This window comes from Centruroides sculpturatus, unplaced genomic scaffold (genome assembly GCF_000671375.1).
Source record: "Centruroides sculpturatus isolate CEXI.00-Female unplaced genomic scaffold, Cexi_2.0 scaffold172, whole genome shotgun sequence".
NCBI lineage: Eukaryota > Metazoa > Arthropoda > Arachnida > Scorpiones > Buthidae > Centruroides > Centruroides sculpturatus.
Window position 1 is genome coordinate 267,730 of NW_019385305.1, and position 65,845 is coordinate 333,574.

The 65,845-nt window shown below is 29.2% G+C and overlaps 3 protein-coding genes and 1 pseudogene across 5 annotated transcripts; 2 read left to right on the top strand and 2 right to left on the bottom strand.

Annotated features, from left to right (window-relative positions):
- The first annotated feature begins 13,557 nt into the window (after positions 1–13,557).
- On the top strand, positions 13,558–22,466 carry LOC111637422 (adenosine receptor A2b-like). Of its 3 annotated transcripts, none has more exons than XM_023382908.1 (2): positions 13,558–13,943; positions 21,190–22,466. In XM_023382908.1, the coding sequence occupies exon 2, from the start codon at positions 21,192–21,194 to the stop codon at positions 22,374–22,376; it is 1,185 nt and encodes a 394-aa protein (XP_023238676.1). In that variant the 5' UTR covers positions 13,558–13,943; positions 21,190–21,191; the 3' UTR covers positions 22,377–22,466. The 3 variants fall into 3 exon arrangements, with proteins under 3 accessions (XP_023238676.1, XP_023238678.1, XP_023238677.1); XM_023382910.1 differs by lacking the exon at positions 13,558–13,943 and adding an exon at positions 20,685–21,114; XM_023382909.1 differs by lacking the exon at positions 13,558–13,943 and adding an exon at positions 20,685–21,088.
- A 131-nt stretch (positions 22,467–22,597) lies between these two features.
- LOC111637423 (radial spoke head protein 9 homolog) lies at positions 22,598–27,561 on the bottom strand. Its single transcript, XM_023382911.1, has 4 exons — positions 27,254–27,561; positions 27,003–27,177; positions 22,908–23,160; positions 22,598–22,825 (listed from the first exon to the last, which is right to left on the bottom strand). Exons 1-4 carry the CDS (start codon positions 27,478–27,480, stop codon positions 22,665–22,667), a joined length of 816 nt encoding a protein of 271 aa, XP_023238679.1. The 5' UTR covers positions 27,481–27,561; the 3' UTR covers positions 22,598–22,664.
- Positions 27,562–30,251: 2,690 nt separating this feature from the next.
- LOC111637417 (stress-induced-phosphoprotein 1-like) lies at positions 30,252–58,350 on the top strand. Its single transcript, XM_023382903.1, has 9 exons — positions 30,252–30,393; positions 39,644–39,770; positions 39,959–40,061; positions 43,765–43,885; positions 51,422–51,518; positions 53,379–53,540; positions 55,580–55,683; positions 55,776–55,939; positions 57,738–58,350. The coding sequence occupies exons 1-9, from the start codon at positions 30,370–30,372 to the stop codon at positions 57,808–57,810; spliced, it is 975 nt and encodes a 324-aa protein (XP_023238671.1). The 5' UTR covers positions 30,252–30,369; the 3' UTR covers positions 57,811–58,350.
- LOC111637425 lies at positions 46,832–46,931 on the bottom strand (annotated as a pseudogene).
- Positions 58,351–65,845: the final 7,495 nt, after the last annotated feature.

Here is a 65,845-nt window from a genome sequence, read left to right on the forward strand (position 1 = left end):
CCGTACGTTCCTCATAAAAATCTCGAAAGATAATCTGATAGTGTCATAAATGACAAGTAACGTTATATATGTGCAAGTATTTTCATATATAAATAATGCCTGAAGCTAGTGTAAAGTTCTTTCATTGTCTTTAATTTTTATTTCCTGGATTGTGTTATTGGGATAACGTTTAAGGGTATTTGTCTACCTTTTATGGCCCGATAAAAATGAAACTTGTATCGTTTCCATATCGTTCTGGTAATGTTGTATTCGTACAGTAATGTTGTATTGTAACAGGTAATGTTGGATTCGTACGTAAGTTAGCTTGGGGCATCGCACTAGGGCCTTATACAACAAGAGCGTATCGTTGTATAACGGTCTATATCTAGTTGTATGTAGGCCCTAAGCCTTAATTAAAGCTTTAAGGTTCTCGAAGCCTTAAGTTGTGTCTTTTTAATGTAAGGCTATACGCTGTGTTGCAGTTTCTTAGTATGAGGCTAACTTGGTGCTTTACACTACGAAACAACAGTTAGTGCTTTGTACTGAGATCACAGCATAGAGCCTTACGCTTTGAAATCACAACTTAGAGAGTGTTTCATAGAGTGTTACGCTACGAAACCACAGTTAAGGGCCTCACACTAGGGTGCTTACGGCTAGGGCCTCATTATAGGGTACTACAATATAACTTATGATCTCAAACACCACAGCTTATGGCTTTATAATACGTTACTATAGCTTAGAATCTCGAGCTTTTAAACTTGTTTAATGGAGGAGGAAGGGTCTGTTATATAATATAGCCTGGAGCTACAACAAAGGTAAGTCCGGCTCTAATGCCGAGTTAAATACTTTTTATGCCCTATAGCAATATATCAATAAAGACTGAGAAGGTAAAAATCAATTAAGTCATATTTATAATCTATTTTAAAATTATATTTATAGCAACATACAGCTTTATACATACATATTCATTATATTATTCTAATTTATTCTTTGTATTATTAATATTATTAGCCCATAAAAAGTAGAGTGATTAAGAAGTAGATTCTGTAACCGAGACAGTTGCTCCGTATAAGATTAATAACTTCGTTTAATGGATGGGATAAATTATAATAAAAATAAATTCCAGATAATAAAGATGACAGAGCGAAAAAGATAAATCTAATTATAGTATTCAACTAGATAGCAATTTCTCCTACAAAAGATTATTAAGAAAGTGAAGTTACGTCAATCTCTACTTAGTTTTTAGGCTCCACATCAATCAAAACATTTAGAAAAAATGGGGAAAAGTAAAAAAGCTTGATATGGAAAGAAATTCCATTATCACGTTCATCAACAATTGTAAAATGCGTTTAAAATTATTGTTCGAAGTTACATTATGCATCGTGAGGAAAAGAATCATCTTCTTAAGGAATGCCTTGAGGAACCATCCTCTAATGATACGCCTCTTCACCCTTTTCTAAAATCATTACACTGATCCTCCCCTTCAAGGATTAACTCACTGATCCTCCCATTTATCCTCTTCTTCAAGAATCAGCGCACTGGTCCCCCCATTTTTCAAGGGTCAACGTAAGATCCTACTGTTTATCTTTTTCTTCAAGAACCGTGCATTGATCCTCTTTATCATCCTCTTCTTCCAGGATCATCGCACGATGATCCCCCTCTTCCTCCTCCTCTTCAAAACGAAAACATAATTTAATCTAAAGAGTTAAATAATCGTTTCGTTAATTCTATCAAAAACTAAGAAGAAAAAAAGAATCGAAAATGAAATTTTAATTGAAGCCGATCGATCCTTATTACTAAATAAGGGCGTCAAAGCCTTATAAAATAATTGTTTCGTTCGTGTAGAATTAAATAAAGCTTACCGATAAAAATTTTTCCTTACGAAATTATCCTTATAAACTTATAAATAAACGCGAATATTTATAAATCGAAGAGCAATAAATGAAGATAATTTATTGTCAAGCGCTTAACTAGTCAGGAACCTCTTTAAAAAAACAAGTTCACAACAGTATTTTAATTAAAACCGATTGGTAAGATCGATCCTTAACAGATAAGGATGTCAGAATGTTAAACAATTTCTTTAAGAATAGGCCAAAGAATAAAAAATTAGAAAATAAAATAACAAGTTTCAGATTTTTCAGGTCATAAAGACAAGTGTAATCAATTCTTATTAATGGTGTCCGATTTATCCAGATTTTTAATGTTATTCTACACTTGCACAATTAACTAGGAGTAGAAATTTAATTATAATCAGATATGCATACTTATTTTATATATATACAAAAAAATTAGTAAAAATATTCATCTAGAAGCTATTACCCATAAGATAGCATGAGATAACTTGGGTTTTTATAAAGGGGGATGGAAAAGCCGTCGTCCTTGCTTCTAATAATAAATACATTACTTCGAGTCTTTAGTCTAATTGAGAACAAACAATACAGTTACTTGTCCCGATAATATTAAACTACAAACAACTACACGTTCTAATTTCTACCTACTTATTTTCTAATCTTTATATATATATATATTTATATATATTTTGGGGATTTTTTATAAATATATGATTCATTAATNAATGTATATATATAAATCACGTAACTCGTAACACAGTCGTTATCTATGTTATATCTCAGTCAGTGCACTTAATATACTGATATGTTTGTGTGCACTTCAGAAAATTTTCGTGGATGAAGGGGTGAAGGTTCCCTGCTCGTGTATTACGGGAATGAGTCACGCAATCTTGGTCGTTGCTTTGGGGAAAAATCTGTTTTATCGTTGTTGTCAACTTTCTCTTTGATTTTCGGTTCAAATATGTTCGATTTTAGCCTGTAAATTTTGGATAAATCGTCTGGAAGTGTTTGCACGTTCACTTTTTATCTGTAAAAGCACATCTCTTAAGTAGGGACGGATTTACACGTAAAAGTTCCACAAGCTACCTCTTAAAACCTCTCGTCCCAAACAACAACTTAGGACCTCATTCTTCGAAGCTTCAATTTAAACTCTCGATCTATAAAACTACAGTTCAGGGCCTCATTCAATAAAGCTGAAACTTAGGACCTCGCGCTACTAAGGTGCAGTTAGGGCCTCATTCTACGATGCTGCAACTCGGTGCCTGACTCTTTTCAGTTTATTTGATGAAGAGGGAAGGCCTCTTACATATAGTTTAAACGCCTGTTCATAAGCATGCAAATCTACTACAAGTTGTTTACATTTACTTATAAAAATATTAAAAGAAATGCCTTATATTTATAAAAATCGTGAGATCTTAAACGTATTTCATTATCGTACAGATCTATCAATATTTAGAGCTTCTCTTAACTATATTAAAGCTTGAAAGGTCATTAACTGATACCATTTATCAATCGTCGAGTGTGAATAGAGCTTCATTAATCACGTGACTTGCGGGACGGGAGTGTTACGCAACTCGCGTGACTTCCAAAACTCGTACGAGCTAAATATAGACCAATGGCCCTCCGAGGGAAAGTTTCGCTTTAAAATTCGAACAGATTATGCCTCTTATCATCGTAAACAAAAGATAAAATTAAAATATTTAGAGGATGACCGGTAAAGAGGAATGAAAATTTTTAAATCATCTTATAAATTTTACCGCGAAGAGAATCTTACGACCTTGAACTGGTGCCGTCTTTAGAACAGGCCAATTCAATAAGTTACGACGAGCGCTTTCGCTATTGTTTCTTACGTCATCAATAAACACCCCACTTCAATCGAGTCGTGGACGTTAATAATCACTTTCATTGTTTTTTTTTTATTTGATCGATTATTAAATGGTACCTATCAAGCGACGATGCGTGAATCCTCTTCCATATGATCGGTACCAATTGACGATCACACAGAAACTAAAATAGAAGAAAGAAAAAAAATATATAAATATAGTCTACTCGTTACTAAATATAGAAGCTCAGACGATCTGTGACGTATTCGACCTCACAAATGAATGCAATAAGTAGCAGTTTACGACAGCCTATTCATATTAATTTCTAATTTCAAAATCCATAAATAGAGTTATGGTACGGTAGGTGACAGTAATACAGACGAATGTAGAAAGAAAAGAAAGACACAGAAAGAAAAAAAAAGAACGAAAGTAAAACTTACAAGGGGCATTGCCCCCTTAAACCACATCAGCCATTCACCCCTTCTGTTTAATTCTACCAACGAAGCGTACAAAAGAAAATTTCCTTTAGTTAACTTCCACAAACAGTCTCGGACGTTTCACTACATCACCGACACAACGTCTGAATGAAGTGTGACGTCCAATACGTAACGTCCCCTTTTGGCACGTGATTCGAATCCACCAATGACAGGCGTGTAGTGTATAGCCTACACGGGATCTCGTCCGGCATTTCTATCAGTCTGCACTCGACACACCACGAAACGGGACGATGTGCCACCGACTTAAGTGAAGTTTTGAATGTGAAGTTATGAAGCATAGAAAAATTATGAATATTTTTTATAACTCACCGAAAGTGGAACATTCAGATTATACGAATTTGAAAAGTGTTACGGGGATCTAGTTGTCACCCAGGTAATTTTTTAAAAATATTTTTCTATAAGCTGACCTAGAAATGTTTTATCCTTTTTATATAACGTGTTTAGTAGATTTATGATAAATTTTTTTATTATTATTTTATATATAAATCGGGTACAAAGGCCTTAAACGTAAAAGATATATCGACGATAGAAAGGAAAAATTCTGCCGGTGATGAACTTTTTCGGTAGATAAAGCCAATTTCTTTCCCCTTATAAAACGGATTTATATAATTTAAAGCTTTTTAAATAGTTAATTTACTGTTTGGATCTTAATCTTAAGCTTAATCTTTGGTTCAAGGTTGACCTTTCGGTGTTTATAAACAGTTATATTCGCTAAATTTAGAAAAAAGTAAGGATTAAAAATAGATCATTATCTTATTCTAGAACATTTTTAGATTAAATTACTTTATAAAAGTCTATTTTATTTTATTCTTTTTAAATCTACGAGATAAGGAAGAATAATCAGTGCATCTCGATACGGGTCAAGTAGATTTTGGTTTGATATGTTGTAATTTTTCAAGTACGTCTCTTAAACTTGCAGAAAAATAATAATAAAAAAAAATGAATTCTTGAACTTAATTGTTTATAAAGAAAGTAAACGTAATTGTTTTGTATACGTCTAAGTTTTTAGTGAGGGGAATTTTTATAGGAAAAACAAATTTTGTAACTCGTAAAATAATATTTATTCTTCCAAAGTGCAACGATCTTTGACTTTATATAATTAAATATATTTTATAAAGCGTTTTTCTTTACCGTAAACAACGTTTTTACTGTAAAAATATCTGCAGAATTCATGTTTACAGCGCGATTTTAATGTGGGATAACCTAGTTGCGATGCGTGAAGACACTTTTTTAAGTCGAATTAAAGCGAGTAAATCTCTAATTTTACGAATAAACTAGACAATTTTTTCTCATTTTCTTAAAAAATAATAATAAAATAATATATTTTTCTTATTGTTCTATAATGCAATAACTCGCGACGAGGATAAGAAACTCGAATAAATTATAGACTTAAAAGGTAATTTAGTGGAAATAAATTAGATTTTACCGAGCTGGTTCGTAAATAGGCTAAGTACGGCATTGTTCTGGCTTAAAAAATAAGGGGAAAATGTATACATGTTTACTGTTTATTTCCCTAAATTCCTTAAATATAATTAAGTAAATTTTGTCGTGGAGAATGTGTCAGAATATATTTGCTTTAATGCTAAAAAACAAAATATAGAAAAAATAAATACAGTTCAATGCTATCGATAACTTAAAAGGAAAAGTAGGTATTTTATATTTATATACAGTATATATATATATATATGTTTAGTTATATAGGAAAATGAAGTAGGAGTAATGTAACACATGCGACAGTCACATGAATTGTAAGAAAATTCACACAGATTTAATTTTTATCTTGTAAAATAAGAAGAAATTTTATACAAAGATAAATTATTGTTATATTTACGTGTAATTTAAATTATTTACTGTTTTTTTATCGTTTAAAATGCTTTTATTTTTATACATTAAATTCTTGAAAGTTCGGTTTACGAGCGTTTTTTTTATCTTCCAGTTTGATCTTTAATATGTAAAATTCAACGTAGGAAGTGGAATTTCTGCTTTAAAAAATACATTTTTGTCATATTTCAGTTTAATTTAAATTATTTAATGTAAAACTCTATTTTTAATCAATTTTATTTAATAAATTACTCAAAATTTCAATCTTTTAGCGCGTTTTTCTTTGTTTTCGATTTGAAGTTTCGCGTTTAAAACGCAATACGGTGAATGAAACTTCTATTTTTTTTTAATTAATAAATTACGCCAATTAAATATATTACTATAAATTAATTAATTTTTAACTTTCCATTAATTTTAATTAATTAATAAATCTTTAAAATTCAAATTTTTTGAGCGTTTTTTTTTTTCCTTCTTCCATTTCAGCTATGTTCAATTGAGAACTTAGACTTGTTATGGCCCTATGTTATATAACAAGGGAAGGGCCTATTATATAATATATAACAGGCCCTTCCCCTGTACCAAATAATTATATATATAAAAATTTGAGGTCCTAAGGTGTAGATACGACGTGAGGCTTGTTTAGCTTATGCTCAAACCTGTCCCATCGATTTGTATTTAAAAAGACACTGAAAAATAATAGAATTCTATTAAAAATTAATAATAATTTACAGTAAAATCATTTAAATTATTTAATTTTTATATAGAAGCTTTAATTTTTACAGTTTATTTTTAGTAAGAGACTATTGATTTAGACTTTACACTGGAAGTAAGAGCGAAAAAATCTCCAGTGTAACAATTACAATTTGTTGCTTCTCTGATTAAATTATCTTATTTTAATTGTCTTTTTTATAATAAAATACACAGGAATATTTTAATTCTTTATTTCTTTCGATTTGTTTTTATAAATAATTATCGTTTTTATAGATGCAAATCGCTTCCCTTCTTCATTCAGCAATGAATAAGAATGATGTTTGCCATCTTTTTTTAACTTTCCTATTAATTATACAAGAAGGCGCTGCCTACAATAACATTATTGATATTGATGCTGTAGCATTAACACCATTAATTTCCTTACAGTTGCGGTTAGTTACTTTATTTTTATTTTTTAATTCACCTTGAAACTCCATTAGTTTGTTGGAATTAGAATTGATTTTTTCGTGAAAGTACGCCACTTCGATGTATTATTTTACAGTTTTTGAGTGAAAATAAACTCGGAAACACTCGAATTCTTGACTAGATTACTGTTATTTTTTAAAATTTACTTTATTACGTTCTATCTTCGAATATTTAGTCGAAAAGTAATATTATACGCATTATATTTTGCAATATATAACGTGGAATGACATTACACAGAGAATACTTGATCTTCTGTTAAAATGTAGTATTAAGTTACGTTAGACATTGTTAGACTATTGGATCTACTGTTTACACTTTACACGATGAACATTAAAGTACAAACTTCGGTTTAGCACCTTATAAATTGGCACTACTTCGAATATGGTGCTAAACTGAAGTATCTCTAAAAAAACTGGTAATATGAATTATGTATAGTAATGGGTAACGAGTAAGGACCGGATTTATATGCGTTTAAAATCGAAATGTATGCACATGCACATACATAAGCACATAAAAACGCACTGCTTTATGCACGTTACATGCCAAATGTATGCACTGCTCTATGCACGCTAAAAGGCCTGAAATGTGCATTTTTTATGTTAAAAGTGCCAGTGATATACAATAAGATTTGTAGATCGAAATGCACACTACTTACTTCCGTCTGCGAGCAATTCTTATTAAAGTCTATTACGTCACAGACATTCAATCAACTTTTATAATATTCTATTTTATCTAATCAATCATTATTAAATTTATTTCTATATATATAATTTACGAGATGCTTGAGAATGACTGGAATAAATGTTACGTTATAAAATTAATAAATGTAACATTTACAATAACTTTAATCCAATTAATTCAAACGATTTTGAGAATTTAAAAATTCAATGGGTTTCAATGGTAAAGCAAAACGTTGGGTTGTAGGATAACTTTAAAAGAATGTCAGTTAGGCGGTTTAAATTTAAAACATTTGAATTTCGCGCGTACATATGTAATTAGATGACGGAGTGATATACGTCATACGATACATGCTGACGTAAACTGTACTGTATATGCGCAAAAAACATAACGGTGTCATATGCAATGAAAAATAAAACATTTAGTAATTCACAGATGATAAAAGGTTCTCTATTTAATATTTATGGAATTGGCGTTTTACAAGGATGACGCTATTTTATATAACACTATATTGAGGTTTGACTATATTTACAATCATACTTAGAATAGTTGAAACTATAAACAGGCCTTTGAAATACAGTATTCATATATTCTTTTTTGAGGCTTCCAATATATTAAAAAATCAAAAAAATGTTTACAGTTGGGCCCTTCATAGAAAGGCCTTCTATAATTACGTACATTATGTACTGTACAGTACATACTGATATTATAAATTGTAGATGCATAGTTGATTTTGGAAATGCAGATTTTTATAAAATATCATAAAATTTAGAAGTATTTATAGTTTTATTTGAACAAGTTTTTTGGGGTCGGATTTAGACTTGTGATACTAAAATTAACATATGAGGCCCTTTCCTACTCTCAAAATACTGATAAGTTTAAAGGGCCTAAGCTGCAACTTTTTAAGCTTAGGGCCTGTTATATTGTTGGCTTATGTGTCTAGTCCTAATGTTTAGAATTAAACTAGAATAAATATAATTTTAGATTATATTTATTACGATTTAATTTTAATCTTGGTCAGTAGGGGAAGATGAATTTAGGGGGAAGGGTAGGTTAACACTCGTTTCATATTCCTTATAACGAATATTTTAGATAAATCAGTAAATATTTGAGATACTTTTTAAAGTAATTTCAGGCGTGATTATTTAAGCAGTAATTTCTAAGCCGGGAATTATCATTTAAAAATAGATGCAAAGTACTTTCTAATAGCTGAACTCTGACGAATATAACCTGGAGAAATTTTAAGTAATGGGAATTTGTTGGAGCATTAAAAAAAGTTACGATAAAAAAAAACGTGTAGGTCGTAACATACGATGCGTTAAGAAAAGAGAAAAATAAAAATAAAATCATTTAATATATATAACTCGAATATTTTTATATAAACCCGCTTCCTATCTGCCAAAAAAAGAGGAAATTAAACGAATATCCTTGACCAAAAACAACATAGAAATCCTGTTTAAAGAAGAATTACCTTCATAGAAGGATTCATGCTAATGAAACTTTGTTACCGAGTAACGTAATGAAGGTAATAGGAAAAAATTAATCCGTCAAAAATTAATAATCCTTTCATCTAAATTCTTAGAGTTAAGTGCTCTTAAAAATTTTTATATTATGTCTTCTTAGAGGTTACACATATGTCAATAGTCGTTAAGCATCATTCGATTTCCTGTTTTAATTCAAAAGAAGAAAAAAAATTTCATTTGGGAAATCGAATTAAATTAAAATTCCAACATTTCATTTACAGGTGGAGTTGCCTGTAGATGAAAGGAGGTTAATGTAACGCTTTAAACTGATTAGGAAATCTGTGGACGCTCTGAACTCCACAAAAGGAATGCAGCACCTTTTATCAAACCCTTCAAGGTGACGTGTCAAGGATGTAAAACATTGATTAAAAATAAAGTTTCGATTAATTAATCACGGTAAACACTACAGAAATCAATGACCGTTTTTCTTTACATTTTATATGAAGATCCTGCAGGGTCGTGGAATAAAAACCGTTATAGGATATGGGACAAGGAAGGTTTCAATGGCTTCAGTCCGTGACCGCCCTATGTCGTTCGAGACCTTAAACAGAAAAAAAAAAAAACAAAGTTTCGAAGCAGTAGAGGAATTTGTTTAGTACGGAAGTAGAAAAGATGGATTTCTTCTATAATCGATCGTATTTTGAAGCTTGTGACCATTGTGGAGTCACTGAGTCTGGAGGTCGTGTTCTATCGATCTCATTCGGACACCTTCCCTAACGTGATACACAATGTTGTACACAGCTTCTTGCACTGTTTAGCTTAATCATTAACAATTGCAGCCATTTTCTGGAGGTCGTTTTGCGCAAGCGGCACCGAACGACCACGAAAATAACTTTGTTGTTCGTGTTAAATTTTTTTTTCTGAAGTCACGTCTACGGAGACTCGTGTTACGCGTGGAAGAAAAGTTTATATTATGCACTTCTGTCTCTGGCGCCGCCCGTAATTAAATTGTTTAAAAGAACCCCTTATCGATCCTTAACTACGATGACAACTGACAAAATTAATGCTCGAGCCGGAACAAAAGTGGTTATTACTGCAGTTTATCTTAGCTGAAAGCGATACGTTTTAGTAAATTCGACATACCCTTCAAACTCGAGTAGTCTGTAAAGGTTGCTGAGTTATCCACTAAAACTGGGAATTTATTATTTCTTTGTTATAAGAGAAGATGATGTTTTCTTTATTGAGGGATGCTGCCGTACTGATAAAACGTACAGTACATAAAGTGCCATCGGTAGCAATCTAGTCGTAAGGTTACAGTTGGTGTTGTAGAAGAGGGTAAACTGATACGTGTCTTAGAATGGCGCGCGACAAAGTGCAACCGCGCATATCCCCGAAATTCCTCATCTGACGTATGAGACAAGTGATTTTTGCTGCAGTATTCAACGATGCAGAAAATCTTTCGTTTCGAACTTTCTATCGATTTTCCGTAAGTGCCACTAGGCGTTCGATATAATCTTTTCTTTCAAATGAAATTTTCCTTCGAAGTTACTTATATTTTTTTTTTCCTCCTTCGAAAGATTAGTATCGAATTCGGAAAAAGTCGCGATTTAATGTCCGGATAACTCTTTTAATACGGTATATTACCCGATTTTACGTATGGAGTTAATGGTGACAGGATTTTAGTTACTGTCTTCCTCAGGAAACAAGGTCGTAAAAGTCATTTTAACTAAAGCTCTAGTCGCACGTCCCAAATCTTTCTCTTACGCAGCACCGACCCAATTCGAAAATGTAAGAGTCCGGATAAGTTTAGTTTCTATAACAAACTTCATAATAAAGCTGCGGATTCTTTTTTAAATAAAGTAATAAAGCCGTGCAAAGGGGAAGAAGAATTTTTCTTTGTTTTTTTATTATTTTTTTCCTCGTGGTATTGTGATGCAATCGACTCTTGTTGGCTACCGAAAGGCGGCTTTGACCTACTTTTCACTTGTGTCTGTGGTCACTCAGCCCGCTTCGATAATTTCTATGAATATCCAAAACGATTGGCTATTAAGGTCACTATTTTGTAAAATACGAACGATCACCTCGTTTCACTAATAATAATGATTTGCATTGTTTACGGGAAAACTTTCGAAAACAATATTTGTTATCCTACTGTTAAGCAGGAAAAGATCAAAAAATCTTCCTCCTTTTATTATTATTTTTTAAATCGCTTTTTAATTTAATAAACACGTAATTTAAAAAATGAACAGTTTTATGGTAATTAAGACTTTTTTCGTTTCTTTTTCCTCTTCTCTTTTTTATTTTATTTCTTTTATTATTATTTTTTAAGGATTTGTTGGCTAAATAGAAAAATGGCAGTCATATCTCTGTTTAATTCTAACAAAGTTAAAAATCGATCAGTCCTCACTTACTTCACCGTGATCGATCTTATCTTGACAGTTTATCAAGAAAGCTAATGACAAATATTCAAATGAGATCGGTGCAAATAATTCGATTTGTTTTATAAAATTACAATTTGTTAATTAACTTGTAATCATATAATATTTGTTAAATCCTTTCAATTATTTAACATTCTTAATTTATTTAATTACTAGCAGAAGCATGCTTAAATTTTTAAGCGAAATTAAATTAAATTATTNATTATTTTCTTTATTTGCGGCGTATTTTCCTTATTTTCACTAACCACAATGTATATATATAAATCACGTAACTCGTAACACAGTCGTTATCTATGTTATATCTCAGTCAGTGCACTTAATATACTGATATGTTTGTGTGCACTTCAGAAAATTTTCGTGGATGAAGGGGTGAAGGTTCCCTGCTCGTGTATTACGGGAATGAGTCACGCAATCTTGGTCGTTGCTTTGGGGAAAAATCTGTTTTATCGTTGTTGTCAACTTTCTCTTTGATTTTCGGTTCAAATATGTTCGATTTTAGCCTGTAAATTTTGGATAAATCGTCTGGAAGTGTTTGCACGTTCACTTTTTATCTGTAAAAGCACATCTCTTAAGTAGGGACGGATTTACACGTAAAAGTTCCACAAGCTACCTCTTAAAACCTCTCGTCCCAAACAACAACTTAGGACCTCATTCTTCGAAGCTTCAATTTAAACTCTCGATCTATAAAACTACAGTTCAGGGCCTCATTCAATAAAGCTGAAACTTAGGACCTCGCGCTACTAAGGTGCAGTTAGGGCCTCATTCTACGATGCTGCAACTCGGTGCCTGACTCTTTTCAGTTTATTTGATGAAGAGGGAAGGCCTCTTACATATAGTTTAAACGCCTGTTCATAAGCATGCAAATCTACTACAAGTTGTTTACATTTACTTATAAAAATATTAAAAGAAATGCCTTATATTTATAAAAATCGTGAGATCTTAAACGTATTTCATTATCGTACAGATCTATCAATATTTAGAGCTTCTCTTAACTATATTAAAGCTTGAAAGGTCATTAACTGATACCATTTATCAATCGTCGAGTGTGAATAGAGCTTCATTAATCACGTGACTTGCGGGACGGGAGTGTTACGCAACTCGCGTGACTTCCAAAACTCGTACGAGCTAAATATAGACCAATGGCCCTCCGAGGGAAAGTTTCGCTTTAAAATTCGAACAGATTATGCCTCTTATCATCGTAAACAAAAGATAAAATTAAAATATTTAGAGGATGACCGGTAAAGAGGAATGAAAATTTTTAAATCATCTTATAAATTTTACCGCGAAGAGAATCTTACGACCTTGAACCGGTGCCGTCTTTAGAACAGGCCAATTCAATAAGTTACGACGAGCGCTTTCGCTATTGTTTCTTACGTCATCAATAAACACCCCACTTCAATCGAGTCGTGGACGTTAATAATCACTTTCATTGTTTTTTTTTTATTTGATCGATTATTAAATGGTACCTATCAAGCGACGATGCGTGAATCCTCTTCCATACGATCGGTACCAATTGACGATCACACAGAAACTAAAATAGAAGAAAGAAAAAAAATATATAAATATAGTCTACTCGTTACTAAATATAGAAGCTCAGACGATCTGTGACGTATTCGACCTCACAAATGAATGCAATAAGTAGCAGTTTACGACAGCCTATTCATATTAATTTCTAATTTCAAAATCCATAAATAGAGTTATGGTACGGTAGGTGACAGTAATACAGACGAATGTAGAAAGAAAAGAAAGACACAGAAAGAAAAAAAAAAGAACGAAAGTAAAACTTACAAGGGGCATTGCCCCCTTAAACCACATCAGCCATTCACCCCTTCTGTTTAATTCTACCAACGAAGCGTACAAAAGAAAATTTCCTTTAGTTAACTTCCACAAACAGTCTCGGACGTTTCACTACATCACCGACACAACGTCTGAATGAAGTGTGACGTCCAATACGTAACGTCCCCTTTTGGCACGTGATTCGAATCCACCAATGACAGGCGTGTAGTGTATAGCCTACACGGGATCTCGTCCGGCATTTCTATCAGTCTGCACTCGACACACCACGAAACGGGACGATGTGCCACCGACTTAAGTGAAGTTTTGAATGTGAAGTTATGAAGCATAGAAAAATTATGAATATTTTTTATAACTCACCGAAAGTGGAACATTCAGATTATACGAATTTGAAAAGTGTTACGGGGATCTAGTTGTCACCCAGGTAATTTTTTAAAAATATTTTTCTATAAGCTGACCTAGAAATGTTTTATCCTTTTTATATAACGTGTTTAGTAGATTTATGATAAATTTTTTTATTATTATTTTATATATAAATCGGGTACAAAGGCCTTAAACGTAAAAGATATATCGACGATAGAAAGGAAAAATTCTGCTGGTGATGAACTTTTTCGGTAGATAAAGCCAATTTCTTTCCCCTTATAAAACGGATTTATATAATTTAAAGCTTTTTAAATAGTTAATTTACTGTTTGGATCTTAATCTTAAGCTTAATCTTTGGTTCAAGGTTGACCTTTCGGTGTTTATAAACAGTTATATTCGCTAAATTTAGAAAAAAGTAAGGATTAAAAATAGATCATTATCTTATTCTAGAACATTTTTAGATTAAATTACTTTATAAAAGTCTATTTTATTTTATTCTTTTTAAAATCTACGAGATAAGGAAGAATAATCAGTGCATCTCGATACGGGTCAAGTAGATTTTGGTTTGATATGTTGTAATTTTTCAAGTACGTCTCTTAAACTTGCAGAAAAATAATAATAAAAAAAAATGAATTCTTGAACTTAATTGTTTATAAAGAAAGTAAACGTAATTGTTTTGTATACGTCTAAGTTTTTAGTGAGGGGAATTTTTATAGGAAAAACAAATTTTGTAACTCGTAAAATAATATTTATTCTTCCAAAGTGCAACGATCTTTGACTTTATATAATTAAATATATTTTATAAAGCGTTTTTCTTTACCGTAAACAACGTTTTTACTGTAAAAATATCTGCAGAATTCATGTTTACAGCGCGATTTTAATGTGGGATAACCTAGTTGCGATGCGTGAAGACACTTTTTTAAGTCGAATTAAAGCGAGTAAATCTCTAATTTTACGAATAAACTAGACAATTTTTTCTCATTTTCTTAAAAAATAATAATAAAATAATATATTTTTCTTATTGTTCTATAATGCAATAACTCGCGACGAGGATAAGAAACTCGAATAAATTATAGACTTAAAAGGTAATTTAGTGGAAATAAATTAGATTTTACCGAGCTGGTTCGTAAATAGGCTAAGTACGGCATTGTTCTGGCTTAAAAAATAAGGGGAAAATGTATACATGTTTACTGTTTATTTCCCTAAATTCCTTAAATATAATTAAGTAAATTTTGTCGTGGAGAATGTGTCAGAATATATTTGCTTTAATGCTAAAAAACAAAATATAGAAAAAATAAATACAGTTCAATGCTATCGATAACTTAAAAGGAAAAGTAGGTATTTTATATTTATATACAGTATATATATATATATATGTTTAGTTATATAGGAAAATGAAGTAGGAGTAATGTAACACATGCGACAGTCACATGAATTGTAAGAAAATTCACACAGATTTAATTTTTATCTTGTAAAATAAGAAGAAATTTTATACAAAGATAAATTATTGTTATATTTACGTGTAATTTAAATTATTTACTGTTTTTTTATCGTTTAAAATGCTTTTATTTTTATACATTAAATTCTTGAAAGTTCGGTTTACGAGCGTTTTTTTTATCTTCCAGTTTGATCTTTAATATGTAAAATTCAACGTAGGAAGTGGAATTTCTGCTTTAAAAAATACATTTTTGTCATATTTCAGTTTAATTTAAATTATTTAATGTAAAACTCTATTTTTAATCAATTTTATTTAATAAATTACTCAAAATTTCAATCTTTTAGCGCGTTTTTCTTTGTTTTCGATTTGAAGTTTCGCGTTTAAAACGCAATACGGTGAATGAAACTTCTATTTTTTTTTAATTAATAAATTACGCCAATTAAATATATTACTATAAATTAATTAATTTTTAACTTTCCATTAATTTTAATTAATTAATAAATCTTTAAAATTCAAATTTTTTGAGCGTTTTTTTTTTTCCTTCTTCCATTTCAGCTATGTTCAATTGAGAACTTAGACTTGTTATGGCCCTATGTTATATAACAAGGGAAGGGCCTATTATATAATATATAACAGGCCCTTCCCCTGTACCAAATAATTATATATATAAAAATTTGAGGTCCTAAGGTGTAGATACGACGTGAGGCTTGTTTAGCTTATGCTCAAACCTGTCCCATCGATTTGTATTTAAAAAGACACTGAAAAATAATAGAATTCTATTAAAAATTAATAATAATTTACAGTAAAATCATTTAAATTATTTAATTTTTATATAGAAGCTTTAATTTTTACAGTTTATTTTTAGTAAGAGACTATTGATTTAGACTTTACACTGGAAGTAAGAGCGAAAAAATCTCCAGTGTAACAATTACAATTTGTTGCTTCTCTGATTAAATTATCTTATTTTAATTGTCTTTTTTATAATAAAATACACAGGAATATTTTAATTCTTTATTTCTTTCGATTTGTTTTTATAAATAATTATCGTTTTTATAGATGCAAATCGCTTCCCTTCTTCATTCAGCAATGAATAAGAATGATGTTTGCCATCTTTTTTTAACTTTCCTATTAATTATACAAGAAGGCGCTGCCTACAATAACATTATTGATATTGATGCTGTAGCATTAACACCATTAATTTCCTTACAGTTGCGGTTAGTTACTTTATTTTTATTTTTTAATTCACCTTGAAACTCCATTAGTTTGTTGGAATTAGAATTGATTTTTTCGTGAAAGTACGCCACTTCGATGTATTATTTTACAGTTTTTGAGTGAAAATAAACTCGGAAACACTCGAATTCTTGACTAGATTACTGTTATTTTTTAAAATTTACTTTATTACGTTCTATCTTCGAATATTTAGTCGAAAAGTAATATTATACGCATTATATTTTGCAATATATAACGTGGAATGACATTACACAGAGAATACTTGATCTTCTGTTAAAATGTAGTATTAAGTTACGTTAGACATTGTTAGACTATTGGATCTACTGTTTACACTTTACACGATGAACATTAAAGTACAAACTTCGGTTTAGCACCTTATAAATTGGCACTACTTCGAATATGGTGCTAAACTGAAGTATCTCTAAAAAAACTGGTAATATGAATTATGTATAGTAATGGGTAACGAGTAAGGACCGGATTTATATGCGTTTAAAATCGAAATGTATGCACATGCACATACATAAGCACATAAAAACGCACTGCTTTATGCACGTTACATGCCAAATGTATGCACTGCTCTATGCACGCTAAAAGGCCTGAAATGTGCATTTTTTATGTTAAAAGTGCCAGTGATATACAATAAGATTTGTAGATCGAAATGCACACTACTTACTTCCGTCTGCGAGCAATTCTTATTAAAGTCTATTACGTCACAGACATTCAATCAACTTTTATAATATTCTATTTTATCTAATCAATCATTATTAAATTTATTTCTATATATATAATTTACGAGATGCTTGAGAATGACTGGAATAAATGTTACGTTATAAAATTAATAAATGTAACATTTACAATAACTTTAATCCAATTAATTCAAACGATTTTGAGAATTTAAAAATTCAATGGGTTTCAATGGTAAAGCAAAACGTTGGGTTGTAGGATAACTTTAAAAGAATGTCAGTTAGGCGGTTTAAATTTAAAACATTTGAATTTCGCGCGTACATATGTAATTAGATGACGGAGTGATATACGTCATACGATACATGCTGACGTAAACTGTACTGTATATGCGCAAAAAACATAACGGTGTCATATGCAATGAAAAATAAAACATTTAGTAATTCACAGATGATAAAAGGTTCTCTATTTAATATTTATGGAATTGGCGTTTTACAAGGATGACGCTATTTTATATAACACTATATTGAGGTTTGACTATATTTACAATCATACTTAGAATAGTTGAAACTATAAACAGGCCTTTGAAATACAGTATTCATATATTCTTTTTTGAGGCTTCCAATATATTAAAAAATCAAAAAAATGTTTACAGTTGGGCCCTTCATAGAAAGGCCTTCTATAATTACGTACATTATGTACTGTACAGTACATACTGATATTATAAATTGTAGATGCATAGTTGATTTTGGAAATGCAGATTTTTATAAAATATCATAAAATTTAGAAGTATTTATAGTTTTATTTGAACAAGTTTTTTGGGGTCGGATTTAGACTTGTGATACTAAAATTAACATATGAGGCCCTTTCCTACTCTCAAAATACTGATAAGTTTAAAGGGCCTAAGCTGCAACTTTTTAAGCTTAGGGCCTGTTATATTGTTGGCTTATGTGTCTAGTCCTAATGTTTAGAATTAAACTAGAATAAATATAATTTTAGATTATATTTATTACGATTTAATTTTAATCTTGGTCAGTAGGGGAAGATGAATTTAGGGGGAAGGGTAGGTTAACACTCGTTTCATATTCCTTATAACGAATATTTTAGATAAATCAGTAAATATTTGAGATACTTTTTAAAGTAATTTCAGGCGTGATTATTTAAGCAGTAATTTCTAAGCCGGGAATTATCATTTAAAAATAGATGCAAAGTACTTTCTAATAGCTGAACTCTGACGAATATAACCTGGAGAAATTTTAAGTAATGGGAATTTGTTGGAGCATTAAAAAAAGTTACGATTAAAAAAAAGTGTAGGTCGTAACATACGATGCGTTAAGAAAAGAGAAAAATAAAAATAAAATCATTTAATATATATAACTTGAATATTTTTATATAAACCCGCTTCCTATCTGCCAAAAAAAGAGGAAATTAAACGAATATCCTTGACCAAAAACAACATAGAAATCCTGTTTAAAGAAGAATTACCTTCATAGAAGGATTCATGCTAATGAAACTTTGTTACCGAGTAACGTAATGAAGGTAATAGGAAAAAATTAATCCGTCAAAAATTAATAATCCTTTCATCTAAATTCTTAGAGTTAAGTGCTCTTAAAAATTTTTATATTATGTCTTCTTAGAGGTTACACATATGTCAATAGTCGTTAAGCATCATTCGATTTCCTGTTTTAATTCAAAAGAAGAAAAAAAATTTCATTTGGGAAATCGAATTAAATTAAAATTCCAACATTTCATTTACAGGTGGAGTTGCCTGTAGATGAAAGGAGGTTAATGTAACGCTTTAAACTGATTAGGAAATCTGTGGACGCTCTGAACTCCACAAAAGGAATGCAGCACCTTTTATCAAACCCTTCAAGGTGACGTGTCAAGGATGTAAAACATTGATTAAAAATAAAGTTTCGATTAATTAATCACGGTAAACACTACAGAAATCAATGACCGTTTTTCTTTACATTTTATATGAAGATCCTGCAGGGTCGTGGAATAAAAACCGTTATAGGATATGGGACAAGGAAGGTTTCAATGGCTTCAGTCCGTGACCGCCCTATGTCGTTCGAGACCTTAAACAGAAAAAAAAAAAAACAAAGTTTCGAAGCAGTAGAGGAATTTGTTTAGTACGGAAGTAGAAAAGATGGATTTCTTCTATAATCGATCGTATTTTGAAGCTTGTGACCATTGTGGAGTCACTGAGTCTGGAGGTCGTGTTCTATCGATCTCATTCGGACACCTTCCCTAACGTGATACACAATGTTGTACACAGCTTCTTGCACTGTTTAGCTTAATCATTAACAATTGCAGCCATTTTCTGGAGGTCGTTTTGCGCAAGCGGCACCGAACGACCACGAAAATAACTTTGTTGTTCGTGTTAAATTTTTTTTTCTGAAGTCACGTCTACGGAGACTCGTGTTACGCATGGAAGAAAAGTTTATATTATGCACTTCTGTCTCTGGCGCCGCCCGTAATTAAATTGTTTAAAAGAACCCCTTATCGATCCTTAACTACGATGACAACTGACAAAATTAATGCTCGAGCCGGAACAAAAGTGGTTATTACTGCAGTTTATCTTAGCTGAAAGCGATACGTTTTAGTAAATTCGACATACCCTTCAAACTCGAGTAGTCTGTAAAGGTTGCTGAGTTATCCACTAAAACTGGGAATTTATTATTTCTTTGTTATAAGAGAAGATGATGTTTTCTTTATTGAGGGATGCTGCCGTACTGATAAAACGTACAGTACATAAAGTGCCGTCGGTAGCAATCTAGTCGTAAGGTTACAGTTGGTGTTGTAGAAGAGGGTAAACTGATACGTGTCTTAGAATGGAGCGCGACAAAGTGCAACCGCGCATATCCCCGAAATTCCTCATCTGACGTATGAGACAAGTGATTTTTGCTGCAGTATTCAACGATGCAGAAAATCTTTCGTTTCGAACTTTCTATCGATTTTCCGTAAGTGCCACTAGGCGTTCGATATAATCTTTTCTTTCAAATGAAATTTTCCTTCGAAGTTACTTATATTTTTTTTTTTTCCTCCTTCGAAAGATTAGTATCGAATTCGGAAAAAGTCGCGATTTAATGTCCGGATAACTCTTTTAATACGGTATATTACCCGATTTTACGTATGGAGTTAATGGTGACAGGATTTTAGTTACTGTCTTCCTCAGGAAACAAGGTCGTAAAAGTCATTTTAACTAAAGCTCTAGTCGCACGTCCCAAATCTTTCTCTTACGCAGCACCGACCCAATTCGAAAATGTAAGAGTCCGGATAAGTTTAGTTTCTATAACAAACTTCATAATAAAGCTGCGGATTCTTTTTTAAATAAAGTAATAAAGCCGTGCAAAGGAGAAGAAGAATTTTTCTTTGTTTTTTTATTATTTTTTTCCTCGTGGTATTGTGATGCAATCGACTCTTGTTGGCTACCGAAAGGCGGCTTTGACCTACTTTTCACTTGTGTCTGTGGTCACTCAGCCCGCTTCGATAATTTCTATGAATATCCAAAACGATTGGCTATTAAGGTCACTATTTTGTAAAATACGAACGATCACCTCGTTTCACTAATAATAATGATTTGCATTGTTTACGGGAAAACTTTCGAAAACAATATTTGTTATCCTACTGTTAAGCAGGAAAAGATCAAAAAATCTTCCTCCTTTTATTATTATTTTTTAAATCGCTTTTTAATTTAATAAACACGTAATTTAATAAGAATTCTTTATTTTAAAACAAATAAATAATAATTAATTGTCTAAAATGGAGATAAAAAGCCGAGAAAACTGGAATTCATTAGGCCTATTTTGATATGGGTCACAGACCTATATTATAATTTCCTGAATAAAGAAATGGTGTGTAACTTATATATATGTATACCGTATGTGTCATTAGTTGTTCGCATTCACCCCACCCAAGGATGAGAAAATTTAAATTCTGTTCGTTTTCTTTACAGAAATGACAACAGGAAATATTAGCGACTCGCCCTCAATTCGTAATATCAGTGATGACTCTTCGACAGTCGATGCCATTTTATCACCCGCCGGTCCGTGGGATTCTTTGGGATACGTAACGACAGCGGCCTTACTGGTCTTCGTTCTGTCACCGCTTATCATCTGCAGCAACGCATTGTTAATCGTGGCAATCCACAAGTTCAAACGCCTACGAAATCCCAGTAATTATTTCTTGTTGTCTCTAGCTTCTGCAGATTTAGGTGTTGGCTTATGTTTACCTTTTGGACTTTACTTTGAAATATCCAAAGACGAAGAAATCGGTGATCTTCTGTGCGTCTTCCCGTATTGTGTTCTCATTCTTCTATGCAGTGTGTCACTGTTGAGTATAACTGCCGTTGCAGTGGATCGTTACACGTCTTTGGCATCTCCGCTACGTTACAACAACATTATAACGCATAGGAGTGTGGGAAGATACGTTAGCGCGTTTTGGATTTACTCGTTACTAACCGCTTCCGTCCCAATTGTGGCCTGGCACTGGCAAGATCAACTTGCTGCTCGCTGCTCCTTCAATGTGATTTCTTATAAAGTGCGTATCTTTCTATTTTGTTTTCTATTTGCGCCATGTACTCTCGTCATCGTGGGATGTTACGGTTACGTCTATGTGATAGCTCGTTCTCACGCCCGTGCAATATTTTCGGTAGAAGTATCGTTTAGGCAAAGTCAATCTACGGGGAGTGGCGAAGCTCGTTACGGAAGGACACTAGCAGTCACAGTAGGACTATTTTTGCTGTTATGGTGCCCGTTTAACGTTTGCATACTGATAGGAGATATTGGTATACACGCAACATTCTTTTTAGGACTTTTACTCCTATCTAACAGTGCAGTAGATCCGTGGATCTACGGTTTTAGAAATGCCGAATTTCGCGCGGCGTTTCTTAAAATATTAGACGATTTATTACCAAAATTAAGCAGGACTCTACAGAAGCATTCTCCTAACGGTGCAGCAGTTACGAGTTACGCTTCCAATATTCGTTTGTGTGTGACGCCTCAACATCAACAGCCTATGACTGTCGGACAATGCAGTGCTCATCTTCAAGTACCTGAAGCCGTTGTTGAAGTAACAACAGTTACAAGTCCGTTTCTTAGTCCCTCTTCAGCGAATGGAGCCATTGCTGCAGCTCAAGTGTAAATAATAAAAAAGCCAATTCTTTATTAAATGTTCCTAAAAATAAATGTCGAACAAAAAAATATATATATTTGCTTTAAATATGTTTCTGATGAACAACGATATTGTTGATACTTAGTAAAATAAATTAAAATATTTACTCATTTTTCTCTCTTTCTTTAACAGAAATAATAAATCAGTACACTTAAAACGCAAGGTCCACTTGGAGCCATAAATCGAATACATTTTAAATTATAAATTATTTATTTATATTCTAAACATGTTTTATTCAAAGCATAATAATATCGAAGCTCAGAACATGAATTGCAAATCATTGTTTCGTCTCCCGTCTCCTATATACAACTGTGAGAAGGACTTAGTTTGAATTTTATGATAGAAAACCATACCGGGCCAAAGGTAATTCATGATCATTATGGAGCTATGATTCGGTGTTAGACGAACCATCCACTGATCTAGATATTGCAATTTTAATTAGTCGTAAGGCTATATTTATAATCGCGATTATGGAGATGTATAAAGTTACAGTCTACTAACCAGATATGATATCTTCTGTAATTGGTTGAAGGAATTCTAAATTCTTCCATAGTCGTCCGGTCCAAGATGAGGCAGGCTTACGTAGATGAACGTAAGACGATGCACGAATGGCCATATGTTTAGAAAGACCAGAAAAAGAAGGATTCGATTTGACTGTGCCATCCACTGTTTGAATGTAAGCACCAATGGGCGCTATAGCTACCTCGTCTTCTATCATTGCAACTACTTCTGCAATTCTTTCTTCTTCGTACATCTAAATTGACAAAAAAAAAAGACAAGAAAACTTTATTGAATTTAATGTAAAATTCTACTTCTCCACATTTCCGGTAGAACTAGAATTTCTTTGTTGAACTTATGATTCTACAATGACAATAGCCTGATAGTCATTAACTACAACCTTGTTAACGTAACTGATATTAATCGGATAATTAAATAACACGGAGGTTTATTGTAATGGAAATGAAGTTGGCAATAAATAAAACGGGTTTTTTGAAAGATACAATAGAATGCAGAAGGCCTACATAACGAGAATCTTTCTTCAATCTAGAAGGATGCCATTTTGTTAATAGAGGACTAGAAGTTTGAATCACTGCTTTAGTATTTATGAAAAAACTATATGAAATTATTGATAAAATTAAAATTTACAAAATAACAGTGACAGATCCAGAAAAATCGAAAGGGGCTAACTCAAAAATATTTGAATAATTATAAGTACAGGTACCATTTATTAAATTAACACGTACCAGCCGGTATTGAGGACGGTCTGATAAATCATCATGTTTTTAAAAACAATGCTTTTTTGTGTGTATGTGTCAATGAAGAATCTGCAGTTCCTCGTGGATTGATCCTTACAAAATAAAAATTAATATCGTCTCGCCAGCTTATAACTTTATTACACGCAAACACTTTCGATCCAGTCTACACCATCTTACAATTAAAAGTTATAATTAAATTCACGAAATAATAAGGAAAACTTCATAAAATCCGAGAATAAAAAGAGACAAAATCAGAAAAATATATTTTAGAAAAAACTGAAAGTCTTTTCTTTATAAGTTCAAAGACATCGTGAAAATTAATACAATTCTTTGTGATACATAAATTGCTCTGGAAAGGAACTATCTTACTTTCGAAACATAGAAGTGAATGACTAATTTATCACTATAACCCATTTGTTAAATTTACAGGAATAAATTATGTTTCGGGAAGAATTTTCTATATAATTCTAACAGTTAATATTATTTAGTCTTGGTTTTTAACAGGACATCGAAACAATAGATAGTATGTAAGAGAACAATTAACTTAGTGTTACAATAATTCATTTTAAATACTTGCTGACATTTTCACTTTATAAACACCTCAAGTGTCTCACAGCGAAAGAACAAAGTTATTGTTCTGTTTAAGAACAGAACTAAATACAAAACCAAACAGAATTAATACAAGAATATAAAATGTCAATTAAGTGTACGTACAAGTACAACACAAATATTTAAGTTTTACTAATACAAAAATTGAAAAATAAATCTTAAAAGTTGAAGAGAGGAGAAATTAATCTTCTCGGCGTAAAGAATTAAATAATTAATTAATTAAGATTGATCCTAATTTAATTATTTTAAGATTTTAATTCGCATTTTCTAGTGTAGATTATTATATAAATGGGTTAATCCATTTACTATATGCGTTATATAGTAAATGGCTTATATAGTATTGTTTTGTACTGTACATATTGATATAATAAATTTTTGTATTGTACTGTGCTGTATTTTACTGTATAGTGTATACAATGTATTTATATATAAACCAAGCCCGAATTATTTATTGATAATCAAATGATAATGCCGGATGGCGAATTAATGGCCCTATCTTTAGTTCAAGTTACGTAATATCTGTATATTTAATTAACTAACTTACGGCCCAATGAATCAGGCGTTATTATTTGTATATATATGTATATGTATATATATAAATTTAATAAAATAAATTTTCGTATTAATTAAATTTGACATTTCTAAAGTTTTAATCAAATGAATATCAATTTTAAGAATACAATTTTATTATTGACAGATACAGATATTTTTTTAATACAGTCGAACTTCTGAATAATGGCCTTGAAGGCGACATAAAAAAAAATGGCCGTTGTTCGCAGGTGGCCATTCTTTAGAGATTACTTTATATGTTTCTGGAAAAATGGCCGCCATTTAGAGGTAGCCGTTATCGGAGATTCAGTAAATAAATTTCATTAAAATCTTAAAATTCTATTTGATTAACAGAATACGCTTCTAAATTTATTAACGTATTAATAATAAACACTTTTAAATAATTATTATAATTATAAATATAACTTAATATATAAATATATAATTTAAAATTATCATTAGCATGTATTCAGAATAAAGTAAAGCATTAAAATTCAGCCAGAGTGACTAGTTATAGTGTAAAACTAGCTCCAGACACCATGTAACAACCAGTTGTCCCATTAATAATTTCAAAACCTCACATCTAACCAGAGCCATTTTTTTCATTTTATTATTATTTTTCTAAATTCTATATGTAGAGCATTTATCAGCAATTTTGATCTAGATGTTAGAACAAATACAATCATAATATATATGCTTTAAACCATTATTTGACACAATCACTATAGTTTAACAGATGACAAAAGTGAAAATTATTATTATTTTATTATTTATCCTTCTTCAATAACCATTATTTTTCCTAAAAAATGTTTTGAAAATATTTAGAACTTTAGAGGAATGCCTTAAATTATTTCTGGATTTTTATAGAAAAAAAAACTAAGATGACAATTTAATCTTTCAATTAAGTTTCCTTTTTATTATATTTATAATATATTAAATTATGAACATCAAATGCTCTCCTATGGATTTTGATGAAGTTAAAACATTTTATATGTAGGTAAGCACCCACATAGAATTACTTACACAAACATACAGAGTGGCTCAAAGTCAGTTAACCGTAGAAGTGTAGAAAAAAACCTATCAAAGTGTTTTAAAAAAGTATTATAATTTGTTAAACCATTCTAATATGTGAATTGAGTAAGACATGGTTTATTAACTAAAGTAATAAAGTATTTAAATAAAAGAGAAATTTAGTTTTTATAATGATTAATTGACTTTTGAACCATCTATATCTATACAAAATTAACAAATACACATGCATATATTCTGTATATATTTGTGTGTGTGTGTATTAATATACAGTCTGTAAGTTTATAAAAAGACTATACAAACTTATCTAATCCAAATCGTTAACAATGATAAAATATTTTGTAAAAGTTCACATAAAAACAAATAAAATAGTGAAGTGTATTTTTGAAAATACTACTTGTTTCCAGACAAATAAATAAAGAAAATAGATAAAACAATAAACAAATACACTTCTATGTATATTACCCAAATACAAAATATTTTATTTTTAATTTAAAACTGATATTTTTCCCCCTTCTGAATCTAACAATACAATTTCTTAAGAAGTTTTAGATGAATAGGTAAACATATGTCTTTACTCCATCGCGGAAAAAAATATTAAAGGGAAAATATTGATAATAGGTTACTTATGCAGAAACACGGATTCATAACCATATTGTTATGAATCGTTGTGAACCGAGAGAAATTAATTCTGTAAAATGATTTTCAATACGCAATGATCTATAACTAAATCATAACATGTTCCTTCGTAAGTGTTAATATTTATTCTTAGCATTTTTTCCACCGATAGAGTAAAAACATATCTTCACTAATAAATATGCCTAAATTCTTTCACGCCTACCCAAGACAAGGCCCCAGAGACAGTAGCGCGTTATACTTTCAAGCCCAGGCAAATTTGAATTGGGGGCCTCATGTACAGCACAGTATTGACTTCAGGTATTTTTCTTCGAGGGTATTTTTTGGTAGAAATAGTTTCTTATAAAAGATTAATTTGTCAATTTCATGGGGTCCCGTGAAATTGCCCTTAGGAAGATGCGCCACTAAGGAGAGCGATTTGGATTTTTCACCAAGCAATACAAATAAAGAAATTTAAATTATTTGCTTATATCTTATTATAAATCTTATAAAGAACGTATTTTATTAAAGTTTCTACCGAATTTTTTATATCTTTATCTTCTTCTGCATCTTCATCTTTGACTTCTCTCTCCGACTGATTCGAATCGATTTTATAAATATAAGAAGGATCTCCGACGAAAGTAGAATTGATCAGATTTATATCAAACGTATTGTTAGCAATAGGTAAATCGTTCCAGTTCAAACAATCAAAACTGTAACCAGGAAAAAAATTGATGTTAAGGTAGAAAGTATACGACAAGTTTTTAAGTCATACATACAATGACTTACCTGTAATAAAAGCTTTTATCTAATAAAATATCTTCACCTCTTCCTATAAGGATATAATAAGTGGCATTCTTACCAATAATTTTCCCCCAAAATTGAACCAGCTGAAAATTTTTCTTCCCTTTTATTACTTCTAAAGAATTAGCCATAGCAATTCTCTCTTCTAAATTCAAATGAGATTTCCAAATACTAGACGTGTTAATATCGTCTTGTAGTTCAAATACGTCCATTTCGTTTTTTTTTTTTTTTCAAATCATTTAATAGGAAACAATTTTAGAACGCGTCGAATATAATTGGTGTACTTTTAAAAATTCAAAATATTTTCTTTGCTATTATTGGTTCGATTCAAAAAATTTACCCGCTGCGTCATTTGTTAATAATTGAGTATTTTAAATATTAAACAAGCGTTAATATACATGATATAATTATTATTTGTTTAAAAATATTTCCGCTGTCATTTAAATTATTAATTAATTTCTCAAATTTAGAAAATATTTGTGACGTCAAATGTGAATAATCTATAGTATAGAATATTTTTAAGTAAATTTTAAAAGTATTTTTTTCTGATAAAATAAGCCGAAAACATCTGTTTTATTAAAAAGAAATTGCTGGATCAAAAGAGGTTTTTGGTTGGCAGCATTGAATTTTTTAAATATTTATGTTGATCGAAAGTAACTGATGTCTTAAAATTATTGATTTTGAAATATTTTAAAATATTAATTATTAACTGAATTTTTGTATAATGCTTACAAATTTTAATATTAAAAAATAATAATAAAAAATTCGTTTGCTCAATTCTCGCGAAACACGTGTGACGAGATCTCGCGTTGTCTCGATTTTCTTAATGACAGACTGTTTAAAAATATTAAATTTTTGAGTTTCAGAATTTCATTATTTATATTTTTAAAATTTATATTACGTTTTTATAAGAATTTGTTTTATTTGTTTTGAAATTCAATTAAAAGTTTTTACATGTTATAAAATTTTAATAATTTACATAATTTATTTTAAAGAATAGATTCATTATGCTTTTGATACATTTATTTTCATAAGTTAAAATTGCATATTAATGTAATTAAAAACAAAACATTAATTCATTAAATGTTAATTTTTAACTTTAAATATCTATTGCCATCTGGTGGAAGGGAATGAAAATTTTTATTTTTATTTTACTAATTAAACAGTTACATAAAAGTGATTCCAGTGCTAACTTGTTATAAAGAAAAACAGCAATAAAACACAATCAGAAACTTGTACGGTTTTATTATATCACACTACCGAAAATATCTTTATAGAGTATAATTTGTATAACTTGTTATTCCCGAAATTTTGTTATTACTTTTGCAATAAATAGCAAAATAATATTATAAAATATATTATAATAAATATTCAATACTTTATTTTGTAAAAATCNTTTTTAAAATATATATCATTGCATTTCTAATACACATATTTTCAATAGAATAATACCTACAGCTTCGATAAACCATGGCAGAATGGAAGCGATAGACATTTTATATAAAGTATGTCCTTCAGAATAATATATATCCTGATATATCCTGTTTATTTTTCAAGAAATAACATTAAAATTTTATTTATTTTATATATTTCATCCTCAAAAAACGAGCGCCAAGCAATACTTTATTCAAAATATTTCACATTGTATATTATTCTTCTAGTTTTAATAAATATAGATTTAAAAATAATAATAATAATATTTTGAGAAACACGAGAACATGATAATCAAGTCTATAATTGGCCTGAATTTTCTTTTATATTAAATTAAGCTGGTTTAATAATCCGCATTAACTGTATTGATAGATCAAAAAATTAGATTTTCCCTTGAGATAGCACCAGACATTTTTTCCACCATCCTCCTTACATCTTTCTGAACCTTTTTTTTTTTAATTCTGAATTAATTCTTTTCCCGATTTTTCTTAATACCATTTCCTCTGCGGTTTACTAATATGGAGACTTTAATCCCTCTTTCATGGCTCGAAACTTTTAATTAATTTCTTATAAGATTTTTAAGATATTAATGCATTTCTTAATATATTTTTTTAAAAAATATGTTATTAAAATTTTAAATAAATTTATTTTCTATATAAAAACGTACAGATTATATACGCGGGCTGATTAAAAGTCAGTTAACTGTTACAAAGGCTAAACTGTTGAAAAGCCAAACGAATAAATTTGTTTATAAAATTACTTGTAAAGGCTAAAGAAAGAAAATTGTTTATAAAAACTAGATATTTTTCACTTAATTTAATTGTCTAATTTTACGCAATTTAGCTAGATTGTTAGCGAAATACAGTTAAATAAGTTTTGGGCATATTGTATTTTTAAAATATGTTTTACAGATTAAGTTTTAAGACGACATTTTCTTTATCGTTTTTCTTACGTATACGTTCAGTCGGATATATTAATTTTAGTTTATCCTTTTATCATATCCGTTCTAACTTTAGCGACGGCAGCTGAATGTTATCAAGTGTCGAATGGTTAATCAATACATTACATTAATCAATAAATCATTAAAAATAATTTATCATTGAAACTAATGAATATAAAATTATTTAGAAGCATAAATAGCCATTTTTTTATTGCAATACATAAATACATAAAACTAAGCACGCGAGATAATTGGCATCGTTTTATAATTAAAATAATTTACGCGACAAGCTTTTAAGTTAAACATATTAAGTAAATATATAATTAAACTAAAATTATATTTGATAATTAAAAATGCCAAAACGGGAATTTAAAAAATATGTAATTTTCCATTAATAGATCTTCCCGTACATATTAATAACCGCAATGCTAAGAGATATATTAAGAAGCAACAACACGCTAGATCGATACATTTTCATAATTATTTAATTTGTTATTGATTAAAGTTTACTTTATATTATTATTACACGTAATTTATTCGGGCTTATAATTAACAAAATTTTAAAATATATTCTATAATTAATTATTTATATTTTATTATTAAAAAATAAATTACAAAATTAAACTTGAAAATTTTTCACCATTAGAGGGCGGTCGATCGGTTCTCATCCAGTGTGTGCTGCTCGATCTTCAACGTGATTCTAAACATTGTAAAAAAAAATATTTATTAAATGGCAGATTCTGCAAAAAAAGGGGTGAGTTTTGTACAGTTTATAAACTATTTTTGCTTCGTTGTACTATTTTATATTTTTAATATTTGTTTAAATAAATGTATTTATGTATATACAATTTCTTCAGTGACCAAATCAATGACGTCAGTTTTTATCGAATTTTTTGATTGGTTGTAGCATTCGGTATAGCTATTCGTGTTCTGTAATTTACATTTATTGTCGTTAAATATTTTTTCCATTTTTATAATATTAAAATTCGAATTTGTATACCAGAAAAAAAATTAAAATGTGTACGTTTTTATCACGTTAACCACGTGCTCTTTGGTAAATTTATTAATGGTAAACACGTGACTTATCAGAGAAAGTTTAGATCCAATAATATTCTAGTAATAACAAACATGTACAGTACGTTTAAATATAGAAGAAAAGTTAATACATATACATAAACTTTAAAGCATGTTTACATCCAAATGCTTTGCATATTTTCATCATTATGCTAATTTATTGCATGTTTATTTTACACAGAAAAAATATTGTCTTAATTAAAAGACAGAGATGACTGTCTGTAAAACACACACCGTAATTAAAAAACAAAACAAGTTAGTACCTAGAACGTGGGAATTACAAAGCAGGAAGACAAAGAAACATTAAAAAATACTACAATATAAAAATAATCATTGTTACTTTAATAAAAAAAAAAAAAAGAGTAAATAATAATGTATTATGATAAAAATATTATACTTTAATACTCTGTTAATTATTCGTGTTATGTATTTGTTAAATATTTTTACAATTGTTTATTTAACTTTAAATGGATGAAATGAAGAATTCTGAGAAAGTTTTAATTTAAACATAAACTCTATTCTTGTTTATGTTCTGAAGTCTGTATAAAATACATTCTCAGATTTTATGATGTACAGATTTTTTTGTTTTATTTTAATTATCATAGCTTATTATGAAAATTTATAAAATTTGGCATTGGTATTGAAATAATACCTGTTAAACTGCTTTATTTTGGTTATATTTTCAAAATGATTGTAAATTTTGTTCTAAAATTGTTGCACATTCCATTTTTTATGTAAGCTGAAGATGGCTTGATACAGAGCTGAAAGTGTTCCTTAATAAACATCTATTAGTTACCAGAATTAAGCAGTTTAAATGTGTATTAATAGTATAAATATATTGTTGAAAAGCATATACTCAACAATGAAAAATTATGCATTAAATATTCTCTTAATGTTTTGGAATTGAATGATTCTAAATTATATTTAAACATTATATAACTGAAGAATATAAAACAATTAATAGCAAAACTTTTGTATATTTTGAAAAATAATAGGAATAGTAGCCTCTAATTATGAATTATTGTCATCCATCAACAATTTTTAAGTTGCTATTTGAACAACTTAGAGTATGAAGATAAAGATAAATCTAAAAATGTTGCTAATACATAAATATTTGTGGCGTAGTAAACACTAGTATTGTGTTTTATTCCTAAGACACATGGCAAATTTTCCATCAAATTCCTTTATTAGTTGACTAATAAAGTCAACTAATAAAGGAATTTGATGGAAAATTTGCCATGTGTCTTAGGAATAAAACACAATACCAGTGTTTACTATGCCACAAATATAAAACAGGACACGGTTTCAAAAAGAAAATCAACATAAATATTTGTTATTGAATTCGTTTTAAAAAATAAAGCAGAACTAAGATTTTATTACTAAAAAAATCTATTATTTTTCTTAATTTACTTACAAATCATTGCCAATGTTAGTAGTTGGCACAGTTTAGGAAAGACAATGTTAAATGCTTCAATTGTTTGCAGCTGAGTTCAGAAATGCACTAATTTAGCCTCAGATACTATTGATACAGTTTATTTTTTAAAAAACAGTGAATTCAAATAATTCTGATGAAAGTAAGCTAGATATGGTATCTAGTCAAAATAACACTGGTCAATATTAATATTATTGCCAATTTATTACAGCAATTTTAGGAGAACTTTGTGTTACTGATTCTGAATATGGCATTAGTTTGGCTAGATTGGCTCCAGGTTTTGAGATTGTATGTCTCATTAAAAAACATAAAAAATGTAAAAGATGTAATGGTCAGGCATAACCTACTTACAAATCACACAGAAATTGTCTCACATCAAACAAAGTAAACACATGAAATACCTGATGGAATTGTATTCAGAACAATAACATAAAAACTAAGTAAGCTTATTCATTTAAATCACACTTAATTCATAGAAAAACACTTTCTGTATGATTTTCTTTTATGAAAGTCATCAAAGACATTCTCCAGCAGTAGTTTACTCTCATGTCTGTCCCATCTGATATCCTGGTGGAACCTTTCACCATGTTCAAAATTATCTGAGAATCCATATCAATGGCTATAAAGAAAGTGTACCTTTATGGTCATATTAGTATTCAAATTTTTAAGTTTTCAAGCACATTTTGCACCAATTTTTTATATAAGTGTATGGTTTATGTTAACCTAAGAACTTCTTCACAACTGAGACATAGGCCTAATTGCACTATGCAGAAGCTTTAACATCCATTATAACTTTTATGAAATTTGAATTGCTGGTAAATTTACAAATTATGATATCAAAGACTTCTGCTTTTATTTTTCACACTCATTTCAGGGAATTATCTACAAATATATTTGAAGCCATTACCATATTTGTTTAAGACTTTAAAAATTGCTTTATCAGTCCTAGATTGATATGGAGAGATGAGAATGATTGTTTTTCTCTGTTAACCAATGGCTCATCATTGATGTTCACTGCATCTACTGACAAGGTTTCCTTTGAAGGCTATGTCATTTTATTCCAATGATCTTGCTTTGCCCTACTTTCCTACAAGCAGATGAAATAAGGGTACTTTGTGTATCCATTTTGCTGTCCAAGAATCTTTTTATCAACACAAATATACCATTGGTGATCATGATAGCAGAGCTTCTGCGGTACTATTGATATTTATATATTTTTCTTTAAGTTTTGTTGTGTGAATAATTGGAAAAAAATGCATAGAAGTTACCATTGTTCAATAAAGTATATTTTAAGCTTTTGGAGGAGCTGTCTATAAAAAATGGTTAATCTTCTGGTTGACATTTGGAGAATAAGCTAGGAATGTTGTTGCAATATTAAAATTCTTCATGTTGGCTGAAGCATGGAAAAATTCCATCCTGTTTTGTCTAATAAGCTGTTATTTTCACTTCTGGCTTTAGTTTTTTTTACCTGGATGCTAAAAGTTCAGATGTTTGCTTTGACAGACTGGGGTCTCATATCAGATCATTGAGTTCTTTTTGGGAGAACTGTGGAGTTGTTGAAAAGCTTCCTTCATATTCACTTTCACTGTACTCCAAGTCTTTCATTTCTACACCTGACAATGGAAGGTCAGACAGTGAAGTAAACACTAGTATAGGAACATCTTTGCTGTATGATACAGGTTGCCTTGCTGATTCTAAATCAAGATACTCCCACTTATGTTTCTTATAGTAGTTGGAGCTTTTCACTTTCACAACACAAAAATAACAATTCTCATGGTGGTTCTGCTGCCCTCTTCACACCGTAGCCATACCAAAGTTTAAACTTTTCCTTTTTTTCACTGTCATAGACATTCTACACAGGATTTACAAACCTTTTGGGGAGCCCAGGATTAGGATTTATCTTTAACTCCAAGCTTTACTCCAATAAATAAACAAGATACTCTTGTTTTACAAAGTCAGTGATGTTTTTCCTTTGCTTTAGCAGAAATATGTGCAATAATTGTTATTATTTACAATGGATAAACTTTCCAAACATTGTTAAAGATACAATTAGATTAAAGATTACATTTTATAAAAGTAATGTTAAATTGTAAAAAGACAGGCTACACCATATTTATCCAGTATCTGTTAGCTCAAAAACAAGCCAATTCAACAAAACTAATGTCATTTTTCAATTCAGCACTCAGAAAATACCCCAAAAACTTAAATAACCTTGACAACAAAACTGTATAATCTTCATTTAATGAGTATTTTATTGTAATTTTATTTTGTTTTTTAATGTTTAGTACTTCATATTTTAAATGTTAATAATATTTGCTGATATATAAAATTTTATACTGTAAAAGCATCAAAACTTAAATAATAGTACTGTTTATAAATAAATGTATATTAATAATAAATACATGCATACATAAACAAAAACTGAAAACAGTTGGAGAGAAAAAACTCAGTTCACCTTTGCATAAAAAATAAAGAAAAGTTTAATTCTTTCCACTGCAAATGACTACTATGTTGAAGGACTTCTGGATCCCATACTGTAAATAAAAATAGTTTAATTCATTTAGTACAAAACAGTAAGAATTATATTATATAATTCTTTCTGTTTGATACCAAATGAAAGAATTTTACTAAACTCTTTATAGATATATAATATTCTGTTTGTAGACTATATATATATAGTCTACATTATATTACATTATAGATTATACATATATTATTAATTTTTTAGATTAATTTTTCTACAGACACACAGAATATTATATAAAGAGTTTAATAAAAAATGTAAAAATTTTATAAAAATGCAAAAAAATTATTCTGTAAAGAAAAATTTATCTTTAAAATTTCATGCTATATATCCTTCCTTGTTAAGGAATTTATATTGAGAATAATGAACATCAAGTTATCTTTTCATGATGATGAAGATATAGACTTATGCAATATAACTTATTTATGATTATTGAATGATTGCTTAATAATAATACTTGAAAAATCAATTTAAAGAATTGAAGTTGAATCATAATGTTGAATTCTCAATAAATAATTAATTGAAGGAATTGTTTATCAGCAATTTGGAATAACTAATAATGAAAACAGTTAATATATATTAACTTTGTTTAACATTTAATAAATGCAAAAATCTGCAGGATAATTCACAGACATTATTTTATTTCAGTGTAAATTTTTTAAAGTTGATAGATTAAAATACAGTTATCTAACTGGACATTATATTGAATGTTTCAATTATACTGACTACAGTAGAGCGTCAATTTTCCGAATCAATTGGGGACTGGGGTTGTTTGTATAACTGATATTTCAGATAACCGATCTGTGTACGAAAAAATAGTTTAATGCATCCGATGTTGAAATTTTTCTCCGTTGCGTGTCGCTTTGCGTTGAATTTTTGTCGATGTTAAGCCTAACAAAGACTATTGTATTGTTAAAAATTATTTTTTTATTTTGTACAAACAAAATAAATATATTGAAAAATATAAAAACAATAAAAAAAATTATACTTCAGATGTTAATTTAGTATCAAAAACGTAAAATATTTGAGTAGCCCAAGACATAGCCAAAGATTGAAGCTCCACAGCACTGGCAAAAATTTAAATTTGCCGACTGGAAATCTTTCGGATGATTGACTTTCGGAAAATCGACGCTCTACTGTATTTTAATATTGTTTTTCTAATGACCTCTACATACTATGTATACTTTGTTTGTACTTTAAAGTATATTTTGTGACTGCTATTCTAATACTATACTATTTCTTATTGTATCATATCCTTTTTATTTAAGTACTATTGCTTTTTGTAATATTATTTGAATGTTATTTGATATATTTACTTGTCAGATCTTTTGCTATGTACTCATTTGTTCTGTTTGTATCATCTATTTATTTCTATTTTCTTACTGTTATTCATTCATACAATATCTAAAATCTAAGATGAAGAGTTGAAGTTGAATGTTAAATTATAATGTACTTAAATTTATCTACCTAAAGTACAGTTAAATTTTCATACATAAAGTAAATTAATTAGTATTTAATACATGAAGCATATTGGTTAACATCTGACTCTGACTCTAGATCTTGGACTGTGATTGTAGAAGTAAACAATTATCTTAGCTACTTTATTATTATCTTCTGTAGAATTGTAGAGTCTTACCAAAAACATATAAATTACAGTAGAGCGTCGTTTATCCAAAAGCTGGTTATCCGAAACGTCCGTTATCCGAAAGCATTCCAGTCGGCAAATTTAAATTTTCGCTAGTGCTGTGGCGCTGCAATCTTCGGCTATTTCTCGGGCTACTCAAATATTTTACGTTTTTGATACTAAATTAACATCTGGAGTATAATTTTTTATTGTTTTTATATTTTTCAATAAATTTATTTTGTTTGTACAAAATAAATAATTTTTAACGATACAATAGTGTTCGTTAGGCTTAACATCGACGAAAATTCAACGCGAAGCGACACGCAATGGAGAGAAATTTCAACATGGGATGGATATTTTTTTGTACATGATTCGTTATCCGAAAAATAAGTTATCCGAACCACCCCAATCTCCAATTGATTCGGATAAACGACGCTCTACTGTATATCAATTAAAAAATATATATGTTTGAGTAAAATAGTAAAACTAAAACTAAAAATATATATTTTTATTTATAAAAGCTTATACCACTCAAAAAATAAATTCATCAAATATCAATATTTAACAAAATTAATATAGTTTTTGTAATTAATATAGTTATTCTCTCTCACGATAACTCTAACAATTATCAAGAGAATGTACAATAAAAAATTTACGTACCAGAACCATTTACAGTGTGATCACATAAAAAGATTGATAAACAAACGTTTTTGAACCCCATCTGGGCTCTGCTTCAGGTTCCAAACAGTTTGTTTATCAATTTTTTTACGTGATCACACCGTAAATGGTTCTGGTACGTAAATTTTTTAGTATATCTGGTGTGATGAGTAGTGAGTTATCATTATTAGTTAGGAATGTACAATATTTAATATTTAAGTAAAATGTTTTAATAAAAAAAAATATATATATATATTTAGTATTATATAATTACATGTCTATGAAGAAAAAGTAATTAAGCACATAACAAATAATCACTGAAGCAAATCCCTGTCATGTGTCAAGCAGTGAAGTTTTTACAAGAAAATCAATAAACTATGAGAATATTAATATTTAGCTAAAATATTCCTACTTTTTAATCTATACGAAAATATATAAATGTAAAAATGTTTATATTAATTATTATATTAAAAATTAATTACATAACATGAACTGGATTCATTTTAGATTGTTTTATTTTTTTAATAGAACAGCATGACTCATTAAGATATCATGCTGTTCAAAGTAATCAGGTAGCATTGAGAGATTATACTGTTGACTTTCTGTACTGTTCAGTATATAAATAATGATATAAAGCTAATATAGAATGCAAATGAATTATTGATAGGTTTTATTGAAACTAAGTAAATTGATTTTCAGTTTGGAATCAGGATTGCAATACTTTGTTATAATGTTCTTCCTGGATTTAAAAAATTATTGCAATATAAAGTGTTGGTTATATAGTTAAGAAACTAAAACATTTAATATCAAATTTAATATCAAGCATTAGCAGAAATTTTTTTGACAATTATAAAATTATAAGATTCTAGAACAATGTCCATGAGTAATGTGCATTAAATTCAAAAATCTATTTAAGAGTATTGTATTTATTCTACTGAAATGCATTTAAACGACTTACATGAATAAGTTATAGACTGTAGATTGAGTGAGGCCCAGAGCTCAAAGTATTATGACATGAAGAATTTATCATGTACTCCACAAGAGATTACTTTAGAAGATTTTCTAAATGAACTTCTAAAAAGAAAGATAGATGACATCACAGTTGAGTTCTTTTAAGTATATAGTATTAATACTTAAAATAACAAACATGCTTTCATAATTACAACATTCCATTATTTTGAAATGTAGTATATATCATTAGTTTGGCTACAGATTAAAAATATTTTGTGAATAAATTCTACAAATATGTATTCACATTATAGAAAGAGTTGACAGTTCAAATTCCATATTAAGCAAATGTTTAGGCAGTAGGTAATTGATAGTCTCAATTGCCTACTGCCTAAACATTTGCTTATGGAATTTGAACTGTCAACGCTTTCTATAATGTGAATACATATTTGATAAACATACTTGTGACATATCCAGATAGATCTGATTTGGAAGCCCCCAATCACTATTCCCAATCAGTTTGATGATTAATAATTATTATGGTTGTAACCTAAATTTAAATATGTCTCTAGATCAAAATCCTGATTCTGAATGATGTAACATGAATAAGTTATAGACTATAAATTATTATCATGTATTACATGAAACTTTTAGGTTTCAGTCTTGCTCTAGGCATGTGTTTTTCAGATATATTAGAATTAAACTAATTCAATTATAGTACATAAAAAAATTTTCAGTAAAAGACAATACATTAAAATGTTATTGTTTTGTCTCTTCACTCATCAGGAAATAACATTCTTACAGTAGAGTTGACCTTTACTTGTAGGCTTTTTGTCCATCCAGATATAGCCATTAATTAATATTTTTAGTAAATGAAGATGTGTCTATCAATAGTTTAAATTTTATAATTATCAACGTCTCTAAACCCAATGTATTGAATACTAAGCCAAATGATTGTCGTAATTAATCGGGCTATTAATATTCTATAATTAATAATTAGAAACTAAGTAATTTGGTACTAGAGGTAGGTAGACGTTAGGCGTGATAAGAGATGGATGCTTAGTAGTACCAAATTACTTAGTTTCTAATTATTACTTATAGCATATTAACAGCCTGATTAATTACGGCACTCATTTGGATTAAATTTTATAATTCTTAAATCATTTAATTAGATCAGTTGTAGTCTGATAAACCTTTGACAATTTTTAACTATAAGGAGGTAATTAATAAATAATAAAATTTAATAATAAAAAGTTAATTTGGGTACACCAGAAATTAGAAATTTTAGGCCCTTATCTATTGAGAGCATCCTGCAGTTACTTAAAAATTAAATATCTTTCTTTCTATCAAAAAAAAGTAAATAAAAATCTAGCAAAATAAAATTATGTGGATTTTACAAAACTAACAATATTTTAGTAATAATCATTATTAAAATTAATGATACAAAGATGATGTATGTCTCTATCTAATGATATATGATTAAAATCTATATATGTGTGATTCAGTTGGAGAATATCTCTCTTCTGGCTGCAAAAATCAACCAGAAATTATCAAAGGGTACGTCTAATTGATTGCAGTTTAGTTGCCAACTCTTGTTTACAATTTTAAAAAATCTAGATTTTTTACATAAATAGAGACTTGCTATTGTTTAAATAATATGAAATTAAAAGTATATTATTATATAATTAAAAGTGAATATAATCGTCTTCAATTTTAATATAATTTAAGAAAATTTATTATATTAGGCTCTAGAAGAGAAGACTGCTGGTAATGAAGCCTATAAAAAAAGAAACTTTGATTTAGCATTACAGCATTATGATAAAGCTATTGAAATAGATTCAACTGATATGACTTTTCTTACTAATAAAGCTGGTAAGACTTTTAACTATTCTCTATTGATATCCAAAATAAATATTTAAATTAAATACAGTTTTCTGGTAGCTTTGTGTAATATTTATAAATTTTAAGGATGAATACTTTTACTTGCTCTATAAGAGGAAAATTAATTTAAAAAAAAATAAAACTAAGTATTAATTTAGTTATTGAATTTCACATTACAGCTGTTTATATTGAACAGAAAGAATATGAGAAATGTATAAAGGAATGTGAGAAAGCTATAGAAGTTGGTCGTGAAAACAGAGCAGATTTTAAGATTATTGCAAAGTAAGTTTGTTGTTTAATTGAAAAAATAACTAGTTTTTTGGATAATCTTGAAATTGATTTGAGAAATTTTTTATATCAGCTTAATAATCAATTTACAACAGACACAGAACCAACTTCTGTTGTATATAATACTAAAAACAAACCCTGCACAAACATTTGTGCAATGTTTGTTTTTTGTATTTACGAACCAGAAGTCGGTTCTGCCTGTTGTACTGTACATATATCCCCGTGTGGAGTGGTGTGTATATTAATAATCAATTGCTAATAATAATTATAATCAATTGTAACAATAATACGTAATCTAACTAGTAATTTCCTTTTATAATCATTAATTAGAAAAAATGAGTTTTAAACATTTCAAATATTAAAAACAAATCTTACACATCACTGTTTTTACTGTTTTTAAATGTTTTCAAAAACAATTTCCATCATCAGACTCTGAACAATTAACTAAAATTCAAACCACATCTTAGATAAAATCACTCTGACTATTAAAATTGAATCTAAAACATTTGATATATAATTTAACATAAGTTATTTAAATATACATAGAGGTTAGTGTAGTTTTAATCAAAATATGGTAGTTATCATAAAGCCAACATAACTATCAAACTGATCAAATGGCTTTTTGTAAACATATTTGAATAATTGTAAATAAATAATTAAATATTAGATGATTAAACAAAAGTTTGTTAGAAATAGACTTGGCAATATTTTGAGTCAGATATGCTTGTTATTGCCTTGCTATATATAATAAACATTTCTTGAAGATTCATTTACTACAGACTTGAGGAATAACATTTGAAATTCTTTAATTAAAATTACCAAGTTTATTCCTCACAAGTTAACTGTTCATTTGATCATTCTGTACAACATATATTTCGGTGGATTTTTTCGTAGAATGTTATATTCTTGAATATAATGTAAATAAATGTATTTGAGAATGTGATATTCTATGCCACACTGAAAAGTTATGATATTTAAAAGCATTATGTAAGAATTTACGAAACTTGGCACCATGTTTATATATGAATAAATGAGATAAGTAAATTCACTCTTTTATTTATATATAAAAGCATTTCAGATAGTTAAATACTGTCCAAAAATTACTAAAAAGTATGTTTGCTATCAGAATTTCTATGTATTTCTTAATTTTTTTATTTTAATGTTTTGGCGTATTAACATTTAAAAGCAAGGGACTATCCATTAATTTTGTGTACAATTTAAAAAGAGAGAATATCATGAAAAGTACATTATTATAGACCAATGGTATTCAAACATTTTAACAGTGTGACCACAAGGTAATTTTCCACCACCCCATTTGGGGTCGCAACCCATAGATTGAATAGCACTGTTATAGACAATGACATTATTGTGCATGATGGGAGGGAGTAAATGCATTGTCTGTGCAGACTTTTTTTAGTGGTATTAGTAGTATAAGAATTTGCTTTTATAAGCCTTCTTAATAGTCATGTGAATTAACTATCAGTTAAGAAATATTTGCAAAACTTTTTGTCATTTCTTCATTTGGTCAGGGTGTCTATGAACTATTGTACACATAATTAAAGGGGAATTTGCCAAAAAACAAAATACATCATTTTACAGAACAGGAATAGAAGAGGTCATAAGTGATTCAAAAACTGTACATGTAATTAATAGATAGCCTCTAATTACTATATTTAGATTTTTTCTGGATATTTTAAATGTACTGTATCTTTGTTACACTAGTATTATGAGTGCATTTTGAGTGATGACTACTTCACTTCAGTGCCATAAATTACAAATAAAAGTAAAAGCCATAAAACAATAAAATAATATAACTTGAAACCAAAGTTTGTAATTACATAATCTGTGGGATTCTTCCTATACATCGGAGAAATAGAAAGTAAGTTACAAGTGAGGATAAAACTACATTAGGCATGATACAACTAGGATACAGTGATTAAGTGTGCTATCAACATACAAAAAAATAGTAAATGTAATAATGATTTGTGTTAATATTAACTATGTAGAAAAACCATGTATAAAAAAAAATTTAAGAACATGTAGAAATAATAAATGAGAATAATATCAATTGTAATATATGGGGATACAGATTGATAATTGTTGGTACGATGTCATTATCACCGAATTTAAGTCAGAAGTGAACACCGCAGGAACCAGTTTCAGATTGGACAGAGTCAGTGTAGAAATTTCACTTGTAGTCTTGTAAGAGTTTGTGATTGAAAGCACTAAATTGATGCATAGGAAGTATTGATTATGTAATTATAAATTTTGGTTTTAAGTTATATTATTTTATTGTTTTATGGCTTATACTTTTATTTATAATTTATGACACTGAACAGGGGTAGTAACCTGAAATGCATTTGTCAAACAATTAATAAAAAATTTTGTTAAAAAGATTCATCAGTTGTTTCATCTACTAGACACTTAAACACCAGAGAAGAAAAAAGAATACTGCATGATGTAAGTTTTTTATAAAAGGCAGCTTACATTTAAAGTTAAAAAAAATAACAACAAGAACTAATTTAAATAGTATTTTTGTTTTTTCTTCAGAATTTTTTTTAACCTGATGAGCAAGTAAAAGGTGCTTAATACCCTTAAAAAATTAACTGAATTGGATAAGGAAAATTTTGCAGAACTTTTAATTGAACTGAATTGGATTAAGGAAAATTTTGCAGAACTGAATTGGATAAGGAAAATTTTGCAGAACTTTAAACAGAATCAATGACATTCTCATGGAAACCCTGTGCTGCATGTGGTACTTGCACATTTGCCATAAAAGTTTCAAGAGACTTATCTCACAAAGATAAGCTATGAAGATAGGTATCATAAATGCCTGTCTCCAGACTTCAGGATGATCTAGGTTCATTCCTCAGTAGTGGTATCCCAGTTTTGTTCAATAACACCTGAAAAGGAGAAATTGGTTTCATAACTATTCATAAATTAAAATTAGATGGAAAATAAGCATACCATTACACTCCTCTCAAAATTCTAACCTCATTTCATATAGTGCATGATTCCATTCTCATTTAAAAATTTTGAGATAAATTCAAGATGGTTACTGTCCAGTTGACATGCATATTGTTAACCTAGATATAACATATATAATGTTTGTCCTGTCAAAATTTCTGCTGCCCAAATAAGTATTGTTTTATGTGTTAAGTGACTTTTGACTCACTTTGTATATGGCATAATGAATAATTATTTCTGTGACTTTGACACTTCATTTTCAGAATATTAATTTAATGGCATATATGCAGTTTTTCACACTTTCTTATGGCTTATAATTTAGCTGTTTGCTGAGTGTTATAATTTTAAGACTAATAGAAGAAGGTTGTATTTCATTATGTTATTTTTAAGAACATTAGGAATTTACACTGAATTAAACAAACAAAAAAACATTTGTAAGATGATCAGTTTTACTTAAAATTATCTATTACTTAACATATACTGTACAATATAAAAACATTTTTTATCTGTTAATATTTTTAAAGCATTTTTGTGTGTGCATGAAAATATACAGGTCTGTTTTTGATTATAATTATTTTTATATTTGTACAATTTAATCATTAAAATATTATAAGCAAGGTATAATACACTAAATGTTAACTAAGTAAATAAATAAATTCAATGCTTTTATATTTGAGCTTTGCTTAGAAATTACTATAAAATAATTTTAAAAAATGAAACAACTTTTCAGAGCTTATGCCCGCATTGCATTAGCTTATCGTCACTTGCAAAAATTACAAGAAGCTAAAATATATTATCAGAAAGCCTTAGCTGAACATAGGACTCCTGAAATCTTAACTAAACTTTCTGAGGTAAGAATTTTGGATTTATTTAAATATATAAATTAATTATTATTTATATTGCTATAATTATATCAAATTCTTTATAGAATATGATATAAAAATTAATTATTTTCAGATGTAACAGTTTTTTTATTAGAAAGAAACATTTTTACAAAAGAAACAAATAGTTTAAGCATTATTATTATTATTATTATGATTGTAGCTTTATGTTTAGCTTTTGAAAATTTATTTGTAGGTATTATTTTTTCAGAATAAAGTTTATTTCATTTTTTCCTTTTGCTGACCTGTGAGCACTAAGAGAACCTTTTTCTTCACATTTATTAGGATGTGAAGAAAAAGGTTCAGCTACAATATCCAATGCCAAGGGAGGCTCGTTGAGTAGTGAGGGATAAGGGTACATCCTACATGGCAGTGACTGTGGGCATGAACATACTGCAAAGCAGAGCAGACAAACCAATACAAGAATGTGTGCATGTCTGGAGTAACTGCATTTAGTGTGCAGTGACCACCAGATGATGCTTCTACATGCGTGTTCAGGAAGCAACTACCAAACAAGTTTGATTGTCACTTCCACTGCTTGCACTTCCAAAAAAAGAAGAGAAGCTGATATTTGATTTTATTTCATGATACAAATGGTGAAATTCACCAAACTGACATTTCTTACAAATATTGTCTTTTGATCGTAAGATGTTTTGGTAATATAATATGAAAAACTATTTTTAGTTGCAAGCATTCGACAAACTTGTCTCATTGCCATTTCATTAATTAATAATATGTGTCCACTCTGGATGGGTTGCTCATGAACTGGAAGCACATACAAAGATTTTTTCTGCCCACGATTGCTGGATGCTGCCATATCAGACATAACCTAAAGTTCAACTCATTTGGGAGTCTATCCCAAATGTGTTGGATGTGTAGACCATCCATGAAATATTTCTAGAGTTGCTTGTCCATATTTGATACCAGTTTCCCCAGAGTTGTAGGCTGTTGCCTTAACTACCTCAGCTATCATCACTATCTTGTATTTGGGAATTGATAAATATAAAGAAAGAAGAAATTTTAATACAGTGGGTGATCGGTTAACGAACATAATTTGTTCCAAGACTTTGTTCACTATCCGAATTGTTCGTTAACCGATTATCAATTTACCATAGGTTTCTATGGGAATTTGATTAATTCGTTCTGGAGACCCCAAAAAAATAAAAAATATATACTTTCTTGCTACGTTTATTCATATGTAATAATAAAAATAATATATACACAGTCTTGCATTTTTATTAGTCATGTTTTTTCTGTTTGTGGGAGTTAAAGAATCTGTCCAATGTCGATTGCTTTTCTGTCTTCATGATTTTTCAGAAGTAATTAATAGCATTGTAATTGTAGAGATCCCTAGGCCTATTAACCTGGTTTGGATGCCATTTTAAGACCGTTGTTCTGACATCCCTCCTTCTTCAAAAGATCTTTAATAGCAGATATTGGCATAAATCCTCATTTTCAGAAGAAAATGTAAAAGAATTGTTTCTGTCGGAAATATAAAAGACTGGAATTACGAGTGAGAGTTTCAAAGTTCAGGGGAATACTATCCGATCAGTATATACTGGGTAGAACGTTGATGTCAACATCTCCTGCGCTCTGAAAAGTTTCGAATTGTTGCCTGAAGACAAAGGAAGACCAATCGGTATTTGTTATTTTACGTCGCTTCTTGTGTTTATTCAGTGAAGTGTTCATTATCCAAACATGTGTTCATTGTCCGATCATAAAAATCTTTCGTGAAAGTGTTCATTATCCAATTTGTTCGTTAACTGATCACCCACTATATTACTATATTTACTGTATTTTTTCTTTTTTTTTTCAGTTTAAATCAAATCAGTTTATTCTAGTTTGAGTTTTTTACATATTCACTGTTCACATATTCAAGAAATACAGCATGTGATTCCTGAAATTATATAAATTGTACATTTAAGACATAATTTCATAGCTTTTTACATTTATAGTGGAATTGAATTGGTAACTCCTTTTTTAGTCTGAAATTAATACAGTAGACCCCTATAACATGGGTTCATATAACACGGATTCGTATAACACGGCGAAAAATTGCGAACGTGTTCGCATAACACGCTAAAGGAGACTCGTATAACACGGTAAAACGTCATTGCCGACTCGTGTCGCGACAGGATTGGTCGAATCTAGACCAATAGCGGACATTGCACAAACTGTTGAGTTTCAACGAGCAGCAGACCTACTAAAAACCATTTATTATTGAACGTTCATAAAAATTATATTTATGTTAATGATGTCTCCAAAGTTCAGCGAATTTTTCGCAGAAAAATAACTTATCAGGAAACACGCGCCCGCTGTTCGATGAGTTGCTCTGCGACGAAAACGCTTAAGCAATGGCGTCTTTGAACGGTGCGCACTCAGTAAGTAATCCTACAATTTTTTGTTTATAGCATAGTTTATATGGATTATTTCCAAAAAATTATACGTGATTTGGAAATGTTGAGTCAACTTAATCTAGAATCGATTAATTTTATGGAAGAAAACCTTTCAAACTGTACACGCTGCCGGGCTGTGATTGGCTCATGTATTTAAGTGACTCTTACAACACGGAATTCATAAAACACGGAATGTATCTACCATGTTATAGGGGGGTCTACTGTAATTATAATGAATTTTAATATCTCTAAATGTTGGATAAAAACATAATTGAAATAAAAATGGATGTTATTTTTCACAAAATTATGAAATTGTTTTAACACACTATAATATGCAAGTTATGAAGGATATATGTGAGTAATCATTCTCATACCCAGTTTTCAATATCGTTTTTGCTGATAAAATGGCATTTGTTGGAATATATCATTCGGACTAAACAAATTCATTATAGAGTCATTTTTTTAATGAAATTTTTCATATTCAGAATATAAAGAACTAGCTTCAATTAATAAAAAAAATATAAATATGGAACACTTCACAATTTTGTATGTCATCCTTGCTAAGGTGCCAGGCTAATCTTATCATTTCAATTTTAGAATATGTATGACAAAAGTTGTACAGAAATGTACATATTGTAAATAATTCATATGACTATTGCTTCATCCTCTTACTATTATTATTTCTATTATATTATATTTTAATATTATATAATTATTCTAATAAAATTGAGAGTATTGACTATTTTTCTAAACTGAAAAATATTTATTTTTAATTTCTCTTGAATGATACAAGGTTTTTGACTTTTAATATTTTTAAAACAACATTAATTTAATGAAATCAATTACAGTAAAACAAATCCATTATTACCTGAAATTTTTCAATCCATTTTCAGAAAAATTATTGCTAAATACATAAAAAAATATGAAATGTTTAGTTATTTTTCAAATATATTCAATGCATCAATTTGACACTTTCGTAAGTGTCTTATTACCAATGTTATCAAAATTAAAATGAATAGTTGAATACAAATATTTGAGTAGAATGTTTATTACACAATTTGTTTGAATTTATTAATTAGTATATGCAAATTAATTAATAAGGTGCTAGCATGGATCAATGACCAGATGGACGAGCAGTTAGGCTCTGGGATCCCAGGATTGATCCAGACAGGTTGAAAAATTTGGGAATATTTCAGGAGGTGGTCCATTCGGATATGTTTGGCCCCATCCCTCACCACACAGCTGTCTGATTATAAGCTTGGTCAAATCCATAATGGGTTTGCTGAAAAGACCCTGTTAGTGTCCACAGAACAGAAAGAATTTAAAAAGCCAATAAACTTGAAAATTATAGTTGTGTGTGTAAAGATAAATATTATTAATTGGTTTACATAAAAGACAAAGTAATTTTATTTATAATTCATATACATGTAACCCCCGTATAACACGGTAGCTACGTTCCAAAAAATTGCCGTGTTATGCGAATCCGTGTTATACGAAACAAAGAACTAATACGAAAAGGAGGGTTAGGTTCCAAAAATTAAAAATCATGCTAGTATATTTTCATAATTAAGATAAATATCTTCATTAACATTTTTTTAAGTGATACATATTAATATAAATTAAACAATGTTTTCTTCGTCATCACTAAAAACACTATTAATTAACCGAGAGCGTTTTCTTTTTGGCAAGTTATCCTTATCCTCTGAGCATTTTTCTGCATTATCTTCAGATCCATGCTTTACCTTTTGCAAAAAGTGTGTAATTTTAGATTGCTTGCTTCTAGTTAAAAGGTCTTTATAAATTTCCTTATATGGTGCTAAGCACTTATGAAGAATAAAGCAAGTATGGAATAAGGGAAAAACATTCGGCAACATCAGAAGCAGAAGCGTCGCGATCTGGCAACATTGAAACAAGTTTCGAGAAGGACCACGTGTATCGACAGAAGGCGAGAAGAGAAAATTTACATACTTAAGTACTAATAGTTCACGAAAATTATTATTTTCGTGAACTATTATTATTATGTATGTAAAAATTTATTACATGTCCTGTTGTATGACGGTTTTACCCAATTCTCGAACCGTTAGAGTGAATCCGTGCTATAGAAGTGCCGTGTTATACGGGGGTTACCTGTACTTCCAAAAAATTTTTAAAATGTTTGTTTAAACTACAGATTATTTAAGTCTTGATATAGAAATCAATGTTTATTTTTATACTTGTTGCTTATAATCGGAAATAAGTAGCAGACTTCTTAGCCATTGTCATTATAATTTTAAAATTGTTTTCAGTAACTGTTGGTTAGAAATTGATTTTTGGCTTTTGAGATATTTACATTGAATCAAATGTATTTAGTTTAAAAAGTATGGTAAAACTGTGATCTATCTTTTAGCTTTTAAATATATAAACATCAGGAAGTCCAATATTAGTCTTTACATAAAAGTTAAAACAGAAAAAAATCATATCTGTATTTAAAATTCAGCACTTTTTCTAGAGCAATTATATTCATTTTTTATATAAGGAATGAATTTTGGCTGATCTAGAAAATTACCAAATGTCACATTCAAACAAATAATGAAATTATAAAAAGATAAATTTTGAAAAATGTGTATAATTTGAAAACAAACAAAAAATAAGTTGAAGTCTTCTAATTTATTATATTGGGTGATTGTAATTATTATAAATAACTTGTATTCAGTGCTATGTAAAGACATATTTAGCAGTCCAAATGTGACCAAATTTTGTATGTCAACAGTTCAGAACATATGGAAGACAATTCTGTAATTCTGTAAAAGAATTAGTACTAAAACTTGCCATTATAATACTTTTGGCACTGCAAGCAACAAAAAATTGGTTTCATTTGTTGAGATACTTAAAAAGTGTGGTTATCAAAGCTTTGTTGCAAATTTGGCAGCCTTGGACAACAATAGGATATTGCATGTGAGAAACATCAGAGAATTAATTATGATTGCCCTTTAAACATACTATTTATCACCTCCAGAATAAGACTGCCATGAGCAGTATCCCATGCATTAGTAAGAACCCTATATAGCATGAGTATCTTGTACAAACAAAATATTTGTTGCTTGTAATGCCAAAAGTGACACAGTGCATTTTGGTACTAAATTTTTAAGGAAATGTCTTCTGAATGTCCCAAAATGTCACCATATCAAATTTGGTTCCATTTGTTTGCTAAATATCTTTCTAGACAGTGTTGAATAGTAGTAGTTTAATTATGATCATCCAGAACTCAGGCACACAATGAAACATAAGTGAAATAACCCTTAATTTAAAGGAGAGGAAGAGCCTTTTGTTTTTCTTTGATGATTTTATCAGTTTTCTTTTGTTACTTTTTTTCTGAAATATTAACTCTGCTTTTGTTTAATTGTGTTTCTGTGCTATGAGAAGGACAGAAAACCTTAAATTATTTTTTGTGTTTATCTTCAAATAATTATATATTTTTAAATGAAATTTTTAAAATGGATTTTTAGTATTAGATAAATTTTGATTGTATGTCTGCAATTGCAATATAATTTTGCATATTTATTTCATACAAATAAAAGAATTTTTCAAATTTATCAAATGTAATGATTTTTTTTCATTGTTATTATTTAAAATAGTTTAAAATAAACTAGAAATTTTAAAGTGTGAATTATGAAAATGGTATTGATACCTCTTGATTATTTGTCTTTATTATAATTATTTTTAAAAAGTCTGATCTAGTTAATTTGAAAATTTCTATTGTTGATGATTATAATGATGATATAATTCATCATCATCAAAGTTATTGTATAGTTTTGTTGTAACAATTGCAAATGATCAAAATATTTTGCTTTTAATTTTCGAAAAAGCCTTAGAATTTCAAAGTAACGTTTGATAATGTTATCAGTTTTCTTTTGTTATTTAAGTCATTTAAACAACAAAGAATTGATTTAGAAAAAATCTTTTATCACTCTCTCTCTCCTTTGTTCTATTAACAAAGGAGAGAAAATAGATGAATTCTTTTTAGCTTTTGACTTTCAGCTGTTGGAACTGAATTTTTTCCAAATTAAATTTACTTCAATGACAAATTAATGAATTTATATCTATACAAAATGTGTACCTGTAGTTGTTACCAATATGAACATTTTACAGATGCGATTAGATGTGTTTCATACTATAATAAGTAATGGTATGATGAGATGCCAAAAACGTTAGTCTTCAATAAAATTATCTCGGCAACATAAGGTGTGTTTTGATGATCTGATTATTTGTTGAGTTTGTTCTGTTAAATGTTATCTTCTAAAAATACTTTGGTTTAAAATAAGGCAGGGATAGTACATCAAACATTTCTGTGAAAAATATATTTATAATTTGATGAAAATAATAATAAATGTACATTTAAATTTGTTATTTCATTACAAATCTAAGTTGGCTTGATAGAATTAATTGTTTAATCTTAATTGCCAGACATAATTTTCTGGATGGAGAAAAAATTTACATATTCACAAAATTGTATAGATTGTTTACTTATAAAGTGAAGGCTCTGTCAAAATAAGATTATAAATTAGATTATACATTTTATTTATGTATTGAAAACAGTTAAGATCAGATTTGTTATGGACAAATACTGATATGTAATAGTAAAATAAAATTAATGTTATCTCGAAATATTAAAATAATTGCAAATTAACTCAAAATTGTACATTGCAAACACATATTGTTTGCAATGTACAATTTTGAGTTAATTTGTGATTATTTTAACAACTCAAGATAGATTCATTTTATTTCATTAATATCTCAGTTATTGCTGTCTTTAGTTGATTTATTATCTAAGGTTAATTAAAAAGAAAAATATGAGTACTTACTAATAAAATCAAATGGTATAGAATAGATCAAAGAAGAAGAAAGTCTTTGTATTTTGGTAACCCAAAATAGCAAATAACATTTCAGAGATTCCTCACTTTTGTTACAATAACAGGAATGATTGTCGATCTTGTGATTGCTAAGTAAATATTAGGAGTTTCATGGTTAGAGCTTTTGATTAATTGTCAAATGCTGTAGAATACATTGTAACTACTGTAATTTATGATATTGCAGATTACAGATATTCAAAATTAATAATATTTTAATGTAGGTAGAAAAACTTATTAAAGAAGAAGAAAGAAAAGCATATATAGATCCTGAAAAATCACTTGAAGAAAAAAATATAGGCAATGATTGCTTTCAAAAAGGTATTTTGATTAAAAATTTCTATTGAATATATTTATAGAATAAATATTTTAATATTTTTAAAACAAATTTTCATTAAGACCAATAGAAGAAATAAAATCTTTAAACTTATGAAAATTTTCAAATATTAGTGTGTTTTTTTTTATATTCCACATTTTTTAGAAAATGTCAATAAAAGAAAACAATTATTACATATAAATTTTTTAAAAGATTATGAAAACTCATAAATGTGAGTAAAATAAAGCATATTTATCTTAGTTTTACTTCAATTAGTGCATTAATTTGTTTCTCAGTTTATGCAAATTCAAATGTACATAGCTTATGTTTGGATTTTTTTAATACATATATTATTGAAATTAAAATATGCACATAAACATAAATCTCATGATATTCTTATAGTGAGGGCAGTAAAAAAGAATATACACTGATTTATCCATTTACTACGTCATAGTGAAAGTGCAATTATTTCTAGTTTCTACACTGATCTACAAAGTTACATCTTTACTCAGCCTAATCTATAAAAAACACCACTTCTATAGAACAATTCTATTTTATGTTATTTTAATGTTGTAATTAATTTTTTAAATGAGTGTAATATATCTCCACCAATGAAGAGAAAGAAAGAAATGATACAAAGTTAGATAGAAAACTGAAATTACTTCAAAGTTTTATATGATAAATTATTGTAGAATCTAACCTGTGATTTACTATGATTTTTTAATTAATCTCTGCTCATACGTAATTAATCTCATGCAAGCATTTTACATATGCAATTATTTAGGAAAACAGACCACATATATCAATGAAAATTTAAGTTTGCTTATATTAGTTTATTATTTTTTTTAATGTTTATTCTTTCAAAGACAAAAACGTATAATTTATAAATTTTTCAGAATGTGTTACTCTTAATAACAGATTACAATAACCCTCAATTAACACATTTCTCAAATTAATGCAGTTTATAAATTGATAATAGATTTCAAATAGCATAGGTAAGAATTTAATTCATGTGGTATGTTTTTGAGGGTAAGTTTATATTTTATAAGCAGTTGACATACATTTAGCAAGCTTGCAATGTTGAATGAAATGCTAGCTTGTATAGCAAATCATCTGATCAACTTTCTCTAAATTAGTCTATGGGAAATTACTCACTAGAAAATTGTCACGGCCAAATGATGGGATGAATATTGTGAAATTTTTATCTTTTGGAAATTTAATATTTTATAAAGAAAATCTTCACCAATACCTTTTCTAATAAATAAATTTGAAATTTATAATCATTAGATTAGAAAAAACTAAACTTACGGTTCTAATTCCAGATTTTATTATTACTACATAAGGGATACCATGAATTAAAAATTTTGAAATTTTAAATTTATTTAGTTAATAATATAATTATTAACTAATTTAACCAAATAAAAAATACATTAGTCACAAAACTACTTAGACATCAGCAACAAATTATGAAATTAAATTATTTGTTTTATTTTGTTGTTGGGATCAACAGCTATATTTCAAAGAATTATCTAATTTAATTTAAATTATTTGTGTTGTCAAGAGGCAGTAGAAAGTTAGTAAGAATTTTGGAAGTCTTGATTAATTTGTCAGTTAATTATAAATATTAAGATTAATTAAATAATTAATTAATTTGATAGTTTAGTTAAATTAAACTGCATTGATTAGTATTCCAATTTCATGGAATGCATTAACTGTTTAATATAGGGATTATTGCAATTTAAACAAATTTGATAGTCACAATATAAACTTGAATATTACAGCAATGTATTGATAATATACATACATTTCTATTTATTAAAATAACTTTTTTATTGTAATAAATATGATTTTATTTATTTTTTTAGGAGATTATCCAACTGCTATTAAACATTACACCGAAGCAATTCAAAGAAATCCTGACGATGCAAAATTATACAGTAATCGTGCAGCTTGTTATCAAAAATTAGCAGAATTTAGAATGGCTCTTCGAGATTGTGAAGATTGCATACGATTAAATCCTTCATTTGGTAAATAGTGTTTCATAAATTAAAAGTGGATTAAATAAAACTTAACGGAATGAATTTTATTTATTTTTTAAAGCATAATTATACTACTTAATAAACTTCAGGTACATTGGATTAAAATAATATCAAAATTGAAATACAAATGAATTTTAGGAATAAAAATGAATATTTGTTTCAAAACTTGTTTTGATTCTTAAAATTCATTGGGTATTTTTGAATGTCAGGAATCACAACTTCTTTTTCTTTTTTTTGTTAACTGGCAAATTACTCGTGATGTTCTTTCATCATGAGTAATTCTCAATTAACAAAATAAGGAAAAGAAGTTGCAATCTCCCCACATACAAAGCAGACCCTATGGAAATAATAAAGATCAGTTTTCTCAACTAGAAACTGAATGATAGTTTGAAGAATGTTTTCTTAAAATTCATTAATAATAAATCTTAGTATTATTCTTTACTTAATGAATAAGGAATTTGAGCTGTAATTTTTATTTAATTTTTTTATTTCTTTGTATTTGTTGGAAAGTTGTCAGAGTTTTAAATGGATAAATGAATTTCAGCCTTATTACATAATAGTGCCAGTTTTTATATTGTGATTTGTTATCACATTTAGATTATATTAATGAAGCTAAATAAAGGTCTGAAGTTTAAGTTGTCATCTTGTATTAATAATATTAAATAATTAGAAAATTTTAGGGGAAAAGCTTGACCTGGAGCTGGACCATAAGCAGCTACTTTTGCTTAATGTACAGTTACTCTTTCAACTTTCACTTTCAGAATATCTAAATTCCAGCTTTAGATAGTTAGATATTAAAATTCAGGCTTATTTATTATAATAAAACCTGTCCAAAACAGAAACCTGCCTAAATGGAAAAAATTCTTTAGAATGAAGCAATTTTCTGTGTTAAAGTTTATTAAAACCAGAAACCTGTCCAGAATCTTTAATCGTGATTCAGTCACTTTATTTAAAGCAGCTGAATCATGAATAATAATGCTAAACTGATTTTAAATATGTCCAATTAGGCAATGAAAGAGGTTTTGGGTATGAAGAATTTAACTTAACCTGAATAAAGTGGGAAATTGAAATTTCAGATGTAGACAAATAAGTAAAATTGCTTCAAAGCATAATGATCATCACAGAGCATGACAAATTATTCCAAGAAAAATTTCAAATTGTGTCAGAGAAACAAAAATTACATGGCTGGGATTTACAGGCCAAGGTCTTTGTTAATTACTCTTTGGAATTAACCATGGATAGAATTAAATATTTTTAAGAATTAAAACTTTCAATGGAATAGTTGGTTCTAAGCATTTTGCTTTCTTTGCTAGTGACAAATTTTTCTTATCAATTTGATGACTTTGCTTAATAAAATGATTGTCTGTAATTGATAGTTACAAGTAATATAATTAAACGTTTTTGTGAGACTAATTTTGTGAAAATGAGAATAAATAAATCAAGTTAAATATACAATTGAGACTGACAGTAAATAATCATTATATCTATATTAATACTTAGTTTAAGCTATTGGTCTGTTAACAGTTTTTCATTTTCAGTTCAAATGAAACAAAGTAAAGAAGTCTTATTTTCATTTAATTAATAAGTTAATTCCTTATAAAATATTAATATGTTACTAAAAATTGCAGATAATTTATCTTTATCAGCTATACAAAAAGTTTACTTTTTTCCCTAAGTATATTTTTATTTTACTACCATGTGGACTTGTAAACTGACCACTGCCATATTGAATGCTGCAAAACAGCAAGAATGAAGGTTGCTCTTCTGTTACGATCATAAAATTAATAAAATATATGATAAATTAAATTGATCAAGTTTTTTTTTTTTTAACTAGTATCTTGAAAAAAATTGAGTGTGCAGAATATTCAAATAAATACAGTACTAATTAGGTTTCATTTTTAACATATGAATAATTTATTTTAATCATTTACATGGTAATATTGAAAATTGGCCAAATTAATATTTTTTTCATTAAACTTCATATTATTTATTGCTAAATTTATGTGTAAAAATGAATCTTATTCCAGTTAAAGGCTATATACGTAAAGGAATGGCTTTAATGGCATTAAAAGAACATGGTAAAGCTGCCGTGGCTTTTCAGAAAGCAGTCGAATTAGATCCAAATAGTCAGGTAATGCATGTGATTATTTAAAAATAAATGAAATTTTGGAAATAAAATAATGGTAAAAACATGAATTGTAAATAGTATATTTGTTTTAACAGGAAGCAGTAGATCTATATCGCAAATGTAGATTAGCATCTAATGCAGATCCTGAAGAAGTGAGACGACACGCAATGGAAGATCCAGAAGTTCAAAAAATACTAGCAGATCCAGCAATGAGGCTTATTTTAGAACAAATGCAAAGTGATCCAAAAGCATTACAAGAGTAAGTTAACATTTTTTTTTCTTTAAGTTTATGTATTCTTTGATTATAATAATGAAATTTTACATGTGACCTATTCTATCTATTAATATAAATGCAAATAAATTCAGAATAAAGATGATAATTTCATTTAAAGCCAAATGATGCCAGATTATATCAGACTATATTACTACTACTATTATTAACTAAATGCTAAGTAATTTGGCACTAGAGGCAGGCATTAGATGCCTTCTCTTTCTGAATTTAATAATTATAATTAATATTTTAATAATTAATTTAGAAGATCAGAAGATTCTGGAAGAAAAGAATCAGCCCAAATTAGGACTGTCGAACTCTCAACTCCCAATATTGGCAATCATTTGGCTTTAATACATAACTATGGAGTTTAAGATGTTTATATATGAAGAGAGAATTTTATTTGTTTATATTAAAGTTTATGATCACATGATAAACATCTATTACTATAGTCTCTGCAAGATAAAGAACAAAATCATATTATTGTAAGATCTACTTGTATTTCTCTCCAAAACAAGATTGGCTAATTCATAATCTTGATTATGAATTAGCCATTCATAATTCATAATCTTGATATTAATCTTGATTGGATCACAGATGTATTCTTACATTCTATCAGGTGCCATTCGAATTGATTAATAAACAAAATAACTAAATCAGTAAGATAATCTGATGATCATTCTTAAAGCAAATATTTCTGACAGATGACAAATATTAAATCTTCCATAAATTTGAAGATATGCAGTAATGAGCAAATTAATGATGATGAAATGCAGGAAAAAATAATCATAGTTCAGTTCATTCCAAATTATCTCATCATATCCATATTTACACTTTGTTTCTTTGCTACAGTACTGATGTTGTACGTTTTCTTTCTATATCTATATTAAACATATATATAACTGGATGCAAAATCAAAATATCAATTGGTTGGCAATTGGTGAACATTAAATGTTTGGTATTATTTGTATATCTATGTTCTTGACTATTTTTGGTTGTTATTTGTTTTTCATATTGATATGTTTGTAGAGAAAGAAATTATTCAATTTTCATCTGAAAAACTGGAAGTTCAAGTGCTGAAGAATAGTTAAGCAGTAATAGTATTTCTTTTCCAGTACATAACATATTTTCAAATTGTTGTCATTGATTCTACAAATACTTTCAAATCAAATTGATATATTCACTTGGAAGACTAGAAATGATCATCTAAACCAGTGTATCAATTTGAAAAATGCAAAAGAATAAATGAATAATGATTACAGAGTGCTTTTCTTCTTGTGATGTTTTTGTCTTTCCATTGACAAATATTGTGATTGTAGTGTTATTATTGAGACAGAGCATTAGCAGTTTCTTATAAGTGGGTTTATAGAATTGAGTTTGTTCTCAAAATTTTATTGGTTAGTTTTAATTGAATTTCATCATTTTACATAATGTGAGACAAGGAAATTAAAAATGTAATAAAAATAGGAGGTCCTGATTTCATTTTTGAAATGAAGTGGAGTCAAAGTGACAATGTCTGATTTTGCTAGCACAATCATGTGCAATTTTAAAATTCTTTTTTATGCCAGCAGCAATGTTGCTGCCACGGTAATGGCAAGTATGGTTGTAGATGGCCCCTTGAAACAATATTATCGACTTGCTAGCGCTTTTGACTCAATTCTTGGTTCACGTTCTGGCAGAAAACAAACCATGCCTAGTCAATTCATTATAAGAAAGTATTTTAAACACATGCTTTTTTTAAATAAAATGTTTATACTGTATTAATGCATTTGTATTACATTTTCAGACATTTGAAAAATCCAGACATTGCTGCCAAGATACAGAAATTATTTGAATCCGGTCTGATAGCGATTCATTGATCATTGTTGAAGACATCCTATTTTTTGCTATATTTAATTTTAATACATCCTTTTAGGAATAAAATACAACAAAAGAATGGCTTAGTTTTATTAATAGGCAATTTATAATTTATTGATGAGAAAATTATTTGGATGAGAACTGCTTAAATTAAGAATTAAGAAAACTGTCCATTGTCATGACTAACAAATGCTGCAATTGTTAAAGAATGCAAACTGTACTAGTCCATCATAATGTTATATTTAAAGTTTATGTTCTTATTTTAAGAATAAGATGTAATTTTTATTTAGAAATTTGTTTTAATATGCTAAGAAATAAATTATTTCTAATATACATATTCCGTCTGTAGTTTACAATATAACCATTAATGATTGCTAGAAGTTATGAAATTCTTTAGAAAATGGAATAATTTCAGATTTTAAAACCAAATGATCTACCAAATTGTTGGACTATAATAAGGCTAAGTTAATAATTAGATACAAAGCAATATGTCTAGAGGTAGGTGGTTAGGCCACCATCTCGTTACAATTTTAGTAATTATATAAAGTATCAATACTTTCAGAATTTCTGGAACAAAAGAATTGTCCCGAAGTGGGACTCAAACCCACAACTCCCGCGAGTTGTGGGACTCAAACCCACAACTCCAACTTGTGGGAGTTGTGGGTTTGAGTCCAGAAACGCATCTGCATACTGTGCAGATGCGTTTCTGGTTACACTACCAGGATCTCTGTCTGTGGGGCCGAAGGGGGGAGAAATTTAAAAAACGTAATTAACGATGATATATATATCGTCATCGTCTCCTTTGCCCTCTGGACTGCAGAGCGGTAACAATCAACGACAAGTGGAAGCAGTTGAGTCAGAGATAGATGCCTCGTTTACAACAACACAACCCGTTTATTAAACACGAAAGAAGTTTACAAGATTTCCGCGATGTTGGAAGTTCTACGTCGGCTGCGACCTCTGGGTCTTTCTCTCCTTTCCAAGATAGTCCCATTTTGAAAGAGTGTCCCTTGATCGCGAATGAACAATTCCATCGACGACTCCGGGACGATGCGGTCGACTTCCGACTTCCGTTGATGTAAAGATGTCGATCCGAGGTCGGGAGATGGAGACGAAGATGGGCACGAGACACACAACAATAGATCCGTCACTTGAAACTTCCGGGAGAAGAAGCCCTCGCGTCCTTGAATGTCCGGGGTTTTATCCGTTTTCCTCCGATTCCATTTTCCCATTGGTGACAATTCGAAACCTTTCGGGGGCGCGGAGAGGTCAAAATCGACGTTTAATTCGATCTCCAACCGGATATGGTCGACGGACTTACATTCTTCTATTGCTTAAAAGTAGGCGTCACGTTTTCATAAAAAAATCTATTTCTAACTACTATATTTTTTCTTTAAAACAAAATTATTTTAATGCTAATTTTAGTGAGGGTTTGGACCCGTCCAGAGCCTCATGTCTGACCTCCACTTCCAGAACTATTATTTTAAATATAATTCATAATTTATCAATGAGTTTTCAGTCCACTGATAAAATCGCAAATGTGGTGAAGAAGATTAATACATAATGTCCAAAGGAAATGATTCTCTGCTTATTTGAAAGTCTGTTCAATAAGCATTCTTCTGTCAAATCCAAGACTTTGGGTCACATCTGAGTTTTGAGGTTAGCCAATGTAAACTGTCATTTCTGAATAGAATTGTTGAATCATAATAATATTTTCTAGTCCGGAAAAGTTTTCTAATCTGGAAATAAAGTCACATATTATTAAAATATTCTTTCAATCACCAGTACAGTGTGTATTTCTATTAATAGGACTTATTAAACTGGTATATAAAATTACAGCAAATCAGTCACACAGATTAAAATTGTTTTATTTACATTTACCTGGACACATACATTAACAATATTAGATAATAAAATTAATATAATACCAGAAAAAGTTAATACAACGAAGAAACATCTATGTTATAGAAATAAAGGAAAATATGATATAACCGAAGAAAAGGGAGTAGTGTATTCTTTTAATTGTAATTGTAATCCGGAAAAAACATATATTGGTGAAACAAAAAGAAAATTAAAAATAAGATTAAGTGAACATATTAGAGCAATACGGGAAAATTATGCAAATTCAGTAGTAGCTGAACACTGCAATTCAACAGGATGTGAAATAGTATTAAATTCAGTAAAAATAAGAAAAAAAGAAAAAAATAATTATAAACGTCAACTATACGAACATATTAATATAATTAAACAAAACAATAGAATAAATAATAATACCGGAAGAGAAATACACCAATCATGGAGAAGATTCATAGAACGAAACACAAGATTGACGTATAAAGAGAACTATAGAGATAGGGCAAAACAAAGTGTAAGTGAGGAACAACAAGTTGAGATGTAAGTTTGAGATTAGTCTTAAATGTAGAAATAAGTAAAATGTTATCGTTTAAAGTAATAATTTATGGTTTAATATAGGAATGTGTTAAAGTTATTGTTAATAGTAATTAAACTGAATTATTGTATGGAAATTGGAATAGAAAGAAAGAACATCAAAATTGTAAGGATTTTATATTTTATTATAGTCGGCATATTTTAAAAAATATATTGTCGGAAAATTAAATTTGTTTATTGTTTTAATTTTTATGTAGAATTTATTAGTTAAATACCTGCTGAAGAGGGACATAAAAGTCCGAAACGCAATATGTATGTGTCCAGATAAATGTAAATAAAACAATTTTAATCTGTGTGACTGATTTGCAGTAATCTTATATACCAGTTTAATAAGTCCTATTAATAGAAATACACACTGTACTGGTGATTGAAAGAATATTTGAATAAATTAAGGACATTGAGGCATATTAATTTAATTTTACATATTGTTAATTTGCATCCCCTGTCATCAAATTCTAACGACCCGGAGGATTGGTTGACATTGGTACAATTTCAAACTGCAGTGTCTCCAACCCAGGAATCTTCTGTGGTCGGTCTGTCCCAGATGCCTATTTACATCCCTTTAATTGTTACAGCACCTTGGTATTTTCATCAGTTCATTTTTACAAACTATGTCTTCCATGTATTACCTCGTTGACAGTCGCATTAAAGTCTTAATTACATAAATAAGCACAGTTTTGCTGATTTTAAATATTTATAACAGCGCATTCACATGAGCAACTTAGTCATGCACAAAAAAATTGCTAGTTGCTGCTGCTTATGATTAATTGCATAACCAACCATACGATCAACAAATACGTATCTGCAACAGAAGCATTGCCGATCATGTAAGCATTCACACAAGCTACAGATTGCAGCTTTGACTAAGAAATATCTTAGACTTTCCAGTTTTCAGTATGAAAATACATTTTGTAGAGCTTGTGTGTATTTCACTTCTTGTGTGGCTCAGTAAGAACTGAATACAAAGAGATATATGATCGTCACCTGGCCATTGATAGGCCAGGTGACGATCGAAGGGAGAGTTTGATAAAACATATGTTTTAAAAAATGAGAAACAACAAATGTGTTTTCTATAGATCACGTGATTGTGATGACGTGAAAAACTTCATTGGAGCAAAAGAGAAAAAAGATCACAAGAAGTGCAGGTGGGAGTTGACAATAAAATAATCGCTCATTTGAATTGTCACGAATAACATCGTGCGTTCCATTGGTTACGTCAGTCTAGTTGCAAGCAATAGCGACTAGAATAGAATCTTTATTGCAGCTAGTGTGGTCAACTCTGTTGAAGTATTCTGCTGTTCTAATTCCAATGACTTTTTGTAGCAGTGACAAAGCGACTAAAAGTTACTCTTGTGAACGTGCTCTAATTCATTTAAGAACTGTTTCTTTTACGTGATAAAATATTTTCTTAATGAGCTAAAATATACTACATAGAGTAACTGAAGTGACGCCATGTTTGAGGAAAATAGAAAACACGTCCGCATTTTCCTTTTAGTCAAAAGAGCGTAATATTTGTGTTGTGTAAAGGCAACGAGCTAGAGTATTTTAACTCGTCGATAGTACCCGTCGTTGCCACCAAGAGCGCTGTAACTATGGTCACAGCCATTCTATGTAGTATATTCTAGCTCGTTGTATATCGCTGCTTTTAAAATTAATTAGGGATATTTTCACATTACTGTAATTCATCTTGACTGACAAGGACAGACGATGATAATTTTTAAGCATGAAATATTTAAAGTCGAGTAAAGTGTATGAGAAGTTAATTCTGTACGTAATAATAATAAAATCTTCGCAGTTTCGAGAAAATAAGGAAGCAATTTTAAATTATTGAGTTGCCTTTCAAATTGCAGAACTATACATTCCCACTGACTTTCGTTAATCTCGAGAACGGAGTTGGATAGATGAAAATCGAGATCGGATATGGAAAGCTTAGTGGTCGGAGGCCCGATTAACTATATACAAACTTTCGGTCTGTACTGAAAATCACGTGATTTTTGTATTTATAAACGCGCGAGAATATTGAAAAGGGAGAGAGACTTAAATAGTTAAATGAATAAATTTAGTAAATACGTATTTCTATACCCACAATTGGATTTACAGTGTAATCTCGGTAAGCAGACACATCAGTGGCGTGCCATCATTGGAAGCGCTGGATGCGCCGCTTCCCTTGTATTTTCTAAAAAATAAATACATATTAATTTTAATTACATGAAAATAATCGCACAATATTTTATTATAACCGCATTATGTATCTTATTACAAATTTCTATATTACACGTGAAAAAAAACAAGATTGCTATTGTGTATTCGAATATTAGTGGCGGAGTGGAAGCGCTGTATTGTCAGCATCCAAAAAGCCAGATTCGCGCATGCGCTTTACAGAGCACCAACTTCACCCTGTTAGGCGGTAGAAGCCTAGGACCTCGGGTGGATGCTACACGTATACCACATCCAATTCTATCCAGGACCGGTTCTGGGCTGTTAGCCGCCTGTCCGCTAGACTCTTTCAAGTTTCATCCCGGTGATTTTGCGTGGCGAACTCATCGATTGTGACTCTCCCAGGATCATACTCGAGGATCATCAGGTGGATGGGAAGAGGTGCCGTAGAGACTGAATAAGAATGTTGTTCAGAACTCTCCAATCGAACTGTTGTTGATCAGCTTGTGGACTGCAAGGAGTGTCTTGTGATTTGAAGATCAATGAGGATCTTCAGGCAAATTGGAATGAGTGTTAAATGAATATGAACTGTTATATTCACTCTCTCATATCCAAATATGAACTGTCATATTACTCTCTCTAATATAAATTTTTATTATAGAATTTTAAAATTAAAATTAAATAAAACATATCATACAAACCACAATTTTTATATGTGAATATAAATAATCATAAATGTTATTGTTATTCTTAAACTTATAGCATTCATTACAATTGTATTAAAAATTGTTTATATTTTGTTAACTAAATAACTATGTTTCACCTCACATATATATGTTATTTAAATACTTAAAGACATTGTTAGAAAACTTATATATGTATATATAAATATTAATAATTATTGATAAGAAAAGAAATGTCACAAATAATTTATAATATTGTTATATCACAAACTATTTCACTAATTAATAATGTCTTCATTTTTATTCTAGAATAATCCTAAACTTTAATTGAAAACTTTAATTAAAAACTCATGATTGTTATTAAATAATTGTTAAATATAGTTACAAATATAACTAATCCGGTTATGCCTATGCGGTACCGGAAATGTACGTCTTATATGTACCTAAATAAAAGATTGTGTGTGTGTGTGTGTCCGCTAGATATTTGGCCGCTCTCACCCGATTACGTGAATCATGAGTAAATTTATAACTTAACCCAACCGATAAGAATTTACAGGTATGTTTTTATGATAGTTCTGTATAGTTGAGAGGAGTTTAAAAAATCCATTAAAATATTTGATATTTTTATTCCGCTCTCCAATCTTATATTACTCGCGGATTTCAATGTTAAACCAGTGATATTAAGATTTCGTATATCCCATCTTTAAGGGGATGTAGAAAAAAACGTGTACAATTCTTGTATAACGTTAAAAAATTAACTGTTACTTTGACAGCATCATTTACAACTAAATTTAATGAATGAGAGAGATGCACCAGGTACAGAAAAAGCTCTAGAATTTATTTTCCTTAAATTTACGATTTATGTATCTGTTTGTCATAAAAATTTGTCTTTCCATTTTTTTCCCGAGACTATAAATATTCGAGTACAAAGTAACTGGTTTCGACTTATTTTTACTTAAGTAGTTAAATAATTAAGCGGTTAAGGAATTGGGGACACAAATAAAACCCTGCTGAAAGAGCCGGAAGTTTACTTAAACAAAAGCTTAATCGAGTACAGTGTGGACTGATTTCTTCGGGTGCGTTTACTTCTGAGCTAATTTTACTATCAGCACGCTCAGCCTGTATACTTTCGTCCGAGTGCCACGCTCATTGGCGTTTACTTTACAGCTATGTGACGTCACGTTTAGCGAAATTGGTAAGCTCGGAGTGCTAGCAAGTTCGTTATCGAGCTTTGCGCTAATTCAATATGGCTGCTCACATGAAAAAATTACTTTCTGTACAAAGTACTAAAAATGGAATTAGTTTTCGAAAAATAAACAGCAGAAAGTATCTTTATTGGTAAATTTCAATTATTTGTTGTGTAAAATGTTTGCAATGATCTTTTTTTCATTGTAAGGTTCAATAGCTTCAGATGACTTTTTTCATAAACAGAGTTAATTAATGTGAAAAAAAATTAAGTTCGATTCATTGTTTATGATTAAAAGTGAGGTTTACCTAATACGCATTTCGAATCTTCAGAAATGTTATGTTCAGAGCATTAAATAAATCGTAAAGAAATGAATAGCATTAATAATAATCCAAAATTACATAAGTTTGTATACTGATAAGTTTGTATACAAATGACTTCTCAAGAAATTGTATCATTTGAATACCATTTTTTCATTACAAACTAAACTTATATGATGAAAGAGTTATACTTATTTCTATTGAAATAGACTACTGCTTCTTCAGTTTATGTCTTAATAGCGATATGCTTTTCATCAATAGAGCCTCTAATTCCAGGAAAACCAGATTGGGTATAAAATATTCCATTATTCTTACATCATCCTGCTGTGTGATGGCCAAGAGATCATTTTTCATTTTCATTTAACACTAACTTGTAAGAAAGAATTAACAACTTTATTTAAAATATTCCACGCAGTCCGTCTAAACATATTAAAACGATCGCCAATACCCTTAGAGGAAAGAATGAAAGAAAAAAAAGTGTTTTGTATTTAATATCAATTATTTGTTAATTTTGAACTCAGTTTAGTTACATCACAACAAAACGTCACATCTAGGGTTTCTCATTTCCCGGTCTTTTGCTTGTCCCGGGATCCCGGGATAAAAGTGAACTGTTTCCCGGGATCCCGGGAAATCCCGGGATAGAATTAATTATTTTTAAGGTATACAAAATATCTTGAAATCAAATGATATAATTATTTTCCATTTTTTAAAGTAATTTTAAAGTTTTGTAACCTCCAAAATCATATTAATAATGCTGTGTTAGGTCTATAGGCCTATAATAAAAATTACCTTTAAATAACGTAGAAATTTTCACAAATAGAAAAAAATTAATTAAAGTTTGCTGGAAACTGCATACAACAACAACAAAAAAAATGTTCTGAATTGAGTTAAAAATTAAAAAAATGAACTTCTAATTTAGAAGGTAATTTTCGTTTTTTAAATAAAATATAATACAAAATATTGCAAACTTTTATAAGATTTTAAAAAGCAAAGATGGTCAATACTCCGATAACTCACTCTAATTCTTATTTTAGTAATGAAAAGTCTTGCCACCGAGAATGCCCTTTCCGATTCAATTGATGTGATTGGAATAGTGTTTAATGCATTTAAGAGAAGACAGATATTATGTGTTTTTTCACCTGTAGCCTGGAAGCTTTCGAGTTCGTTTTCGAGATTGTAGTACTTCTTTCGCTCTCTAGTATTCTTGATTTGTCTACCTTGGCTGCTTTAATAGCGGCATCAA

Excerpts from the sequence above, each read along its gene's own strand:
- LOC111637422 (XM_023382908.1), top strand. The coding sequence starts at position 21,192 with ATGACAACAGGAAATATTAGCGACTCGCCCTCAATTCGTAATATCAGT.
- LOC111637423 (XM_023382911.1), bottom strand. The coding sequence starts at position 27,480 with ATGGACGTATTTGAACTACAAGACGATATTAACACGTCTAGTATTTGG. Across the intron at positions 27,178-27,253 it reads GATAAAAGCTTTTATTACAG|TTTTGATTGTTTGAACTGGA; the intron begins GTAAGTCATTGT and ends TCCTGGTTACAG. Across the intron at positions 23,161-27,002 it reads ATAAAGATATAAAAAATTCG|ATGTACGAAGAAGAAAGAAT; the intron begins GTAGAAACTTTA and ends TTGTCAATTTAG.
- LOC111637417 (XM_023382903.1), top strand. The coding sequence starts at position 30,370 with ATGGCAGATTCTGCAAAAAAAGGG. Across the intron at positions 30,394-39,643 it reads CAGATTCTGCAAAAAAAGGG|GCTCTAGAAGAGAAGACTGC; the intron begins GTGAGTTTTGTA and ends TTATTATATTAG. Across the intron at positions 51,519-53,378 it reads CAATGATTGCTTTCAAAAAG|GAGATTATCCAACTGCTATT; the intron begins GTATTTTGATTA and ends TTATTTTTTTAG.